This window comes from Heterodontus francisci, chromosome 24 (assembly GCF_036365525.1).
Source record: "Heterodontus francisci isolate sHetFra1 chromosome 24, sHetFra1.hap1, whole genome shotgun sequence".
Taxonomy (NCBI): domain Eukaryota; kingdom Metazoa; phylum Chordata; class Chondrichthyes; order Heterodontiformes; family Heterodontidae; genus Heterodontus; species Heterodontus francisci.
In genome coordinates, this window is record NC_090394.1 from 8,035,750 (window position 1) to 8,107,838 (window position 72,089).

Genomic DNA, 72,089 nt, shown 5'->3' on the forward strand with positions numbered 1-72,089 from the left:
ACATCTTCCCCACACACTGAAACCCCTTCCGCACACACTGAAACACCTTCCCCACACACTGAAACAGCTTCCCCTCACACTGATACCCCTTCTCCACTCAGTGAAACACCTTCCCCACACACTGAAACACCTTCCCCACACAATGAAACACCATCCCCACACACTGAAACCCCTTCCGCACACACTGAAACACCTTCCCCACACACTGAAACCCTGACCCACACACTGAAACCCGTTCCCCAAACACTGAAACCCTTCGCCACACTCTGAAATCCCTTCCCCACATCCTGAAACACCTTCCCCACACACTGAAACACCTTCCCCACACACTGAAAGCCCTTCCGCACACACTGAAACAGCTTCCCCACACACTGCAACACATTCCCACACACTGAAACACCTTCCCCACACACTGAAACCCCTTCCCCACACACTGAAAACCTTCCCCAAACACTGAAACCCATTCACCACACACTGAAACACATTCCCCACACACTGAAACCCTTCCAAACACAGTGAAACACATTCCCACACACTGAAACCCCTTCCGCACACACTGAAACCCCTTTCCCACACACTGAATCGCCTTCCGCACACACTGAAACCCCTTCCGCACACACTGAAACACCTTCCCCACACACTGAAACCCCTTCCCCACACACTGAAACCCCTTCCGCACATGCTGAATCACCTTCCCCACACACTGAAACCCCTTCCCCAAACACTGAAACCCCTTCCGCACACAGAGAAACCCTTCCCCACACACTGAAGGACATCCCCACATACTGAAACACCTTCCCCACACACTGAAACACCTCCCCCACACACTGAAATCCCATCCCCACACACTGAAACCCCTTCCCCACACTCTGACACCGCTTCCCCTCACACTGAAACAACTTCCCCACACACTGAAACACCTTCCCCACACACTGAAACACCTTCCCCACACACTGAAACACTTTCCCCACACACTGAAACCCCTTCCCCACACACTGAAACATCTTCCGCACACACTGAAACCCTTCCCCACACACTGAAACCCCTTCCCCACACACCTAAACCCTTCCCCACACACTGAAACCCCTTCCGCACACCCAGAAACACCTTCACCACACACTGAAACAACTTCCCCACACACTGAAACCCCTTCCCCACACACTGAAACACCTTCCAGTAACACCGAAACACCTTCCCCACACACTGAAACCCCTTCCGCACACACTGAAACACCTTCCCCATACACAGAAACAGCTTCCCCATACACTGATACCCCTTCTCCACACAGTGAAACCCCTTCCCCACACACTGAAACACCTTCCCAACACAATGATACACCTTCCCCACACACTGAAACCCCTTCCGCACACACTGAAACACCTTCCCCACACACTGAAACCCTTACCCACACACTGAAACCCGTTCCCCAAACACTGAAACACCTTCCCCACACACTGAAACCCCTTCCCCACACACTGAAACCCCTTCCGCAGATACTGAAACACCTTCCCTACGCACTGAAACCCCTTCCCCACACACTGAAACCCTTTCTGCACACAGTGAAACCCTTCCCCACACTCTGAATCCCATTCCCCACGCACTGAAACACCTTCCCCACACAATGAAACCCTCACCCACACTCTAAAACCCCTTCCCCACACACTGAAACACCTTCCCCACACACTGAAACCCCTTTCCCACACACTGAAACCCCTTCCCCACACACAGAAACACCTTCCCCACACACTGAAACCCATTCCGCACACACTGAAACCCATTGCCCCACACTGAAACCCATCCCCACAAAGTGAAACCCCTTCCACACACACTGAAATCCCTTCCCCACACACTGAAACACATCCCCACACACAAAGCACCTTGCCCATACACTGAAATGCCTTCCGCACACACTGGAACCCATCTGCACACACTGAAACTGATCCCCACAACCTGCAACCCATCCCCACATACTGAAACACCTTCCCCACACACTGAAACCCCTCCCCACACACAGAAACACCTTCCCCACACACTGAAACCCCTACCTCACACACTGAAACACCTTCCCCACACACTGAAAACCATCACCACACACTGAAACACCTTACCCACATACTGAAACCCTTCCCCACATACTGAAACACCTTCCACACAGACTGAAACACCTTCCCCACACACTGAAACCCATTCCCACACACTGAAACACCTTACCCACACACTGAAGCACATCCCCACGCACTGAAACACCTTCCCCTCACACTGAGACACCATCCCCACATACTGAAATACCTTCCACACACACTGAAACACCTTCCCCACACACTGAAATCCCATCCCCACACACTGACACCCTTCCCCACACTCCGAGACCGCTTCCCCTCACACTGAAACATCTTCCCCACACACTGAAACACCTTCCCAACACACTGAAACACTTTCCCCACACACTGAAACCCCTTCCCCACACACTGAAACACCTTCCCCACACACTGAAACCCCTTCCCCACACACCTAAACCCTTCCCCACACACTGAAACACCTTTCCCACACCCTGAAACACCTTCCCCACACACTGAAACACCTTCCCCACACACTGAAAACCCTTCCCCACTCACTGTAACACCTTCCCCAAACACCGAAACATCTTCCCCACACACTGAAACCCCTTCCGCACACACTGAAACACCTTCCCCACACACTGAAACAGCTTCCCCTCACACTGATACCCCTTCTCCACTCAGTGAAACACCTTCCCCACACACTGAAACACCTTCCCCACACAATGAAACACCATCCCCACACACTGAAACCCCTTCCGCACACACTGAAACACCTTCCCCACACACTGAAACCCGTTCCCCAAACACTGAAACCCTTCGCCACACTCTGAAATCCCTTCCCCACATCCTGAAACACCTTCCCCACACACTGAAACACCTTCCCCACACACTGAAAGCCCTTCCGCACACACTGAAACAGATTCCCCACACACTGCAACACATTCCCACACACTGAAACACCTTCCCCACACACTGAAACCCCTTCCCCACACACTGAAAACCTTCCCCAAACACTGAAACCCATTCACCACACACTGAAACACATTCCCCACACACTGAAACCCTTCCAAACACAGTGAAACACATTCCCACACACTGAAACCCCTTCCCCACACACTGAAACCCCTTTCCCACACACTGAATCGCCTTCCGCACACACTGAAACCCCTTCCGCACACACTGAAACACCTTCCCCACACACTGAAACCCCTTCCCCACACACTGAAACCCCTTCCGCACATGCTGAATCACCTTCCCCACACACTGAAACCCCTTCCCCAAACACTGAAACCCCTTCCGCACACAGAGAAACCCTTCCCCACACACTGAAGGACATCCCCACATACTGAAACACCTTCCCCACACACTGAAACACCTCCCCCACACACTGAAATCCCATCCCCACACACTGAAACCCCTTCCCCACACTCTGACACCGCTTCCCCTCACACTGAAACAACTTCCCCACACACTGAAACACCTTCCCCACACACTGAAACACCTTCCCCACACACTGAAACACTTTCCCCACACATTGAAACCCCTTCCCCACACACTGAAACATCTTCCGCACACACTGAAACCCTTCCCCACACACTGAAACCCCTTCCCCACACACCTAAACCCTTCCCCACACACTGAAACCCCTTCCGCACACCCAGAAACACCTTCACCACACACTGAAACAACTTCCCCACACACTGAAACCCCTTCCCCACACACTGAAACACCTTCCAGTAACACCGAAACACCTTCCCCACACACTGAAACCCCTTCCGCACACACTGAAACACCTTCCCCATACACTGAAACAGCTTCCCCATACACTGATACCCCTTCTCCACACAGTGAAACCCCTTCCCCACACACTGAAACACCTTCCCAACACAATGATACACCTTCCCCACACACTGAAACCCCTTCCGCACACACTGAAACACCTTCCCCACACACTGAAACCCTTACCCACACACTGAAACCCGTTCCCCAAACACTGAAACACCTTCCCCACACACTGAAACCCCTTCCCCACACACTGAAACCCCTTCCGCAGATACTGAAACACCTTCCCTACGCACTGAAACCCCTTCCCCACACACTGAAACCCTTTCTGCACACAGTGAAACCCTTCCCCACACTCTGATTCCCATTCCCCACGCACTGAAACACCTTCCCCACACAATGAAACCCTCACCCACACTCTAAAACCCCTTCCCCACACACTGAAACACCTACCCCACACACTGAAACCCCTTTCCCACACACTGAAACCCCTTCCCCACACACAGAAACACCTTCCCCACACACTGAAACCCATTCCGCACACACTGAAACCCATTGCCCCACACTGAAACCCATCCCCACAAAGTGAAACCCCTTCCACACACACTGAAATCCCTTCCCCACACACTGAAACACATCCCCACACACAAAGCACCTTGCCCATACACTGAAATGCCTTCCGCACACACTGGAACCCATCTGCACACACTGAAACTGATCCCCACAACCTGCAACCCATCCCCACATACTGAAACACCTTCCCCACACACTGAAACCCCTCCCCACACACAGAAACACCTTCCCCACACACTGAAACCCCTACCTCACACACTGAAACACCTTCCCCACACACTGAAAACCATCACCACACACTGAAACACCTTACCCACATACTGAAACCCTTCCCCACATACTGAAACACCTTCCACACACACTGAAACACCTTCCCCACACACTGAAACCCATTCCCACACACTGAAACACCTTACCCACAAACTGAAGCACATCCCCACGCACTGAAACACCTTCCCCTCACACTGAGACACCATCCCCACATACTGAAATACCTTCCACACACACTGAAACACCTTCCCCACACACTGAAATCCCATCCCCACACACTGACACCCTTCCCCACACTCCGAGACCGCTTCCCCTCACACTGAAACATCTTCCCCACACACTGAAACACCTTCCCAACACACTGAAACACTTTCCCCACACACTGAAACCCCTTCCCCACACACTGAAACACCTTCCCCACACACTGAAACCCCTTCCCCACACACCTAAACCCTTCCCCACACACTGAAACACCTTTCCCACACCCTGAAACACCTTCCCCACACACTGAAACACCTTCCCGACACACTGAAAACCCTTCCCCACTCACTGTAACACCTTCCCCAAACACCGAAACATCTTCCCCACACACTGAAACCCCTTCCGCACACACTGAAACACCTTCCCCACACACTGAAACAGCTTCCCCTCACACTGATACCCCTCTCCACTCAGTGAAACACCTTCCCCACACACTGAAACACCTTCCCCACACAATGAAACACCATCCCCACACACTGAAACCCCTTCCGCACACACTGAAACACCTTCCCCACACACTGAAACCCGTTCCCCAAACACTGAAACCCTTCGCCACACTCTGAAATCCCTTCCCCACATCCTGAATCACCTTCCCCACACACTGAAACACCTTCCCCACACACTGAAAGCCCTTCCGCACACACTGAAACAGCTTCCCCACACACTGCAACACATTCCCACACACTGAAACACCTTCCCCACACACTGAAACCCCTTCCCCACACACTGAAAACCTTCCCCAAACACTGAAACCCATTCACCACACACTGAAACACATTCCCCACACACTGAAACCCTTCCAAACACAGTGAAACACATTCCCACACACTGAAACCCCTTCCCCACACACTGAAACCCCTTTCCCACACACTGAATCGCCTTCCGCACACACTGAAACCCCTTCCGCACACACTGAAACACCTTCCCCACACACTGAAACCCCTTCCCCACACACTGAAACCCCTTCCGCACATGCTGAATCACCTTCCCCACACACTGAAACCCCTTCCCCAAACACTGAAACCCCTTCCGCACACAGAGAAACCCTTCCCCACACACTGAAGGACATCCCCACATACTGAAACACCTTCGCCACACACTGAAACACCTCCCCCACACACTGAAATCCCATCCCCACACACTGAAACCCCTTCCCCACACTCTGACACCGCTTCCCCTCACACTGAAACAACTTCCCCACACACTGAAACACCTTCCCCACACACTGAAACACCTTCCCCACACACTGAAACACTTTCCCCACACACTGAAACCCCTTCCCCACACACTGAAACATCTTCCGCACACACTGAAACCCTTCCCCACACACTGAAACCCCTTCTTCACACACCTAAACCCTTCCCCACACACTGAAACCCCTTCCGCACACCCAGAAACACCTTCACCACACACTGAAACAACTTCCCCACACACTGAAACCCCTTCCCCACACACTGAAACACCTTCCAGTAACACCGAAACACCTTCCCCACACACTGAAACCCTTTCCGCACACACTGAAACACCTTCCCCATACACTGAAACAGCTTCCCCATACACTGATACCCCTTCTCCACACAGTGAAACCCCTTCCCCACACACTGAAACAACTTCCCAACACAATGATACACCTTCCCCACACACTGAAACCCCTTCCGCACACACTGAAACACCTTCCCCACACACTGAAACCCTTACCCACACACTGAAACCCGTTCCCCAAACACTGAAACACCTTCCCCACACACTGAAACCCCTTCCCCACACACTGAAACCCCTTCTGCAGATACTGAAACACCTTCCCTACGCACTGAAACCCCTTCCCCACACACTGAAACCCTTTCTGCACACAGTGAAACCCTTCCCCACACTCTGAATCCCATTCCCCACGCACTGAAACACCTTCCCCACACAATGAAACCCATTCCGCACACACTGAAACCCATTGCCCCACACTGAAACCCATCCCCACACAGTGAAACCCCTTCCACACACACTGAAATCCCTTCCCCACACACTGAAACACATCCCCACACACAAAGCACCTTGCCCATACACTGAAATGCCTTCCGCACACACTGGAACCCATCTGCACACACTGAAACTGATCCCCACAACCTGAAACCCATCCCCACATACTGAAACACCTTCCCCACACACTGAAACCCCTCCCCACACACAGAAACACCTTCCCCACAAACGGAAACCCCTTCCGCACACACTGAAACACCTTGCCCACACACTGAAACACATCCCCACGCACTGAAACACATCCCCACACAATGAAACACCTTCCCCACGCACTGAAACCCCTACCTCACACACTGAAACACCTTCCCCACACACTGAAAACCATCACCACACACTGAAACACCTTACCCACATACTGAAACCCTTCCCCACATACTGAAACACCTTCCACACACACTGAAACACCTTCCCCACACACTGAAACCCATTCCCACACACTGAAACACCTTACCCACACACTGAAGCACATCCCCACGCACTGAAACACCTTCCCCTCACACTGAGACACCATCCCCACATACTGAAATACCTTCCACACACAATGAAACACCTTCCCCACACACTGAAATCCCATCCCCACACACTGACACCCTTCCCCACACTCCGAGACCGCTTCCCCTCACACTGAAACATCTTCCCCACACACTGAAACACCTTCCCAACACACTGAAACACTTTCCCCACACACTGAAACCCCTTCCCCACACACTGAAACACCTTCCCCACACACTGAAACCCCTTCCCCACACACCTAAACCCTTCCCCACACACTGAAACACCTTTCCCACACCCTGAAACACCTTCCCCAAACACTGAAACACCTTCCCCACACACTGAAAACCCTTCCCCACTCACTGTAACACCTTCCCCAAACACCGAAACATCTTCCCCACACACTGAAACCCCTTCCGCACACACTGAAACACCTTCCCCACACACTGAAACAGCTTCCCCTCACACTGATACCCCTTCTCCACTCAGTGAAACACCTTCCCCACACACTGAAACACCTTCCCCACACACTGAAACCCTGACCCACACACTGAAACCCGTTCCCCAAACACTGAAACCCTTCGCCACACTCTGAAATCCCTTCCCCACATCCTGAAACACCTTCCCCACACACTGAAACACCTTCCCCACACACTGAAAGCCCTTCCGCACACACTGAAACAGCTTCCCCACACACTGCAACACATTCCCACACACTGAAACACCTTCCCCACACACTGAAACCCCTTCCCCACACACTGAAAACCTTCCCCAAACACTGAAACCCATTCACCACACACTGAAACACATTCCCCACACACTGAAACCCTTCCAAACACAGTGAAACACATTCCCACACACTGAAACCCCTTCCCCACACACTGAAACCCCTTTCCCACACACTGAATCGCCTTCCGCACACACTGAAACCCCTTCCGCACACACTGAAACACCTTCCCTACACACTGAAACCCCTTCCCCACACACTGAAACCCCTTCCGCACATACTGAATCACCTTCCCCACACACTGAAACCCCTTCCCCAAACACTGAAACCCCTTCCGCACACAGAGAAACCCTTCCCCACACACTGAAGGACATCCCCACATACTGAAACACCTTCCCCACACACTGAAACACCTCCCCCACACACTGAAAGCCCATCCCCACACACTGAAACCCCTTCCCCACACTCTGACACCGCTTCCCCTCACACTGAAACAACTTCCCCACACACTGAAACACCTTCCCCACACACTGAAACACTTTCCCCACACACTGAAACCCCTTCCCCACACACTGAAACATCTTCCGCACACACTGAAACCCTTCCCCACACACTGAAACCCCTTCCCCACACACCTAAACCCTTCCCCACACACTGAAACCCCTTCCGCACACCCAGAAACACCTTCACCACACACTGAAACAACTTCCCCACACACTGAAACCCCTTCCCCACACACTGAAACACCTTCCAGTAACACCGAAACACCTTCCCCACACACTGAAACCCCTTCCGCACACACTGAAACACCTTCCACATACACTGAAACAGCTTCCCCATACACTGATACCCCTTCTCCACACAGTGAAACCCCTTCCCCACACACTGAAACACCTTCCCAACACAATGATACACCTTCCCCACACACTGAAACCCCTTCCGCACACACTGAAACACCTTCCCCACACACTGAAACCCTTACCCACACACTGAAACCCGTTCCCCAAACACTGAAATCCTTCCCCACACTCTGAAATCCGTTCCCTACACACTGAAACACCTTCCCCATACACTGAAACACCTTCCCCACACACTGAAACCCCTTCTGCACACACTGAAACACTTTCCCCACAGACAGACACCGCCTGCCCACACACTGAAAACCTTCCCCAAACACTGAAACCCATTCACCACACACTGAAACACATTCCCCACACACTGAAACCCTTCCAAACACACTGAAACACATTCCCCACACACTGAAACCCCTTCCCCACATACTGAAACCCCATTCCCACACACTGAAACGAATTCCGCACACACTGAAACCCCTTCCACACACACTGAAACCCCTTCCCCACACACTGAAACACATCCCCACACACTGAAATACCTTCCTCACACAATGAAACACATCCCCACACACTGAAATACCTTCCCCACACAATGAAACACCTTCCCCACACACTGAAACATCTTCCCCACACGCTGAAACCCCTTCCACACACAGTGAAACTCTTCCCCACACACTGAAACCCCTTCCGCACACACTGAAACACATCCCCACACACTGAAACCACTTCCCCACACACTGAAACCCCTTCCGCACACACTGAAACCCCTTCCCCACACACTGAAACCCCTTCCCCACACACTGAAACACCTTCCCCACACACTGAAACCCCTTCCCCACACACTGAAACAACATCCCCACACACTGAAACACCATCCGCACACACTTAAATCCCATCCCCACACACTGAAACCCTTCCCCTCACTCTGAGACCCCTTCTGCACACACAGAAACACCTTCCCCACACACTGAAACACCTTCTCCACACACTGAAACACCTTCCCCATACACTGAAACCCCTTCCCCACACACTAAAACACATTCCCCACAAACTGAAACCCTTCCCCACACACTGAAACCCCATCCGCACACACTGAAACCCTTCCCCACACAATGAATCCCCTTCCCCACCGACTGAAACACCTTCACCACACACTGAATCTCCTTCCACACACACTGAAACCCTTCCCGAAACACTGAAATCCATTCACCACACACTGAAATACATTCCCCTCACACTGAAACCACTTACCCACACACTGAAACCCGTTTCCCACACACTGAAACGCCTTCCGGACACACTGAAACCCCATCCGCACACACTGAAACACATTCCCCACACAATAGAACAGCTTCCCCACACAGTGAAAACCCTTCCGCAGATACTGAAACACCTTCGCTACACATTGAAACCCCTTCCCCACACACTGAAACCCCTTCCGCACACAGTAAAACCCATTCCCACACAGTGAAACACCTTCCCCACACACTGAAACACATCCCCACACACTGAAACAACTTCCCCACACACTGCAACACATCCCCACACACTTAAACACCTTCCCCACACACTGAAATCCCATCCCCACACACTGCCACCCTTCCCAACACTCTGAGACCGCTTCGCCTCACACTGAAACACCTTCCGCACACATTGAAACACCTTCCCCACACACTGAAACACTTTCCCCACACACTGAAACCCCATCCCCACACACTGAAATACCTTCCCCACACACTGAAACCCTTCCCCACACACTGAAACCCCTTCCCCACACACCTAAACCCTGCCCCACACACTGAAACAGCTTTCCCACACCCTGAAACACCTTCCCCACACACTGAAACCCCTTCCCCACACACTGAAACACCTTCCCCAAACACCGAAACACCACCCCCACGCACTGAAACCCCTTCCGCACACACTGAAACACCTTCCCCACACACTGAAACAGCTTCCCCTCACACTGATACCCCTTCTCCACACAGTGAAACAACTTCCCCACACACTGCATCACATCCCCACACACTGAAACACCTTCCCCACACACTGAAACCCCTTCCGCACACACTGAAACACCTTCCCCACACACTGAAACCCTTCCCCACACACTGAAACACGTTCCCCAAACACTGAAATCCTTCCCCACACTCTGAAATCCCTTCCCAACACACTGAAACACCTTCCCCATACACTGAAACACCTTCCCCACACACTGAAACCCCTTCTGCACACACTGAAACACCTTCCCCACAGACTGACACCGCCTGCCCACACACTGAAAACCTTCCCCAAACACTGAAACCCATTCACCACACACTGAAACACATTCCCCACACACTGAAACCCTTCCAAACACACTGAAACCCCATTCCCACACACTGAAACGAATTCCGCACACACTGAAACCCCTTCCACACACACTGAAACCCCTTCCCCACAAACTGAAACCCCTTCCCCACTCACTGAAACCCATTCCGCACATACTGAAACACCTTCCCCACTCACTGAAACCCCTTCCCCACACACTGAAACCCCTTCCGCACACAGTGAAACCCTTCCACACACACTGAAACACCTTCCCCACACACTGAATCACATCCCCACACACTAAAACCCCTTCCCCACACACTGAAACACATCCCCACACACTGAAATACCTTCCCCACACAATGAAACACCTTCCCCACACACTGAAACATCTTCCCCACACGCTGAAACCCCTTCCACACACAGTGAAACTCTTCCCCACACACTGAAACCCCTTCCCCACACACTGAAACACATCCTCACACACTGAAACCACTTCCCCACACACTGAAACCCCTTCCACACACACTGAAACCCCTTCCCCACATACTGAAACCACTTCCCCACACACTGAAACCAATTCTGCACACACTGAAACCCCTTCCCCACACACTGAAACACCTTCCCCATACACTGAAACCCCTTCCCCACACACTGAAACACCTTCCCCACAAACTGAAACACTTCCCCACACACTGAAACCCCATCCCCACACACTGAAACCCTTCCCCACACAATGAATCCCCTTCCCCACCGACTGAAACTCCTTCACCACACACTGAAACTCCTTCCACACACACTGAAACCCTTCCCGAAACACTGAAACCCATTCACCACACACTGAAACACATTCCCCACACACTGAAACCACTTCCCCACACACTGAAACCCCTTTCCCACACACTGAAACCCCTTCCCCACACACTGTAAACCCTTCCGCAGATACTGAAACACCTTCCCTACACACTGAAATCCCTTCCAAACACACTGAAACCCCTTCCGCACACAGTGAAACCCTTCCCCACACACTGAAACACCTTCCCCACACACTGAAACACATACCCACACACTGAAACACCTTCCCCACACACTGAAACACATCCCCACACACTGAAACCCCTTCCCCACACACTGAAACCCCTTCCGCACGCACTGAAACACCTTCCCCACACACTGAAACCCATTCCGCACACAGGGAAACACCTTCCCCACACACTGAAACCCCTTCCCCAAACACTGAAACACATCCCCACACACTGAAACACCTTCCCCACACACTGAAACCCCTTCCCCACACACTGAAACACCTTTTGCACACACTGAAACCCCTTCCGCACACACTGAAACACCTTCCCCACACACTGAAACATCTTCCCCACACACTGAAACACCATCCCCACACACTGAAAACCCTTCCGCACACAATTAAACCCTTCCCCACACACTGCAACCCTTTCCCCACACACTGAAACCCCTTCCTCACACACTGGAACACATCCCCACACACTGAAACCCCTTCCCCACAGACTGAAACCCCTTCCCCACACGCTGAAAACACTTCCCCCCACACGGAAACCCTTCCCCACACTCTGAAACCCCTTCCCACGCACTGAAACAACTTCCCCACACACTGAAACCCTTACCCACTCTCTGAAACCCCTTCCCCACACACTGAAACCCCTTCCGCACACACTGAAACACCTTCCCCACACACTGAAACACCTTCCCCACACACTGAAACCCCTTCTGCACACACTGAAACCCCTTCCGCACACACTGAAACACCTTCCCCAAACACTTAAACCCCTTCCCCACACACTGAAGCCCCTTCTGCACACACTGAAACAACTTCCCCACACACTGAAACACCTTCCCCACACACTGAAACCCCTCCCGCAAACAGTGAAACCCTTCTCCACACACTGCAACCCTTTCCCCACACACTGAAACCCCTTCCTCACACACTGAAACACATCCCCACACACAGAAGCCCCTTCCCCACACACTGAAACCCCTTCCCCACACGCTGAAAACACTTCCCCCCACACGGAAACCCTTCCCCACACACTGAAACCCCATCCCACGCACTGAAACACCTTCCCCACACACTGAAACCACTTCCCCACACACTGAAACACCTTCCCCACACACTGAAAACACTTCCCCCCACACGGAAACCCTTCCCCACACTCTGAAACCCCATCCCACGAACTGAAACACCTTCCCCACACACTGAAACCACTTCCCCACACACTGAAACACCTTCCCCACACACTGAAGCTCCATCCGCACACACTTAATTCCCATCCCCACACACTGAAACCCTTCCCCACAAACTGAAACACCTTCCGCACACACAGAAAAACCTTCCCCACACACTGAAGCACCTTCCCCACACACTGAAACACCTTCCCCATACACTGAAACCCCTTCCCCACACACAGAAACACCTTCCCCACAAACTGAAACACTTCCCCACACACTGAAACCCCATCCCCACACACTGAAACCCTTCCCCACACAATGAATCCCCTTCCCCTCCGACTGAAACTCCTTCACCACACACTGAAACTCCTTCCACACACACTGAAACCCTTCCCGAAACACTGAAACCCATTCACCGCACACTGAAACACATTCCCCACACACTGAAACCACTTCCCCACACACAGAAACCCGTTTCCCACACACTGAAACCCCTTCCCCACACACTGTAAACCCTTCCGCAGATACTGAAACTCCTTCCCTACACACTGAAATCCCTTCCAAACACACTGAAACCCCTTCCGCACACAGTGAAACCCTTCCCCACACACTGAAACACATCCCCACACACTGAAACACCTTCCCCACACACTGAAACACATCCCCACACACTGAAACCCCTTCCCCACACACTGAAACCCCTTCCGCACGAACTGAAACACCTTCCCCACACAGTGAAACCCATTCCGCACACACGGAAACACGTTCCCCAAACACTGAAACCCCTTCCCCAAACACTGAAACACATCCCCACACACTGAAACACCTTCCCCACACACTGAAACCCCTTCCCCACACACTGAAACCCCTTTTGCACACACTGAAACCCCTTCCGCACACACTGAAACATCTTCCCCACACACTGAAACACCTTCCCCAAACACTGAAACACCTTCCCCACACACTGAAAACCCTTCCGCACACAGTTAAACCCTTCCCCACACACCGCAACCCTTTCCCCACACACTGAAACCCCTTCCTCACACACTGAAACACATCCCCACACACTGAAACCCCTTCCCCACAGACTGAAACCCCTTCCCCACACGATGAAAACACTTCCCCCCACACGGAAACCCTTCCCCACACTCTGAAGCCCCTTCCCAGGCACAGAAACAACTTCCCCACACACTGAAACCCTTACCCACTCTCTGAAACCCCTTCCCAACACACTGAAACCCCTTCCGCACACACTGAAACACCTTCCCCACACACTGAAACACATTCCCCACACAATGAAACCCCTTCTGCACACACTGAAACCCCTTCCGCACACACTGAAACACCTTCCCCAAACACTTAAACCCCTTCCCCACACACTGAAACCCCTTCCGCACACACTGAAACAACTTCCCCACACACTGAAACACCTTCCCCACACACTGAAACCCCTCCCGCAAACAGTGAAACCCTTCCCCACACACTGCAACCCTTTCCCCACACACTGAAACCCCTTCCTCACACACTGAAACACATCCCCACACACAGAACCCCCTTCCCCACACACTGAAACCCCTTCCCCACACGCTGAAAACACTTCCCCCCACACGGAAACCCTTCCCCACACTCTGAAACCCCATCCCACGCACTGAAACACCTTCCCCACACACTGAAACCACTTCCCCACACACTGAAACACCTTCCCCACACTCTGAGACCCCTTCCGCACACACAGAAACACCTTCCCCACACACTGAAACACCTTCCCCACACACTGAAACACCTTCCCCATACACTGAAACCCCTTCCCCACACACTGAAACACCTTCCCCACAAACTGAAACCCTTCCCCACACACTGAAACCACATCCCCACACACTGAAACCCTTCCCCACACAATGAATCCCCTTCCCCACCGACAGAAACCCCTTCACCACACACTGAAACTCCTTCCACACACACTGAAACCCTTCCTGAAACACTGAAACCCATTCACCACACACTGAAACACATTCCCCACACACTGAAACCACTTCCCCACACACTGAAACCCCTTTCCCACAAACTGAAACCCCTTCCACACACACTGAAAACCCTTCCGCAGATACTGAAACACCTTCCCTACACACTGAAACCCCTTCCAAACACACTGAAACCCCTTCCGCACACAGTGAAACCCTTCCCCACACACTGAAACACCTTCCCCACACACTGAAACACATCCCCACACACTGAAAAAACTTCCCCACACACTGAAACACATCCCCACACACTGAAGCCCCTTCCCCACACACTGAAACCCCTTCCGCACGCACTGAAACACCTTCCCCACACACTGAAACCCCTTCCGCACACACGGAAACACCTTCCCCACACACTGAAACCCCATCCCCAAACACTGAAACACATCCCCACATACTGAAACACCTTCCCCACACACTGAAACACATCCCCGCACACGGAAACCCATTCCCCACAAACTGAAACCCCTTCCGCACGCACTGAAACACCTTCCTCACTCACTGAAACCCTTACCCACTCTCGGAAACCCCTTCCGCACACACTGAAACAACTTCCGCACACACTGAAACACCTTCCCCACACACTGAAACATATCCCCACACACAGAAACCCCTTCCCCACACACTGAAACCCCTTCCCCACACGCTGAAAACACTTCCCCCCACACGGAAATCCTTCCCCACACTCTCAAACGCCATCCCACGCACTGAAACACCTTCCCCACACACTGAAACCACTTCCCCAGACACTGAAACACCTTCCCCACAGACTGAAACACCATCTGCACACTCTTAAATCCCATCCCCACACACTGAAACCCTTCCTCACACTCTGAGACCCCTTCTGCACACACAGAAACACCTTCCCCACACACTGAAACACCTTCCCCACACACTGAAACACCTTCCCCATACACTGAAACCCCTTCCCCACACACTGAAACACCTTCCCCACAAACTGAAACCCTTCCCCACACACTGAAACCCCATCCCTACACACTGAAACCCTTCCCCCCACAATGAATCCCCTTCCCCACCGACTGAAACACCTTCACCACACACTGAAACTCCTTCCACAAACACTGAAACCCTTCCCGAAACACTGAAACCCATTCACCACACACTGAAACACATTCCCCACACACTGAAACCACTTCCCCACACACTGAAACACCTTCCCCATACACTGAAACCCCTTCCCCACACACGGAAACACCTTCCCCACAAACTGAAACACTTCCCCACACACTGAAACCACATCCCCACACACTGAAACCCATCCCCACACAATGAATCCCCTTCACCACAGACAGAAACTCCTTCACCACACACTGAAACTCCTTCCACACACACTGAAACCCTTTCCGAAACACTGAAACCCATTCACCACACACTGAAACACATTCCCCACACACTGAAACCACTTCCCCACACACTGAAACCCCTTTTCCACAAACTGAAACCCCTTCCCCACACACTGAAAACCCTTCCGCAGATACTGAAACACCTTCCCTACACACTGAAACCCCTTCCAAACACACTGAAACCCCTTCCGCACACAGTGAAACCCTTCCCCACACACTGAAACACCTTCCCCACACAATGAAACACATCCCCACACACTGAAAAAACTTCCCCACACACTGAAACACATCCCCACACACTGAAGCCCCTTCCCCACACACTGAAACCCCTTCCGCACGCACTGAAACACCTTCCCCACACACTGAAACCCCTTCCGCACACACGGAAACACCTTCCCCACACACTGAAACCCCATCCCCAAACACTGAAACACATCCCCACACACTGAAACACCTTCCCCACACACTGAAACACATCCCCGCACACGGAAACCCGTTCCCCACAAACTGAAACCCCTTCCGCACGCACTGAAGCACCTTCCCCACTCACTGAAACCCTTACCCACTCTCTGAAACCCCTTCCGCACACACTGAAACAACTTCCGCACACACTGAAACACCTTCCCCACACACTGAAACACCTTCCCCACACACTGAAAACCCTTCCGCACACAGTGAAACCCCTTCCTCACACACTGAAACATATCCCCACACACAGAAACCCCTTCCCCACACACTGAAACCCCTTCCCCACACGCTGAAAACACTTCCCCCCACACGGAAATCCTTCCCCACACTGTCAAACGCCATCCCACGCACTGAAACACCTTCCCCACACACTGAAACCACTTCCCCAGACACTGAAACACCTTCCCCACAGACTGAAACACCATCTGCACACACTTAAATCCCATCCCCACACACTGAAACCCTTCCTCACACTCTGAGACCCCTTCTGCACACACAGAAACACCTTCCCCACACACTGAAACACCTTCCCCACACACTGAAACACCTTCCCCATACACTGAAACCCCTTCCCCACACACTGAAACACATTCCCCACAAACTGAAACCCTTCCCCACACACTGAAACCCCATCCCTACACACTGAAACCCTTCCCCCCACAATGAATCCCCTTGCCCACCGACTGAAACACCTTCACCACACACTGAAACTCCTTCCACAAACACTGAAACCCTTCCCGAAACACTGAAACCCATTCACCACACACTGAAACACATTCCCCACAGACTGAAACCACTTCCCCACACACGGAAACCCCTTTCCCACACACTGAAACGCCTTCCGGACACACTGAAACCCCTTCCGCACACACTGAAAAACATTCCCCACACACTGAAACCCCTTCCCCACACACTGAAAACCCTTCCGCAGAAATTTAAACACCTTCCCTACACACTGAAACAACTTCCCCACACACTGAAACACATCCCCACACACTGAAAGCCCTTCCCCACACACTGAAACCCCTTCTGCACGCACTGAAACACCTTCCCCACACACTGAAACCCCTTCCGCACACACGGAAACACCTTCCCCACATACTGAAACCCCTTCCCCAAACACTGAAACACATCCCCACACACTGAAACACCTTCCCCACACACTGAAACACATGCCCACACACTGAAACCCCTTCCCCACAAACTGAAACCCCTTCTGCACGCACTGAAACACCTTCCCCACACACTGAAACCCCTTCCGCACACACTGAAACACCTTCCCCAGACACTGAAACCCCTTCCGCACACAGTGAAACCCTTCCCCACACACTGAAACCCTTTCCCCACAGACTGAAACCCCTTCCTCACACACTGAAACACATCCCCACACACAGAAACCCCTCCCCCCCACACGGAAACCCTTCCCCGCACTCTGAAACCCCTTCCCACGCACTAAAACACCTTCCCCACACACTGAAAACCCTTCCGCACGCAGTGAAACCCTTCCCCACTCACTGCAACCCTTTCCCCACACACTGAAACCCCTTCCTCACACACTGAAACACATCCCCACACACAGAAACCCCTTCCCCACATACTGAAACCCCTTCCCCACACGCTGAAAACACTTCCCCCCACACGGAAATCCTTCCCCACACTCTGAAACCCCATCCCACGAACTGAAACACCTTCCCCACACACTGAAACCACTTCCCCAGAAGCTGAAACACCTTCCCCACACACTGAAACCCCTTCCGCACACACTTAAATCCCATTCCCACACACTGAAACCCTTCCCCACACTCTGAGACCCCTTCTGCACACACAGAAACACCTTCCCCACACACTGAAACACCTTCCCCACATACTGAAACACCTTCCCCATACACTGAAACCCCTTCCCCACTCCCTGAAACACCTTCCCCACAAACTGAAACCCTTCCCCACACACTGAAACCCCATCCCTACACACTGAAACCCTTCCCCCCACAATGAATCCCCTTCCCCACCGACTGAAACACCTTCACCACACACTGAAACTCCTTCCACACACACTGAAACCCTTCCCGAAACACTGAAACCCATTCACCACACACTGAAACACATTCCCCACACACTGAAACCACTTCCCCACCGACTGAAACACCTTCACCACACACTGAAACTCCTTCCACACACACTGAAACCCTTCCCGAAACACTGAAACCCATTCACCACACACTGAAACACATTCCCCACACACTGAAACCACTTCCCCACACACTGAAACCCCTTTCCCAGACACTGAAACGCCTTCCGGACACACTGAAACCCCTTCCGCACACACTGAAAATCATTCCCCACACACTGAAACCCCTTCCCCACACACTGAAAACCCTTCCGCAGATACTGAAACACCTTCCCTACACACTGAAACAACTTCCCCAAACACTGAAACCCCTTCCGCACACAGTGAAACCCTTCCCGACACACTGAAACACCTTCCCCACACACTGAAACACATCCCCACACACTGAAACCCCTTCCCCACACACTGAAACCCCTTCCCCACACACTGAATCCCTTCCCCACACACTGAAACCCCTTCCGCACACACTGAAGCAACTTCCCCACACACTGAAACACCTTCCCCACACACTGAAACCCCTTCCGCACTCAGTGAAACCCTTCCCCACACACTGCAACCCTTTCCCCACACACTGAAACCCCTTCCTCACACACTGAAACATTTCCCCACACACAGAAACCCCTTCCCCCCACACGGAAACCCTACCCCACACTCTGAAACCCCTTCCCACGCACTGAAACACCGTCCCCACACACTGAAACCCTTACCCACTCTCTGAAACCCCTTCCCAACTCACTGAAACGCCTTCCACGCACACACTGAAACACCTTCCCCACACACTGAAACCCCTTCCCCACACACTGAAACCCCTTCTGCACACACTGAAACCCCTTCCGCACACGCTGAAACACCTTCCCCACACACTGAAACCCCTTCCCCACACACTGAAACGCCTTCCGCACACACTGAAACACCTTCCCCACACACTGAAACCCCTTCCGCACACCGTGAAACCCTTCCCCACACACTGCAACCCTTTCCCCACACACTGAAACCCCTTCCTCACACACTGAAACACATCCCCACACACAGAAACACCTTCCCCACACATTGAAACCCCTTCCGCACACACTGAAACCCATCCCAAACACTGAAACTGATCACCACACCCTGAAACCCATCCCCACACACTGAAACCCCTTCCCCACACACTGAAACACCTTCCTCACACACTGAAACCCATCCCCACACACTGAAACCCCTTCCCCACGGAATAAAACCCCTTCCCCACACACTGAAAACATTTCCCCCCCACACGGAAACCCTTCCCCACACTCTGAAACCCCTTCCCCACAGACTGAAACACCTTCCCCACACACTGAAACCCCTTTCTCACACTCTGAAACCCCGTCCCCACACACTGAAACACCTTCCCCACACACTGAAACACATTCCGCAACACACTGAAATCCATGCCCCACACTGAAACCCATCCCGACACACTGAACCCTTCCCCACACACTGAAAACCCTTACCCACACTCTGAAACCCCTTCCCACACACAGAAAAACCTTCCCCACACACTGAAACCTCTTCCCCACACAGGGAAACCCCTTCCCCACACACTGAGACACCTTTTCCACACACTGAAATCCCTTCCCCACAAACTGAAACACATCCCCACACACAGAAACACCTTCCCCACACATTGAAACCCCTTCCGCACACACTGAAACCCATCCCCACACACTGAAACTGATCGCCACACCCTGAAATCCATCCCCACATACTGAAACACCTTCCCCACACACTGAAACCCCTCCCCACACACTGAAACACCTTCCCCACAAACGGAAACCCATTCCGCACACACTGAAACACCTTCCCCACACACTGAAACACATCCCCACATACTGAAACACATCCCCACACACTGAAACACCTTCCCCACACAATGAAACCCCTTCCCCACACACTGAAACACCTTCCCCACACACTGAAACCCATCCTCACACACTGAAACACCTTCCCCACACACTGAAGCCCATCCCCACGCACTGAAACACCTTCCCCTCACACTGAGACCCCATCCCCACATACTGAAATACCTTCCCCACACACTGAAACACCTTCCTCACTCACTGAAATCCCATCCCCACACACTGACACCCTTCCCCACACTCTGAGACCGCTTCCCCTCACACTGAAACACCTTCCCCACAAAGTGAAACACATTCCCCACACACTGAAAGCCCTTCCCCACACACTGAAACACCTTCCCAACACACTGAAACCCTTCCCCACAAACTGAAACCCCTTCCCAACTCCCCTAAACCTTTCCCCACACACTGAAACCCCTTCCCCACACCCTGAAACACCTTCAACACACACTGAAACACCGTCCCCACACACTGAAACCCCTTCCCCACACACTGAAACACCTTCCCCAAACACCAAACAACCTTCCCCACACACTGAAACCCCTACTGCAGACACTGAAGCACCTTCCCCACACACTGAAACAGCTTCCCCACACACTGATACTCCATCTCCACACAGTGATACACCTTCCCCACACAATGAAACCCTTTTCCCACACACTGAAACGCCTTCTGCACACACCGAAACCCCTTCTGCACACACTGAAACACCATCCCCACACACTGCAACCCCTGCCCCACACACTGAAACCCCTTCCGCACATACTGAAACACCTTCCCCACACACTGAAACCCCTTCCCCACACACTGAAACCCATTCCGCACACAGTGAAAACCTTCCCCACAAACTGAAACACCTTCCCCACCCACTGAATCAGATCCACACACACTGAAACCACTTCCCCACACACTGAAAAACATCCCCACACACTGAAACACCTTCCCCACACACTGAAACATCTTCCCCACACGCTGAAACCCCTTCCACTCACAGTGAAACCCTTCCCCACACACTGAAACCCCTTCCCCACACACTGAAACACAGAACCACACACTGATACCCCTTCACCACACACTGAAACCCCTTCCACACACACTGAAACCCCTTCCCCACACACTGAAACCAATTCTGCACACACTGAAACCCCTTCCGCACACACTGAAACCCCTTCCCCACACACTGAAACCCCTTCCCCACACACTGAAACACCGTCCCCACACACTGAAACACCTTCCCCACACACTGAAGCCCATCCCCACGCACTGAAACACCTTCCCCTCACACTGAGACCCCATCCCCACATACTGAAATACCTTCCCCACACACTGAAACACCTTCCTCACTCACTGAAGTCCCATCCCCAAACACTGACACCCTTCCCCACACTCTGAGACCGCTTCCCCTCACACTGAAACACCTTCCCCACACACTGAAACACCTTCCCCACAAAGTGAAACACTTTCCCCACACACTGAAAGCCCTTCCCCACACACTGAAACACCTTCCCCACACACTGAAACCCTTCCCCACAAACTGAAACCCCTTCCCAACACCCCTAAACCCTTCCCCACACACTGCAACCCCTTCCCCACACCCTGAAACACCGTCAACACACACTGAAACACCTTCCCCACACACTGAAACCCCTTCCCCACACACTGAAGCACCTTCCCCAAACACCAAAAAACCTTCCCCACACACTGAAACCCCTTCTGCACACACTGAAGCACCTTCCCCACACACTGAAACAGCTTCCCCACACACTGATACTCCTTCTCCACACAGTGATACACCTTCCCCACACACTGAAACCCTTTTCCCACACACTGAAACGCCTTCTGCACACACCGAAACCCCTTCTGCACACACTGAAACACCATCCCCACACACTGAAACCCCTGCCCCACACACTGAAACCACTTCCGCACATACTGATACACCTTCCCCACACACTGAAACCCCTTCCCCACACACTGAAACCCATTCCGCACACAGTGAAACCCTTCCCCACAAACTGAAACACCTTCCCCACACACTGAATCAGATCCACACACACTGAAACCACATCCCCACACACTGAAACACCTTCCCCACACACTGAAACATCTTCCCCACACGCTGAAACCCCTTCCACTCACAGTGAAACCCTTCCCCACACACTGAAACCCCTTCCCCACACACTGAAACACAGCCCCACACACTGATACCCCTTCACCACGCACTGAAACCCCTTCCACACACACTGAAACCCCTTCCCCACACACTGAAACCCCTTCCCCACACACTGAAACCAATTCTGCACACACTGAAACCCCTTCCGCACACACTGAAACCCCTTCCCCACACACTGAAACCCCATCCCCACACACTGAAACACCGTCCCCACACACTGAAACACCATCCCCACACACTTAAATACCATCCCCACACACTGAAACCCTTCCCCACACTCTGAGACCCCTTCCGCACACACAGAAACACCTTCCTCACACTCTGAAACACCTTCCACACACCCTGAAACACATTTCCCAAACACTGAAACCCCTTCCCCACACACTGAAACATCTTCCCCACAAACTGAAACCCTTCCCCACACACTGAAACACCTTCCCCACACACTGAAACACCTTCCTCACATTCTGAAAACCCTTCCACACACACTGAAACACCTTCCCCACACACTGCAACACATCCCCACACACTGAAACACCTTCCCCACACACTGGCACCCCTTCCCCACTCACTGAAAACCTTCCCCAAACACTGAAAACCATTCACCACACACTGAAACACATTCCTCACACACTGAAACCCTTCCAAACACACTGAAACACATTCCCCACACACAGAAATCCCTTCCCCACACACTGAAACCCCTTTCCCACACACTGAGATGCCTTCCGCACACACTGAAACCCCTTCTGCACACACTGAAACACCTTTCCCACACACTGAAGCACCTTCCGCACACACTGAAACCCCTTCCGCACATACTGAAACACCTTCCCCACACACTGAAAGCCCTTCCCCACACACTGATACCCCTTCCGCACACAGTGAAACCCTTCCCCACACACTGAAACACCTTCCCCACGCACTGGAACCCCATCCTCACACACTGAAACCCCTTCCCCACGCAATGAAACACATCCCCACACACTGAGACCCCTTCACCACAAACTGAAACACCTTCCCCACACTCCAAAACATCTTCCCCACACGCTGAAACCCCCTCCACACACAGTGAAACACTTCCCCACACACTGAAACCCCTTCCCCACAAACTGAAACACATCCCCACACACAGATACCCCTTCCCCACTCACTGAAACCACTACCCCACACACTGAAACCCCTTCCCCACACACTGAAACACCTTACACACACACTGAAACCAATTCTGCAAACAGTGAAAGCCCTTCCGCACACACTGAAACCCCTACCCACACACTGAAACACCGTCCCCACACACTGAAACACCATCCCCACACACTTAAATTCAATCCCCACACAGTGAAACCCTTCCCCACACTCTGAGACCCCTTCCGCACACACAGAAACACCTTCCCCACACACTGAAACACCTTCCCCACACATTGAAACACATCCCCATACACTGAAACCCCTTCCGCACACACTGAAACACCTTCCCCACAAACTTAAACCCTTCCCCTCACACTGAAACCCCATCCCCACACACTGAAACCCTTCCCCACACACAGAAACCCATTCCCCACAGACTGAAACACCTTCACCACACACTGAAACTCCTTCCCCACACACTGAAACGCCTTCCGCACACACTGAAACCCCTTCTGCACGCACTGAAACACCTTTCCCACACACTGAAACCACTTCCCCACACACTGAAACCCCTTCCGCACATACTGAAACACCTTCCGCACACACTGAAACCCCTTCCCCACACACTGAAACCCCTTGCACACACAGTGAACCCCTTCCCCACACACTGAAACACATTCCCCACACACTGAATCACATCCCCACACACTGAAACCCCTTCGCCACGCAATGAAACACATCCCCACACACTGAAACACCTTCCCCACACGCTGAAGCCCCCTCCACACACAGTGAAACAGTTCCCCACACACTGAAACCCCTTCCCCACACACAGAAACACATCCACACACACAGATACCCCTTCCCCACTCACTGAAACCCCTCCCCCACACACTGAAACCCCTTCCCCACACACTGAAACACCTTACACACACACTGAAACCAATTCTGCAAACAGTGAAAGCCCTTCCGCACACACTGAAAGACCTTCCCCACACACTGAAACCCCTACCCCACACACTGAAACACCGTCCCCACACACTGAAACACCATCCCCACTCACTTAAATCCCATCCCCACACAGTGAAACCCTTCCCCACACTTTGAGACCCCTTCCGCACACACAGAAACACCTTCCCCACACACTGAAACACCTTTCCCACACACTGAAACACATCCCCATACATTGAAACCCCTTCCCCACACACTGAAACACCTTCCCCACAAACTGAAACCCTTCCTCACACACTGAAACCCCATCCCCACACACTGAAACACTTCCCCACACACAGAAACCCATTCCCCACAGACTGAAACACCTTCACCACACACTGAAACTCCTTCCCCACACACTGAAACGCCTTCCGCACACACTGAAACCCCTTCTGCACACACTGAAACACCTTTCCCACACAATGAAACCCCTTCCCCACACACTGAAACCCCTTCCCCACGCAATGAAACACATCCCCACACACTGAAACATCTTCCCCACACGCTGAAGCCCCCTCCACACACAGTGAAACAGTTCCCCACACACTGAAACCCCTTCCCCACACACAGAAACACATCCACACACACTGATACCCCTTCCCCACTCACCGAAACCCCTTCCACAGACACTGAAACACCTTCCCCACACACTGAAACCCCTTCCCCACACACTGAAACCAATTCTGCAAACAATGAAACCCCTTCCGCACACACTGAAACCCCTTCCCCACACACTGAAACCCCTTTCCCACACACTGAAAGGCCTTCCGCAGACACTGAAACCCCTTCTGCACACACTGAAACACCTTTCCCACACACTGAAACCCCTTCCCCACACACTGAAACCCCTTCCGCACATACTGAAACACCTTCCCCACACACTGAAACCCCTTCCCCACACACTGAAACCCCTTGCGCACACAGTGAAACCCTTCCCCACACACTGAAACACATTCCCCACACACTGAATCACATCCCCACACACTGAAACCCCTTCCTCACGCAATGAAACACATCCCCACAAACTGAAACCCCTTAACCACACACTGAAACACCTTCCCCACACACTGAAACATCTTCGCTACACGCTGAAACCCCCTCCACAAACAGTGAAACAGTTCCCCACACACTGAAACCCCTTCCCCACACACTGAAACACATCCACACACACTGATACCCCTTCCCCACTCACTGAAAACCCTTCCACACACACTGAAACCCCTTCCCCACACACTGAAACCCCTTCCCCACACACTGAAACCAATTCTGCAATCACTGAAACCCCTTCCGCACACACTGAAAGACCTTCCCCACACACTGAAACCACAACCCCACACACTGAAACCCCTTTCCCACACACTGAAACGCCTTCCGGACACACTGAAACCCCTTCCGCACACACTGAAACACCTTCCCCACACACTGAAACCCCTTCCCCACACACTGAAACCCCTTCCGCAGATACTGAAAAGCATCCTTACACCCTGAAACACCTTCCACACACACTGAAACACCTTCCCCACACACTGAAACACATCCCCACACACTGAAACACCTTCCACACATACTGAAACACATCCCCACACACTGAAACCCCTTCCCCACACACTGAAACCCCTTCCGCACACACTGAAACCCCTTCCCCACACACTGAAACCAATTCTGCACACACTGAAACCCCTTCCACACACACTGAAACACCTTCCCCACACACTGAAACCCCGTCCCCACCCATTTAAATTACATCCCCACACACTGAAACCCTTCCCCACAGTCTGAGAGCCCTTCCGCACACACAGAAACACCTTCCCCACACACTGAAACACCTTCCACACACCCTGAAACATCTTCCCCATACACTGAAACCCCTTCCCCACACACTGAAACACCTTTCCCACAAACTGAATCCCTTCCCCACACACTGCAACACATCCCCACACATGTAACACCTTCCCCACACACTGACACCCCTTCCCCACACACTGAAAACCTTCCCCAAACACTGAAACCCATTCACCACACACTGAAACACCTTCCCCACACACTGAAACCCTTCCAAACACACTGAAACACATTCCCCACACACTGAAACCCCTTCCCCACACACTGAAACACCTTCCCCACACACTGAAACCCCTTCCCCACACACTTAAATCCCATCCCCACACACTGAAACCCTTCCCCACACTCTGAGACCTTTCCGCACACACAGAAGCACCTTCCCCACACACTGAAACACCTTCCACACACCCTGAAACATCTTCCCCATACACTGAAACCCCTTCCCCTCGCACTGAAGCACCTTCCCCACAAACTGAAACCCTTCCCCACACACTGAAACCCGTTCCCCAAACACTGAAACCCTTCCCCACATTCTGAAACCCCTTCCGCACACACTGAGACACCTTCCCCACACACTGCAACACATCCCCACACACTGAAACAGCTTCCACATACACTGAAACCCCTTCGCCACACACTGAAACACCTTCCCCACACACTGAAACACCTTCCAAACATACTGAAACACATTCCCCACACACTGAAACCACTTCCCCACACACTGAAACCCCTTTCCCACACACTGAAACGCCTTCCGGACACACTGAAACCCCTTCCGCACACACTGAAACACCTTCCCCACACACTGAAACCCCTTCCCCACACACTGAAACCCCTTCCGCAGATACTGAAAAGCATCCTTACACCCTGAAACACCTTCCACACACACTGAAACACCTTCCCCACACACTGAAACACATCCCCACACACTGAAACACCTTCCACACATACTGAAACACATCCCCACACACTGAAACCCCTTCCCCACACACTGAAGCCCCTTCCGCACACACTGAAACCCCTTCCCCACACACTGAAACCAATTCTGCACACACTGAAACCCCTTCCACACACACTGAAACACCTTCCCCACACACTGAAACCCCGTCCCCACACATTTAAATTACATCCCCACACACTGAAACCCTTCCCCACAGTCTGAGAGCCCTTCCGCACACACAGAAACACCTTCCCCAAACACTGAAACACCTTCCACACACCCTGAAACATCTTCCCCATACACTGAAACCCCTTCCCCACACACTGAAACACCTTTCCCACAAACTGAATCCCTTCCCCACACACTGAAACACCTTCCCCACACACTGAAACACCTTCCCCACATTCTGAAACCCCTTCCGCACACACTGAGACACCTTCCCCACACACTGCAACACATCCCCACACACCGAAACACCTTCCCCACACACAGACACCCCTTCCCCACAGACTGAAACACCTTCACCACACACTGAAACTCCTTCCCCACACACTGAAACACCTTCCACACACACCGAAACACCTTCCCCACACACTGAAACCCCTTGCCCACACAATGAAACACCTTTCCCCACACACTGAAACCCCTTCCGCACACACTGAAGCACCTTCCCCACACACTGAAACCCTTACCCACACACTGAAACCCTTTCCCCAAACACTGAAACCCTTCCCCACACACTGAAACCCAACCTCACACACTGAAACACCTTCCCCACACACTGAAGCCCATCCCCACGCACTGAAACACCTTCCCCTCACACTGAGACCCCATCCCCACATACTGAAATACCTTCCCCACACACTGAAACACCTTCCTCACTCACTGAAGTCCCATCCCCACACACTGACACCCTTCCCCACACTCTGAGACCGCTTCCCCTCACACTGAAACACCTTCCCCACACACTGAAACACCTTCCCCACAAAGTGAAACACTTTCCCCACACACTGAAAGCCCTTCCCCACACACTGAAACACCTTCCCCACACACTGAAACCCTTCCCCACAAACTGAAACCCCTTCCCAACACCCCTAAACCCTTCCCCACACACTGCAACCCCTTCCCCACACCCTGAAACACCTTCAACACACACTGAAACACCTTCCCCACACACTGAAACCCCTTCCCCACACACTGAAGCACCTTCCCCAAACACCAAAAAACCTTCCCCACACACTGAAACCCCTTCTGCACACACTGAAGCACCTTCCCCACACACTGAAACAGCTTCCCCACACACTGATACTCCTTCTCCACACAGTGATACACCTTCCCCACACACTGAAACCCTTTTCCCACACACTGAAACGCCTTCTGCACACACCGAAACCCCTTCTGCACACACTGAAACACCATCCCCACACACTGAAACCCCTGCCCCACACAATGAAACCACTTCCGCACATACTGATACACCTTCCCCACACACTGAAACCCCTTCCCCACACACTGAAACCCATTCCGCACACAGTGAAACCCTTCCCCACAAACTGAAACACCTTCCCCACACACTGAATCAGATCCACACACACTGAAACCACTTCCCCACACACTGAAACACATCCCCACACACTGAAACACCTTCCCCACACACTGAAACATCTTCCCCACACGCTGAAACCCCTTCCACTCACAGTGAAACCCTTCCCCACACACTGAAACCCCTTCCCCACACACTGAAACACAGCCCCACACACTGATACCCCTTCACCACGCACTGAAACCCCTTCCACACACACTGAAACCCCTTCCCCACACACTGAAACCCCTTCCCCACACACTGAAACCAATTCTGCACACACTGAAACCCCTTCCGCACACACTGAAACCCCTTCCCCACACACTGAAACCCCATCCCCACACACTGAAACACCGTCCCCACACACTGAAACACCATCCCCACACACTTAAATCCCATCCCCACACACTGAAACCCTTCCCCACACTCTGAGACCCCTTCCGCACACACAGAAACACCTTCCTCACACTCTGAAACACCTTCCACACACCCTGAAACACATTTCCCAAACACTGAAACCCCTTCCCCACACACTGAAACATCTTCCCCACAAACTGAAACCCTTCCCCACACACTGAAACACCTTCCCCACACACTGAAACACCTTCCTCACATTCTGAAACCCCTTCCACACACACTGAAACACCTTCCCCACACACTGCAACACATCCCCACACACTGAAACACCTTCCCCACACACTGGCACCCCTTCCCCACTCACTGAAAACCTTCCCCAAACACTGAAAACCATTCACCACACACTGAAACACATTCCTCACACACTGAAACCATTCCAAACACACTGAAACACATTCCCCACACACAGAAATCCCTTCCCCACACACTGAAACCCCTTTCCCACACACTGAGATGCCTTCCGCACACACTGAAACCCCTTCCGCACATACTGAAACACCTTCCCCACACACTGAAAGCCCTTCCCCACACACTGATACCCCTTCCGCACACAGTGAAACCCTTCCCCACACACTGAAACACCTTCCCCACGCACTGGAACCCCATCCTCACACACTGAAACCCCTTCCCCACGCAATGAAACACATCCCCACACACTGAGACCCCTTCACCACAAACTGAAACACCTTCCCCACACTCCAAAACATCTTCCCCACACGCTGAAACCCCCTCCACACACAGTGAAACACTTCCCCACACACTGAAACCCCTTCCCCACAAACTGAAACACATCCCCACACACAGATACCCCTTCCCCACTCACTGAAACCACTACCCCACACACTGAAACCCCTTCCCCACACACTGAAACACCTTACACACACACTGAAACCAATTCTGCAAACAGTGAAAGCCCTTCCGCACACACTGAAACCCCTACCCCACACACTGAAACACCGTCCCCACACACTGAAACACCATCCCCACACACTTAAATCCCATCCCCACACAGTGAAACCCTTCCCCACACTCTGAGACCCCTTCCGCACACACAGAAACACCTTCCCCACACACTGAAACACCTTCCCCACACATTGAAACACATCCCCATACACTGAAACCCCTTCCGCACACACTGAAACACCTTCCCCACAAACTTAAACCCTTCCCCTCACACTGAAACCCCATCCCCACACACTGAAACCCTTCCCCACACACAGAAACCCATTCCCCACAGACTGAAACACCTTCACCACACACTGAAACTCCTTCCCCACACACTGAAACGCCTTCCGCACACACTGAAACCCCTTCTGCACGCACTGAAACACCTTTCCCACACACTGAAACCACTTCCCCACACACTGAAACCCCTTCCGCACATACTGAAACACCTTCCGCACACACTGAAACCCCTTCCCCACACACTGAAACCCCTTGCACACACAGTGAACCCCTTCCCCACACACTGAAACACATTCCCCACACACTGAATCACATCCCCACACACTGAAACCCCTTCGCCACGCAATGAAACACATCCCCACACACTGAAACACCTTCCCCACACGCTGAAGCCCCCTCCACACACAGTGAAACAGTTCCCCACACACTGAAACCCCTTCCCCACACACAGAAAAACATCCACACACACAGATACCCCTTCCCCACTCACTGAAACCCCTCCCCCACACACTGAAACCCCTTCCCCACACACTGAAACACCTTACACACACACTGAAACCAATTCTGCAAACAGTGAAAGCCCTTCCGCACACACTGAAAGACCTTCCCCACACACTGAAACCCCTACCCCACACACTGAAACACCGTCCCCACACACTGAAACACCATCCCCACTCACTTAAATCCCATCCCCACACAGTGAAACCCTTCCCCACACTTTGAGACCCCTTCCGCACACACAGAAACACCTTCCCCACACACTGAAACACCTTTCCCACACACTGAAACACATCCCCATACACTGAAACCCCTTCCCCACACACTGAAACACCTTCCCCACAAACTGAAACCCTTCCTCACACACTGAAACCCCATCCCCACACACTGAAACACTTCCCCACACACAGAAACCCATTCCCCACAGACTGAAACACCTTCACCACACACTGAAACTCCTTCCCCACACACTGAAACGCCTTCCGCACACACTGAAACCCCTTCTGCACACACTGAAACACCTTTCCCACACAATGAAACCCCTTCCCCACACACTGAAACCCCTTCCCCACGCAATGAAACACATCCCCACACACTGAAACATCTTCCCCACACGCTGAAGCCCCCTCCACACACAGTGAAACAGTTCCCCACACACTGAAACCCCTTCCCCACACACAGAAACACCTTCCCCACACGCTGAAGCCCCCTCCACACACAGTGAAACAGTTCCACACACACTGATACCCCTTCCCCACTCACCGAAACCCCTTCCACAGACACTGAAACACCTTCCCCACACACTGAAACCCCTTCCCCACACACTGAAACCAATTCTGCAAACACTGAAACCCCTTCCGCACACACTGAAAGACCTTCCCCACACACTGAAACCACAACCCCACACACTGAAACACCGTCCCCACACACTGAAACACCATCCCAACAACTTAAATCCCATTCCCACACAGTGAAACCCTTCCCCACACTCTGAGACCCGTTCCACACACACAGAAACACCTTCCCCACACACTGAAACACCTTCCCCACACACTGAAACACATCCCCATACACTGAAACCATTTCCCCACACACTGATACACCTTCCCCACTAACTGAAACCCTTCCCCACACACTGAAACCCCATCCCCACACACTGAAACCCTTCTCCACACACTGAAACCCCTTCCCCACAAACTGAAACACATCCCCACACACTGATACCCCTTCCCCACTCACTGAAACCCCTTCCATACACACTGAAACCCCTTCCCCACACACTGAAACCCCTTCCCCACACACTGAAACCAATTCTGCAAACAGTGAAAACCCTTCCGCACACACTGAAAGACCTTCCCCACACACTGAAACCCCTTCCCCACACACTGAAACACCTTCCCCACACACTGAAACAGCATCCCCACACAATGAAACACCTTCCTCAAACACTTAAATCCCATCCCCACACAGTGAAACCCTTCCCCACACTCTGAGACCCCTTCCGCACACACAGAAACACCTTCCCCACACACTGACACACCTTCCCCACACACTGAAACACATCCCCACACACTGAAACCACATCCCCACTCACTGAAACCCTTCCCCACACACTGAAACCCATTCCCCACAGACTGAAACACCTTCACCACACACTGAAACTCCTTCCCCACACACTGAAACACCTTCCACACACACCGAAACACCTTCCCCACACACTGAAACCCCTTGCCCACACAATGAAACACCTTTCCCCACACACTGAAACCCCTTCCGCACACACTGAAGCACCTTCCCCACACACTGAAACCCTTACCCACACACTGAAACCCTTTCCCCAAACACTGAAACCCTTCCCCACACTCTGAAATCCCTACCCCACACATTGAAACACCTTCCCCACACACTGAAACACCTTCCCCACACACTGAAACCCCTTCCGCACACACTGAAACACCGTCCCCACACACTGCAACACATCCCCACACATGTAACACCTTCCCCACACACTGACACCCCTTCCCCACACACTGAAAACCTTCCCCAAACACTGAAACCCATTCACCACACACTGAAACACCTTCCCCACACACTGAAACCCTTCCAAACACACTGAAACACATTCCCCACACACTGAAACCCCTTCCCCACACACTGAAACCCCTTTCCCACACACTGAAACCCCTTCCCCACACACTGAAACACCTTACACACACACTGAAACCAATTCTGCAAACAGTGAAAGCCCTTCCGCACACACTGAAACCCCTACCCCACACACTGAAACACCGTCCCCACACACTGAAACACCATCCCCACACACTTAAATCCCATCCCCACACAGTGAAACCCTTCCCCACACTCTGAGACCCCTTCCGCACACACAGAAACACCTTCCCCACACACTGAAACACCTTCCCCACACATTGAAACACATCCCCATACACTGAAACCCCTTCCGCACACACTGAAACACCTTCCCCACAAACTTAAACCCTTCCCCTCACACTGAAACCCCATCCCCACACACTGAAACCCTTCCCCACACACAGAAACCCATTCCCCACAGACTGAAACACCTTCACCACACACTGAAACTCCTTCCCCACACACTGAAACGCCTTCCGCACACACTGAAACCCCTTCTGCACGCACTGAAACACCTTTCCCACACACTGAAACCACTTCCCCACACACTGAAAACCCTTCCGCACATACTGAAACACCTTCCGCACACACTGAAACCCCTTCCCCACACACTGAAATCCCTTGCACACACAGTGAACCCCTTCCCCACACACTGAAACACATTCCCCACACACTGAATCACATCCCCACACACTGAAACCCCTTCGCCACGCAATGAAACACATCCCCACACACTGAAACACCTTCCCCACACGCTGAAGCCCCCTCCACACACAGTGAAACAGTTCCCCACACACTGAAACCCCTTCCCCACACACAGAAACACATCCACACACACAGATACCCCTTCCCCACTCACTGAAACCCCTCCCCCACACACTGAAACCCCTTCCCCACACACTGAAACACCTTACACACACACTGAAACCAATTCTGCAAACAGTGAAAGCCCTTCCGCACACACTGAAAGACCTTCCCCACACACTGAAACCCCTACCCCACACACTGAAACACCGTCCCCACACACTGAAACACCATCCCCACTCACTTAAATCCCATCCCCACACAGTGAAACCCTTCCCCACACTTTGAGACCCCTTCCGCACACACAGAAACACCTTCCCCACACACTGAAACACCTTTCCCACACACTGAAACACATCCCCATACACTGAAACCCCTTCCCCACACACTGAAACACCTTCCCCACAAACTGAAACCCTTCCTCACACACTGAAACCCCATCCCCACACACTGAAACACTTCCCCACACACAGAAACCCATTCCCCACAGACTGAAACACCTTCACCACACACTGAAACTCCTTCCCCACACACTGAAACGCCTTCCGCACACACTGAAACCCCTTCTGCACACACTGAAACACCTTTCCCACACAACGAAACCCCTTCCCCACACACTGAAACCCCTTCCCCACGCAATGAAACACATCCCCACACACTGAAACATCTTCCCCACACGCTGAAGCCCCCTCCACACACAGTGAAACAGTTCCCCACACACTGAAACCCCTTCCCCACACACAGAAACACATCCACACACACTGATACCCCTTCCCCACTCACCGAAACCCCTTCCACAGACACTGAAACACCTTCCCCACACACTGAAACCCCTTCCCCACACACTGAAACCAATTCTGCAAACACTGAAACCCCTTCCGCACACACTGAAAGACCTTCCCCACACACTGAAACCACAACCCCACACACTGAAACACCGTCCCCACACACTGAAACACCATCCCAACAACTTAAATCCCATTCCCACACAGTGAAACCCTTCCCCACACTCTGAGACCCGTTCCACACACACAGAAACACCTTCCCCACACACTGAAACACCTTCCCCACACACTGAAACACATCCCCATACACTGAAACCATTTCCCCACACACTGATACACCTTCCCCACTAACTGAAACCCTTCCCCACACACTGAAACCCCATCCCCACACACTGAAACCCTTCTCCACACACTGAAACCCCTTCCCCACAAACTGAAACACATCCCCACACACTGATACCCCTTCCCCACTCACTGAAACCCCTTCCATACACACTGAAACCCCTTCCCCACACACTGAAACCCCTTCCCCACACACTGAAACCAATTCTGCAAACAGTGAAAACCCTTCCGCACACACTGAAAGACCTTCCCCACACACTGAAACCCCTTCCCCACACACTGAAACACCTTCCCCACACACTGAAACAGCATCCCCACACAATGAAACACCTTCCTCAAACACTTAAATCCCATCCCCACACAGTGAAACCCTTCCCCACACTCTGAGACCCCTTCCGCACACACAGAAACACCTTCCCCACACACTGACACACCTTCCCCACACACTGAAACACATCCCCACACACTGAAACCACATCCCCACTCACTGAAACCCTTCCCCACACACTGAAACCCATTCCCCACAGAATGAAACACCTTCACCACACACTGAAACTCCTTCCCCACACACTGAAACACCTTCCACACACACCGAAACACCTTCCCCACACACTGAAACCCCTTGCCCACACAATGAAACACCTTTCCCCACACACTGAAACCCCTTCCGCACACACTGAAGCACCTTCCCCACACACTGAAACCCTTCCCCACACACTGAAACCCTTCCCCACACTCTGAAATCCCTTCCCCACACATTGAAACACCTTCCCCACACACTGAAACACCTTCCCCACACACTGAAACCCCTTCCGCACACACTGAAACACCGTCCCCACACACTGCAACACATCCCCACACATGTAACACCTTCCCCACACACTGACACCCCTTCCCCACACACTGAAAACCTTCCCCAAACACTGAAACCCATTCACCACACACTGAAACACCTTCCCCACACACTGAAACCCTTCCAAACACACTGAAACACATTCCCCACACACTGAAACCCCTTCCCCACACACTGAAACCCCTTTCCCACACACTGAAACCCCTTCCCCACACACTGAAACACCTTACACACACACTGAAACCAATTCTGCAAACAGTGAAAGCCCTTCCGCACACACTGAATCCCCTACCCCACACACTGAAACACCATCCCCACACACTGAAACACCATCCCCACACACTTAAATCCCATCCCCACACAGTGAAACCCTTCCCCACACTCTGAGACCCCTTCCGCACACACAGAAACACCTTCCCCACACACTGAAACACCTTCCCCACACATTGAAACACATCCCCATACACTGAAACCCCTTCCGCACACACTGAAACACCTTCCCCACAAACTTAAACCCTTCCCCTCACACTGAAACCCCATCCCCACACACTGAAACCCTTCCCCACACACAGAAACCCATTCCCCACAGACTGAAACACCTTCACCACACACTGAAACTCCTTCCCCACACACTGAAACGCCTTCCGCACACACTGAAACCCCTTCTGCACGCACTGAAACACCTTTCCCACACACTGAAACCACTTCCCCACACACTGAAACCCCTTCCGCACATACTGAAACACCTTCTGCACACACTGAAACCCCTTCCCCACACACTGAAACCCCTTGCACACACAGTGAACCCCTTCCCCACACACTGAAACACATTCCCCACACACTGAATCACATCCCCACACACTGAAACCCCTTCGCCACGCAATGAAACACATCCCCACACACTGAAACACCTTCCCCACACGCTGAAGCCCCCTCCACACACAGTGAAACAGTTCCCCACACACTGAAACCCCTTCCCCACACACAGAAACACATCCACACACACAGATACCCCTTCCCCACTCACTGAAACCCCTCCCCCACACACTGAAACCCCTTCCCCACACACTGAAACACCTTACACACACACTGAAACCAATTCTGCAAACAGTGAAAGCCCTTCCGCACACACTGAAAGACCTTCCCCACACACTGAAACCCCTACCCCACACACTGAAACACCGTCCCCACACACTGAAACACCATCCCCACTCACTTAAATCCCATCCCCACACAGTGAAACCCTTCCCCACACTTTGAGACCCCTTCCGCACACACAGAAACACCTTCCCCACACACTGAAACACCTTTCCCACACACTGAAACACATCCCCATACACTGAAACCCTTTCCCCACACACTGAAACACCTTCCCCACAAACTGAAACCCTTCCTCACACACTGAAACCCCATCCCCACACACTGAAACACTTCCCCACACACAGAAACCCATTCCCCACAGACTGAAACACCTTCACCACACACTGAAACTCCTTCCCCACACACTGAAACGCCTTCCGCACACACTGAAACCCCTTCTGCACACACTGAAACACCTTTCCCACACAATGAAACCCCTTCCCCACACACTGAAACCCCTTCCCCACGCAATGAAACACATCCCCACACACTGAAACATCTTCCCCTCACGCTGAAGCCCCCTCCACACACAGTGAAACAGTTCCCCACACACTGAAACCCCTTCCCCACACACAGAAACACATCCACACACACTGATACCCCTTCCCCACTCACCGAAACCCCTTCCACAGACACTGAAACACCTTCCCCACACACTGAAACCCCTTCCCCACACACTGAAACCAATTCTGCAAACACTGAAACCCCTTCCGCACACACTGAAAGACCTTCCCCACACACTGAAACCACAACCCCACACACTGAAACACCGTCCCCACACACTGAAACACCATCCCAACAACTTAAATCCCATTCCCACACAGTGAAACCCTTCCCCACACTCTGAGACCCGTTCCACACACACAGAAACACCTTCCCCACACACTGAAACACCTTCCCCACACACTGAAACACATCCCCATACACTGAAACCATTTCCCCACACACTGATACACCTTCCCCACTAACTGAAACCCTTCCCCACACACTGAAACCCCATCCCCACACACTGAAACCCTTCTCCACACACTGAAACCCCTTCCCCACAAACTGAAACACATCCCCACACACTGATACCCCTTCCCCACTCACTGAAACCCCTTCCATACACACTGAAACCCCTTCCCCACACACTGAAACCCCTTCCCCACACACTGAAACCAATTCTGCAAACAGTGAAAACCCTTCCGCACACACTGAAAGACCTTCCCCACACACTGAAACCCCTTCCCCACACACTGAAACACCTTCCCCACACACTGAAACAGCATCCCCACACAATGAAACACCTTCCTCAAACACTTAAATCCCATCCCCACACAGTGAAACCCTTCCCCACACTCTGAGACCCCTTCCGCACACACAGAAACACCTTCCCCACACACTGACACACCTTCCCCACACACTGAAACACATCCCCACACACTGAAACCACATCCCCACTCACTGAAACCCTTCCCCACACACTGAAACCCATTCCCCACAGACTGAAACACCTTCACCACACACTGAAACTCCTTCCCCACACACTGAAACACCTTCCACACACACCGAAACACCTTCCCCACACACTGAAACCCCTTGCCCACACAATGAAACACCTTTCCCCACACACTGAAACCCCTTCCGCACACACTGAAGCACCTTCCCCACACACTGAAACCCTTACCCACACACTGAAACCCTTTCCCCAAACACTGAAACCCTTCCCCACACTCTGAAATCCCTTCCCCACACATTGAAACACCTTCCCCACACACTGAAACACCTTCCCCACACACTGAAACCCCTTCCGCACACACTGAAACACCGTCCCCACACACTGCAACACATCCCCACACATGTAACACCTTCCCCACACACTGACACCCCTTCCCCACACACTGAAAACCTTCCCCAAACACTGAAACCCATTCACCACACACTGAAACACCTTCCCCACACACTGAAACCCTTCCAAACACACTGAAACACATTCCCCACACACTGAAACCCCTTCCCCACACACTGAAACCCCTTTCCCACACACTGAAACGCCTTCTGCACACACTGAAACCCCTTCTGCACACACTGAAACACCATCCCCACACACTGAAGCCCCTTCCCCACACACTGAAACCCCTTCCGCACATACTGAAACACCTTCCCCACACACTGAAACCCCTTCCCCACACACTGAAACACCTTCCCCACACACTGAATCAGATCCCCACACACTGAAACCCCTTCCCCACACACTGAAACACATCCCCACACACTGAAACCCCTTCAGCACACACTGAAACACCTTCCCCACACACTGAAAAATCTTCCCCACACGCTGAAACCCCTTCCACTCACAGTGAAACCCTTCCCCACACACAGAAACCCCTTCCCCACACACTGAAACCCCTTACACACACACTGAAACCCCTTCCACACACACTGAAACCCCTTCCCCACACACTGAAACGCCTTCCCCACACACTGAAAACAATTCTGCTCACACTGAAACCCCTTCCGCACACACTGAAACACCTTCCCCACACACTGAAACCCCTTCCCCACACACTTAAATCCCATCCCCACACACTGAAACCCTTCCCCACACTCTGAGACCTTTCCGCACACACAGAAGCACCTTCCCCACACACTGAAACACCTTCCACACACCCTGAAACATCTTCCCCATACACTGAAACCCCTTCCCCTCGCACTGAAGCACCTTCCCCACAAACTGAAACCCTTCCCCACACACTGAAACCCGTTCCCCAAACACTGAAACCCTTCCCCACATTCTGAAACCCCTTCCGCACACACTGAGACACCTTCCCCACACACTGCAACACATCACCACACACGGAAACAGCTTCCACATACACTGAAACCCCTTCGCCACACACTGAAACACCTTCCCCACACACTGAAACACCTTCCAAACATACTGAAACACATTCCCCACACACTGAAACCACTTCCCCACACACTGAAACCCCTTTCCCACACACTGAAACGCCTTCCGGACACACTGAAACCCCTTCCGCACACACTGAAACACCTTCCCCACACACTGAAACCCCTTCCCCACACACTGAAACCCCTTCCGCAGATACTGAAAAGCATCCTTACACCCTGAAACACCTTCCACACACACTGAAACACCTTCCCCACACACTGAAACACATCCCCACACACTGAAACACCTTCCACACATACTGAAACACATCCCCACACACTGAAACCCCTTCCCCACACACTGAAACCCCTTCCGCACACACTGAAACCCCTTCCCCACACACTGAAACCAATTCTGCACACACTGAAACCCCTTCCACACACACTGAAACACCTTCCCCACACACTGAAACCCCGTCCCCACACATTTAAATTACATCCCCACACACTGAAACCCTTCCCCACAGTCTGAGAGCCCTTCCGCACACACAGAAACACCTTCCCCACACACTGAAACACCTTCCACACACCCTGAAACATCTTCCCCATACTCTGAAACCCCTTCCCCACACACTGAAACACCTTTCCCACAAACTGAATCCCTTCCCCACACACTGAAACACCTTCCCCACACACTGAAACACCTTCCCCACATTCTGAAACCCCTTCCGCACACACTGAGACACCTTCCCCACACACTGCAACACATCCCCACACACCGAAACACCTTCCCCACACACAGACACCCCTTCCCCACACACTGAAAACCTTCCCCAAACACTGAAAACCATTCACCACACACTGAAACACATTCCCCACACACTGAAACCCTTCCAAACACACTGAAACACATTCCCCACACACTGAAACCCCTTCCCCACACACTGAAACCCCTTTCCCACACACTGAAAGGCCTTCCGCAGACACTGAAACCCCTTCTGCACACACTGAAACACCTTTCCCACACACTGAAAACCCTTCCCCACACACTGAAACCCCTTCCGCACATACTGAAACACCTTCCCCACACACTGAAACCCCTTCCCCACACACTGAAACCCCTTGCGCACACAGTGAAACCCTTCCCCACACACTGAAACACATTCCCCACACACTGAATCACATCCCCACACACTGAAACCCCTTCCTCACGCAATGAAACACATCCCCACAAACTGAAACCCCTTAACCACACACTGAAACACCTTCCCCACACACTGAAACATCTTCGCTACACGCTGAAACCCCCTCCACAAACAGTGAAACAGTTCCCCACACACTGAAACCCCTTCCCCACACACTGAAACACATCCACACACACTGATACCCCTTCCCCACTCACTGAAAACCCTTCCACACACAGTGAAACCCCTTCCCCACACACTGAAACCCCTTCCCCACACACTGAAACCAATTCTGCAAACACTGAAACCCCTTCCGCACACACTGAAAGACCTTCCCCACACACTGAAACCACAACCCCACACACTGAAACCCCTTTCCCACACACTGAAACGCCTTCCGGACACACTGAAACCCCTTCCGCACACACTGAAACACCTTCCCCACACACTGAAACCCCTTCCCCACACACTGAAACCCCTTCCGCAGATACTGAAAAGCATCCTTACACCCTGAAACACCTTCCACACACACTGAAACACCTTCCCCACACACTGAAACACATCCCCACACACTGAAACACCTTCCACACATACTGAAACACATCCCCACACACTGAAACCCCTTCCCCACACACTGAAACCCCTTCCGCACACACTGAAACCCCTTCCCCACACACTGAAACCAATTCTGCACACACTGAAACCCCTTCCACACACACTGAAACACCTTCCCCACACACTGAAACCCCGTCCCCACCCATTTAAATTACATCCCCACACACTGAAACCCTTCCCCACAGTCTGAGAGCCCTTCCACACACACAGAAACACCTTCCCCACACACTGAAACACCTTCCACACACCCTGAAACATCTTCCCCATACACTGAAACCCCTTCCCCACACACTGAAACACCTTTCCCACAAACTGAATCCCTTCCCCACACACTGCAACACATCCCCACACATGTAACACCTTCCCCACACACTGACACCCCTTCCCCACACACTGAAAACCTTCCCCAAACACTGAAACCCATTCACCACACACTGAAACACCTTCCCCACACACTGAAACCCTTCCAAACACACTGAAACACATTCCCCACACACTGAAACCCCTTCCCCACACACTGAAACACCTTCCCCACACACTGAAACCCCTTCCCCACACACTTAAATCCCATCCCCACACACTGAAACCCTTCCCCACACTCTGAGACCTTTCCGCACACACAGAAGCACCTTCCCCACACACTGAAACACCTTCCACACACCCTGAAACATCTTCCCCATACACTGAAACCCCTTCCCCTCGCACTGAAGCACCTTCCCCACAAACTGAAACCCTTCCCCACACACTGAAACCCGTTCCCCAAACACTGAAACCCTTCCCCACATTCTGAAACCCCTTCCGCACACACTGAGACACCTTCCCCACACACTGCAACACATCCCCACACACTGAAACAGCTTCCACATACACTGAAACCCCTTCGCCACACACTGAAACACCTTCCCCACACACTGAAACACCTTCCAAACATACTGAAACACATTCCCCACACACTGAAACCACTTCCCCACACACTGAAACCCCTTTCCCACACACTGAAACGCCTTCCGGACACACTGAAACCCCTTCCGCACACACTGAAACACCTTCCCCACACACTGAAACCCCTTCCCCACACACTGAAACCCCTTCCGCAGATACTGAAAAGCATCCTTACACCCTGAAACACCTTCCACACACACTGAAACACCTTCCCCACACACTGAAACACATCCCCACACACTGAAACACCTTCCACACATACTGAAACACATCCCCACACACTGAAACCCCTTCCCCACACACTGAAACCCCTTCCGCACACACTGAAACCCCTTCCCCACACACTGAAACCAATTCTGCACACACTGAAACCCCTTCCACACACACTGAAACACCTTCCCCACACACTGAAACCCCGTCCCCACACATTTAAATTACATCCCCACACACTGAAACCCTTCCCCACAGTCTGAGAGCCATTCCGCACACACAGAAACACCTTCCCCAAACACTGAAACACCTTCCACACACCGTGAAACATCTTCCCCATACACTGAAACCCCTTCCCCACACACTGAAACACCTTTCCCACAAACTGAATCCCTTCCCCACACACTGAAACACCTTCCCCACACACTGAAACACCTTCCCCACATTCTGAAACCCCTTCCGCACACACTGAGACACCTTCCCCACACACTGCAACACATCCCCACACACCGAAACACCTTCCCCACACACAGACACCCCTTCCCCACAGACTGAAACACCTTCACCACACACTGAAACTCCTTCCCCACACACTGAAACACCTTCCACACACACCGAAACACCTTCCCCACACACTGAAACCCCTTGCCCACACAATGAAACACCTTTCCCCACACACTGAAACCCCTTCCGCACACACTGAAGCACCTTCCCCACACACTGAAACCCTTACCCACACACTGAAACCCTTTCCCCAAACACTGAAACCCTTCCCCACACTCTGAAATCCCTTCCCCACACATTGAAACACCTTCCCCACACACTGAAACACCTTCCCCACACACTGAAACCCCTTCCGCACACACTGATACACCGTCCCCACACACTGCAACACATCCCCACTCATGTAACACCTTCCCCACACACTGACACCCCTTCCGCACACACTGAATACCTTCCCCAAACACTGAAACCCATTCACCACACACTGAAACACCTTCCCCACACACTGAAACCCTTCCAAACACACTGAAACACATTCCCCACACACTGAAACCCCTTCCCCACACACTGAAACCCCTTTCCCACACACTGAAACGCCTTCTGCACACACTGAAACCCCTTCTGCACACACTGAAACACCATCCCCACACACTGAAGCCCCTTCCCCACACACTGAAACCCCTTCCGCACATACTGAAACACCTTCCCCACACACTGAAACCCCTTCCCCACACACTGAAACACCTTCCCCACACACTGAATCAGATCCCCACACACTGAAACCCCTTCCCCACACACTGAAACACATCCCCACACACTGAAACCCCTTCAGCACACACTGAAACACCTTCCCCACACACTGAAAAATCTTCCCCACACGCTGAAACCCCTTCCACTCACAGTGAAACCCTTCCCCACACACAGAAACCCCTTCCCCACACACTGAAACCCCTTACACACACACTGAAACCCCTTCCACACACACTGAGACCCCTTCCCCACACACTGAAACGCCTTCCCCACACACTGAAAACAATTCTGCTCACACTGAAACCCCTTCCGCACACACTGAAACACCTTCCCCACACACTGAAACCCCTTCCCCACACACTTAAATCCCATCCCCACACACTGAAACCCGTCCCCACACTCTGAGACCTTTCCGCACACACAGAAGCACCTTCCCCACACACTGAAACACCTTCCACACACCCTGAAACATCTTCCCCATACACTGAAACCCCTTCCCCTCGCACTGAAGCACCTTCCCCACAAACTGAAACCCTTCCCCACACACTGAAACCCGTTCCCCAAACACTGAAACCCTTCCCCACATTCTGAAACCCCTTCCGCACACACTGGGACACCTTCCCCACACACTGCAACACATCCCCACACACTGAAACAGCTTCCACATACACTGAAACCCCTTCGCCACACACTGAAACACCGTCCCCACACACTGAAACACCTTCCAAACATACTGAAACACATTCCCCACACACTGAAACCACTTCCCCACACACTGAAACCCCTTTCCCACACACTGAAACGCCTTCCGGACACACTGAAACCCCTTCCGCACACACTGAAACACCTTCCCCACACACTGAAACCCCTTCCCCACACACTGAAACCCCTTCCGCAGATACTGAAAAGCATCCTTACACCCTGAAACACCTTCCACACACACTGAAACACCTTCCCCACACACTGAAACACATCCCCACACACTGAAACACCTTCCACACATACTGAAACACATCCCCACACACTGAAACCCCTTCCCCACACACTGAAACCCCTTCCGCACACACTGAAACCCCTTCCCCACACACTGAAACCAATTCTGCACACACTGAAACCCCTTCCACACACACTGAAACACCTTCCCCACACACTGAAACCCCGTCCCCACACATTTAAATTACATCCCCACACACTGAAACCCTTCCCCACAGTCTGAGAGCCCTTCCGCACACACAGAAACACCTTCCCCACACACTGAAACACCTTCCACACACCCTGAAACATCTTCCCCATACACTGAAACCCCTTCCCCACACACTGAAACACCTTTCCCACAAACTGAATCCCTTCCCCACACACTGAAACACCTTCCCCACACACTGAAACACCTTCCCCACATTCTGAAACCCCTTCCGCACACACTGAGACACCTTCCCCACACACTGCAACACATCCCCACACACCGAAACACCTTCCCCACACACAGACACCCCTTCCTCACACACTGAAAACCTTCCCCAAACACTGAAAACCATTCACCACACACTGAAACACATTCCCCACACACTGAAACCCTTCCAAACACACTGAAACACATTCCCCACACACTGAAACCCCTTCCCCACACACTGAAACCCCTTTCCCACACACTGAAAGGCCATCCGCAGACACTGAAACCCCTTCTGCACACACTGAAACACCTTTCCCACACACTGAAACCCCTTCCCCACACACTGAAACCCCTTCCGCACATACTGAAACACCTTCCCCACACACTGAAACCCCTTCCCCACACACTGAAACCCCTTGCGCACACAGTGAAACCCTTCCCCACACACTGAAACACATTCCCCACACACTGAATCACATCCCCACACACTGAAACCCCTTCCTCACGCAATGAAACACATCCCCACAAACTGAAACCCCTTCACCACACACTGAAACACCTTCCCCACACACTGAAACATCTTCGCTACACGCTGAAACCCCCTCCACAAACAGTGAAACAGTTCCCCACACACTGAAACCCCTTCCCCACACACTGAAACACATCCACACACACTGATACCCCTTCCCCACTCACTGAAAACCCTTCCACACACACTGAAACCCCTTCCCCACACACTGAAACCCCTTCCCCACACACTGAAACCAATTCTGCAAACACTGAAACCCCTTCCGCACACACTGAAAGACCTTCCCCACACACTGAAACCACAACCCCACACACTGAAACACCGTCCCCACACACTGAAACACCATCCTCACACACTTAAATCCCATTCCCACACAGTGAAACCCTTCCCCACACACTGGCACACCTTCCCCACAAACTGACACACATCCCCATACACTGAAACCCCTTCCCCACACACTGAAACACCTTCCCCACTAACTGAAACCCTTGCCCACACACTGAAAACCCATCCCCACACACGGAAACCCTGCCTCACACACTGAAACCCATTCCCCACAGACTGAAACAACTTCACCACACACTGAAACTCCTTCCCCACACACTGAAACACCTTCCCCACAAACCGAAACACCTTCCCCACACACTGAAACACCTTCCGCACATACTGAAACACATTCCCCACACACTGAAACAGCTTCCACATACACTGAAACCCCTTCGCCACACAGTGAAACACCTTCCCCACACACTGAAACACCTTCCAAACACACTGAAACACATTCCCCACACACTGAAACCACTTCCCCACACACTGAAACCGCTTTCCCACACACTGAAACGCCTTCCGGACACACTGAAATCCGTTCCGCACACGCTGAAACACCTTCCCCACACACTGAAACCCCTCCCCACACACTGAAACCCCTTCTGCAGATACTGAAATGCATCCTTACACCCTGAAACACCTTCCACACACACTGAAACACATCCCCACACACTGAAACACATCCCCACACACTGAAACACCTTCCCCACACACTGAAACACATCCCCACACACTGAAACCCCTTCCCCACACACTGAAACCCCTTCCACACACACTGAAACACCTTTCCCACATACTGAAACCCCTTCCCCACACACTGAAACCCCTTCTGCACTCACTGAAACCCCTTCCGCACACACTGAAACACCTTCCCCACAGACTGAAACCCCTTCCCCACACACTGAAACCCCTTCCGCACACACTGAAACACCTTCCCCACACAATGAAACACCTTCCCACACACTGAAACCCCTTCCCCACACACTGAAACACATCCCCACACACTGCAACCCCTTCCCCACACACTGAAACCCCTTCCTCAGACACTGAAACACATCCGCACACAGTGAAACCCCTTCCCCACACACTGAATCCCCTTCCCCACACACTGAAAACACTTCCCCCCACACGGAAACCCTTCCCCACACTCTGAAACCCCTTCCGCACGCACTGAAACACCTTCCCCACACACTGAAACCCTTCCTCACTCTCTGAAACCCCTTCCCCACATACTGAAACACCTTCCCCAAACACTGAAACCCCTTTCCCACACACTGAAACACCGTCCTCACACACTGAAACCCCTTCCCCACAAACTGAAACACATCCCCACACACTGAAACACATCCCCACACACTGAAACAACTTCCCCACACACTGAAACCCCTTCCCCACGCACTAAAGCACCTTCCCCACACACTGAAACCCACACCCACACACGGAAACCCCTTCCCCACACACTGAAACACCTTCCCCACACACTGAAAACCCTTTCCCACACACTGAAACCCCTTGTCAACACACTGAAACACCTTCCCCACACACTGAAACCCCTTCCGCACACACTGAAACCCATTGCCCCACACTGAAACCCATCCCCACACACTGAAAACACTTCCCCACACACTGAAATCCCTTCCCCACACACTGAAACACATCCCCACACACAGAAACACCATCCCCACACACTGAAACCCCTTCCGCACGCACTGAAACCCATCCCCACACACTGAAACTGATTCCCACACCCTGAAACACATCCCCACATACGGAAACACCTTCCCCACACACTGAAACCAGTCCCCACAAACTGAAACACCTTCCCCACACATGGAAACCCCTTCCACACACACTGAAACACTTTCCCCACACACTGAAACAAATCCCCACACACTGAAACACATCCCCACACACTGAAACACCATCCCCACACACTGAAACCCCTTCCCCACTCACTGAAACACCTTCCCCACACACTGAAACCCATCCCCACACACTGAAACACAATCCCCACACACTTAAACACTTCCCCACACACTGAAACACATCCCCACACACTGAAGCACATCCCCACGCACTGAAACACCTTCCCCTCACACAGAGACCCCATCCCCACATACTGAAACACCTTCCCCACACACTGAAACACCTTCCCCACACACTGAAATCCCATCCCCACACACTGACACCCTTCCCCACACTCTGAGACCGCTTCCCCTCACACTGAAACACCTTCCCCACACACAGAAACACCTTCGTCACACACTGAAACACTTTCCCCACACACTGAAACCAGTTCCCCACACACTGAAACCCCTTCCCCACACACCTAAACCCTTCCCCACACACTGAAACCCCTTCCACACACCCTGAAATACCTTCACCACACACTGAAACACCTTCCCCACACACTGAAACCCCTTCCCCACACACTGAAACACCTTCCCCAAACACCGAAACACCTTCCTCACACACTGAAACCCCTTCTGCACACACTGAAACACCTTCCCCACACACTGAAACACCTTCCCCACACACTGAAACACTTTCCCCACACAATGAAACACCTTCCCCACACACTGAAACACCTTCCGCACACACTGAAACACCTTCACCACACACTGAAACCCGTTCCCCAAACACTGAAACCCTTCCCACACACTGAAACACCTTCCCCACACACTGAAACCCCTTCCGCACACACTGAAACACGTTCCCCACACACTGCAACACATCCCCACACTCTGAAACACCATCCCCACACACTGACACCCCTTCCCCACACACTGAAACCCTTCCCCAAACACTGAAACCCATTCACCACACACTGAAACACATTCCCCACACTCTGAAACCCTTCCAAACACACTGAAACACATTCCCCACACACTGAAACCCCTGCCCCACACACTGAAACCCCTTTCCCACACACTGAAACGCCTTCCCCACACACTGAAACCCCTTCCCCACACACTGAAACAGCTTCCCCACACACTGATACCCCATCTCCACACAGTGAAACACCTACCCCACACACTGAAACACTTTCCCCACACAATGAAACACCTTCCCCACTCACTGAAACACCTTCCGCACACACTGAAACACCTTCCCCACACACTGAAACCCGTTCCCCAAACACTGAAACCCTTCCCCACACACTGAAACACCTTCCCCACACACTGAAACCCCTTCCGCACACACTGAAACTCGTTCCCCACACACTGCAACACATACCCACACTCTGAAACACCTTCCCCACACACTGAAACCCTTCCCCAAACACTGAAACCCATTCACCACACACTGAAACACATTCCCCACACAATCAAACCCTTCCAAACACACTGAAACAGATTCCCCACACACTGAAACCCCTGCCTCACAAACTGAAACCCCTTTCCCACACACTGAAACGCCTTCCGCACACACTGAAACCCCTTCTGCACACACTGAAACACCTTCCCCACACACTGAAACCCCTTCCCCACACGGAAACCCCTTCCGCCCATACAGAAACACCTTCCCCATACACTGAAACCCCTTCCCCACACACTGAATCCCCTTCCGCACACAGTGTAACCCTTCCCCACTCACTGACACCCCTTCCCCACCCACTGAAAACCTTTCCCAAACACTGAAACCCATTCACCACACACTGAAACACATTCCCCACACACTGAAACATTTCCAAACACACTGAAACACATTCCCCACACACTGAACCCCCTTCCCCACACACTGAAACCCCTTTCCCACACACTGAAACGCCTTCTGCACACACTGAAACCCCTTCCGCAAATACTGAAACACCTTCCCCATGCACTGAAACCCCTTCCCTACACACTGAAACCCCTTCCGCACACAGTGAAACGCTTCCCCAGAAACTGAAACCCCTTCCCCACACACTGAAACACATCCCCACACACTGAAACCCCTTCACCACACACTGAAACACCTTCCCCACACACTGAAACATCTTCCCCACACGCTGAAACCCCTTCCACACACAGTGAAACCCTTCCCCACACACTGAAACCCCTTCCCCACACACTGAAACACATCCCCACACACTGATACCCCTTCCCCACAAACTGAAACCCCTTCCACACAAACTGAAACCCCTTCCCCACACACTGAAACCAATTCTGCACACACTGAAACCCCTTCCCCACAAACTGAAACACTTCCCCACACACTGAAACCCGTTCGCCAAACACTGAAACCCTTCCCCACACTCTGAAATCCCTTCCCCACACACTGAAACATCTTCCCCACAAACTGAAACCCCTTCCGCACACACTGAAACACCTTCCCCACACACTGCAACACATCCCCACACACTGAAACACCTTCCCCACACACCGAAACACCTTCCTCACACACTGAAACCCCTTCCACACACACTGAAACACCTTCCCCACACACTGAAACAGCTTCCCCACACACTGATACCCCTTCTCCACACAGTGAAACACCTTCCCCACACACTGAAACACTTTCCCCACACAACGAAATACCTTCCCCACACACTGAAATACCTTACGCACACACTGAAACACCTTCCCCACACACTGAAACCCGTTCCCCAAACACTGAAACCCTTCCCCACACACTGAAACACCTTCCCCACACACTGAAACCCCTTCCGCACACACTGAAACACGTTCCCCACACACTGCAACACAACCCCACACTCTGAAACACCTTCCCCACACACTGACACCCCTTCCCCACACACTGAAACCCTTCCCCAAGCACTGAAACCCATTCACCACACACTGAAACACATTCCCCACACACTGAAACCCTTCCAAACACACTGAAACACATTCCCCACACACTGAAACCCCTGCCGCACACACTGAAACCCCTTTCCCACACACTGAAACGCCTTCCGCACACACTGAAACCCCTTCTGCACACACTGAAACACCTTCCCCACACACTGAAACCCCTTCCCCACACTGAAACCCCTTCCGCCCATACAGAAACACCTTCCCCATACACTGAAACCCCTTCCCCACACACTGAATCCCCTTCCGCACACAGTGAAACCCTTCCCCACTCACTGACACCCCTTCCCCACACTCTGAAAACCATTCCCAAACACTGAAACCCATTCACCACACACTGAAACACATTCCCCACACACTGAAATCTTTCCAAACACACTGAAAAACATTCCCCACACACTGAAACCCCTTCCCCACACACTGAAACCCCTTTCCCACACACTGAAACGCCTTCTGCACACACTGAAACCCCTTCCGCACATACTGAAACACCTTCCCCATACACTGAAACCCCTTCCCTACACACTGAAACCCCTTCCGCACACAGTGAAACCCTTCCCCACACATTGAAACACCTTCCCCACACACTGAATCACATCCCCACACACTGAAACCCCTTCGCCACACACTGAAACATCTTCCCCACACGCTGAAACCCCTTCCACACACAGTGAAACCCTACCCCACACACTGAAACCCCTTCCCCACACACTGAAACACATCCCCACATACTGATACCCCTTCCCCACACACTGAAACCCCTTCCACACACACTGAAACCCCTTCCCCACACACTGAAACCCCTTCCCCACACACTGAAACCAATTCTGAACACACTGAAACCCCTTCCGCACACAGTGAAACCCTTCCCCACACATTGAAACACCTTCCCCACACACTGAATCACATCCCCACACACTGAAACCCCTTCCCCGCACACTGAAACACATCCCCACACACTGAAACCCCTTCACCACACACTGAAACACCTTCCCCACACACTGAAACATCTTCCCCACACGCTGAAACCCCTTCCACACACAGTGAAACCCTACCCCACACACTGAAACCCCTTCCACACACACTGAAACACATCCCCACATACTGATACCCCTTCCCCACACACTGAAACCCCTTCCACACACACTGAAACCCCTTCCCCACACACTGAATCCCCTTCCCCACACACTGAAACCAATTCTGAACACACTGAAACCCCTTCCCCACAAACTGAAACCCTTCCCCACACACTGAAATCCGTTCGCCAAACACTGAAACCCTTCCCCACACTCTGAAATCCCTTCCCCACACATTGAAACACCTTCCCCACACACTGAAACACCTTCCCCACAAACTGAAACCCCTTCCGCACACACTGAAACACCTTCCCCACACACTGCAACACATCCCCACACACTGAAACACCTTCCCCACACACTGAAACCCTTCCCACACACACTGAAACCCCTTCCCCACACACATAAACCCTTCCCCACACACTGAAACACCTTCCTCACACCCTGAAACACATTCACCACACACTGAAACACCTTCCCCACACACTGAAACCACTTCCTCACACACTGAAACACCTTCCCCAAACACCGAAACACCATCCCCACACATTGAAACCCCTTCCACGCACACTGAAACCCCTTCCCCACACACTGAAACCCCTTCCCCACACACTGAAACCAATTCTGCAAACACTGAAACCCCTTCCCCACACACTGAAACACCTTCCCCACACACTGAAACCCCTACCGCACACACTGAAACACGTTCCCCACACACTGCAACACATCCCCACACTCTGAAACCCCTTCCCCACACACTGACACCCCTTCCTCGCACACTGAAACCCTTCCCCAAACACTGAAACCCATTCACCACACACTGAAACACATTCCCCACACCCTGAAACCCTTCCAAACACACTGAAACACATTCCCCACACACTGAAACCCCTGCCCCACACACTGATACCCCTTTCCCACACACTGAAACGCCTTCCGCACACACTGAAACCCCTTCTGCACACACTGAAACACCTTCCGCCCATACAGAAACACCTTCCCCATACACTGAAACCCCTTCCCCACACACTGAAACCCCTTCCACACACAGTGAAACCCTTCCCCACTCACTGACACCCCTTCCCCACACACTGAAAACATTTCCCAAACACTGAAACCCATTCACCACACACTGAAACACATTCCCCACACACTGAAACCTTTCCAAACACACTGAAACACATTCCCCACACACTGAAACGCCTTCCCCACACACTGAAACCCCTTTCCCACACACTGAAACGCCTTCTGCACACACTGAAAACCCTTCCGCAAATACTGAAACACCTTCCCCATGCACTGAAACCCCTTCCCTACACACTGAAACCCCTTCCGCTCACAGTGAAACCATTCCCCACACACTGAAACACCTTCCCCACACACTGAATCACATCCCCACACACTGAAACCCCTTCCTCACACACTGAAACACATCCCCACACACTGAAACCCCTACACCACTCATTGAAACACCTTCCGCACACACTGAAACATCTTCCCCACACGCTGAAACCCCTTCCACACACAGTGAAACCCTTCCCCACACACTGAAACCCCTTCCCCACTCAATGAAACACATCCCCACACACTGATACCCCTTCCCCACGCACTGAAACCCCTTCCACACACACTGAAACCCCTTCCCCACACACTGAAACCCCTTCCCCACACACTGAAACCAATTCTGCACACACTGCAACCCCTTCCCCACACACTGAAACACTTCCCCACACACTGAAACCCGTTCGCCAAACACTGAAACCCTTCCCCACACTCTGAAATCCCTTCCCCACACACTGAAACACCTTCCCCACAAACTGAAACCCCTTCCGCACACACTGAAACACCTTCCCCACACACTGCAACACATCCCCACACACTGAAACACCTTCCCCACACACCGAAACACCTTCCTCACACACTGAAACCCCTTCTGCACACACTGAAACACCTTCCCCACACACTGAAACAGCTTCCCCACACACTGATACCCCTTCTCCACACAGTGAAACACCTTCCCCACACACTGAAACACTTTCCCCACACAATGAAACACATTCCCCACACACTGAAACACCTTCCGCACACACTGAAACACCTTCCCCACAAACTGAAACCCGTTCCCCAAACACTGAAACCCTTCCCCACACACTGAAACACCTTCCCCACACACTGAAACCCCTTCCGCACACACTGAAACACGTTCCCCACTCACTGCAACACAACCCCACACTCTGAAATACCTTCCCCACACACTGACACCCCTTCCCCACACACTGAAACCCTTCCCCAAACACTGAACCCCACTCACCACTCACTGAAACACATTCCCCACACACTGAAACCCTTCCAAACACACTGAAACACATTCCCCACACACTGAAACCCCTGCCCCACACATTGAAACCCCTTTCCCACACACTGAAACGCCTTCCGCACACACTGAAACCCCTTCTGCACACACTGAAACACCTTCCCCACACACTGAAACCCCTTCCCCACACTGAAACCCCTTCCGCCCATACAGACACACCTTCCCCATACACTGAAACCCCTTCCCCACACACTGAATCCCCTTCCCCGCACAGTGGAACCCTTCCCCACTCACTGACACCCCTTCCCCACACACTGAAAACCTTTCCCAAACACTGAAACCCATTCACCACACACTGAAACACATTCCCCACACACTGAAACCCTTCCAAACACACTGAAACACATTCCCCACACACTGAAACCCCTGCCCCACACACTGAAACCCCTTTCCCACACACTGAAACGCCCTCCGCACACACTGAAACCCCTTCTGCACACACTGAAACACCTTCCCCACACACTGAAACCCCTTCCCCACACTGAAACCCCTTCCGCCCATACAGACACACCTTCCCCATACACTGAAACCCCTTCCCCACACACTGAATCCCCTTCCCCGCACAGTGGAACCCTTCCCCACTCACTGACACCCCTTCCCCACACACTGAAAACCTTTCCCAAACACTGAAACCCATTCACCACACACTGAAACACATTCCCCACACACTGAAACCTTTCCAAACACACTGAAACACATTCCCCACACACTGAAACCCCTTACCCACACACTGAAACCCCTTTCCCACACACTGAAACGCCTTCTGCACACACTGAAACCCCTTCCGCACATACAGAAACACCTTCCCCATACACTGAAACCCCTTCCCTACACACTGAAACCCCTTCCGCACACAGTGAAACCCTTCCCCACACACTGAAACACATTCCCCACACACTGAATCACATCCCCAGACACTGAAACCCCTTCACCACACACTGAAACCCCTTCCCCACACACGGAAACCAATTCTGCACACACTGAAACCCCTTCCCCACAAACTGAAACCCTTCCCCACACACTGAAACCCGTTCGCCAAACACTGAAACCCTTCCCCACAGACTGAAACCCCTTCCCCACACACTGAAACCAATTCTGCAAACACTGAAACCCCTTCCGTACACACTGAAAGACCTTCCCCACACACTGAAACCACAACCCCACACACCGAAACACCGTCCCCACACACTGAAACACCATCCCCACACACTTAAATCACATTCCCACACAGTGAAACCCTTCCCCACACACTGAAACACCTTCCCCACAAACTGAAACACATCCCCATACACTGAAACCCCTTCCCCAAACACTGAAACACCTTCCCCACAAACTGAAACCCTTGCCCACACACTGAAACCCCATCCCCACACTCTGAAACCCTTCCTCACACACTGAAACCCATTCCCCACAGACTGAAACAACTTCACCACACACTGAAACTCCTTCCCCACACACTGAAACACCTTCCCCACAAACCGAAACACCTTCCCCACACACTGAAACCCCTTCCGCACATACTGAAACACCTTCCCCACACACTGAAACAGCTTCCACACACACTGAAACCCCTTCGCCACACACTGAAACACCTTCCACACACACTGAAACACCTTCCAAACACACTGAAACACATTCCCCACACACTTAAATCACATTCCCACACACTGAAACCCCTTTCCCACACACTGAAACGCCTTCCGGACACACTGAAACCCGTTCCGCACACACTGAAACCCGTTCCCCACACACTGAAACCCCTCCCCACACACTGAAACCCCTTCTGCAGATACTGAAAAGCATCCTTACACCCTGAAACACCTTCCACACACACTGAAACACCTTCGCCACACACTGTAACACATCCCCACACACTGAAACACCTTCCGCACACACTGAAACACATCCCCACACACTGAAACCCCTTCCCCACACACTGAAACCCCTTCCGCACACACTGAAACACCTTCCCCACACACTGAAACCCCTTCCCCACACACTGAAACCCCTTCTGCACACACTGAAACCCCTTCCGCACACACTGAAACACCTTCCCCACAGACTGAAACCCCTTCCCCACACACTGAAACCCCTTCCGCACACACTGAAACACATTCACCACACAATGAAACACCTTCCCACACACTGAAACCCCTTCCCCACACACTGAAACACATCCCCACACACTGCAACACCTTCCCCACACACTGAAACCCCTTCCTCAGACACTGAAACACATCCGCACACAGTGAAACCCCTTACCACACACTGAAACCCCTTCCCCACACACTGAAAACACTTCCCCCCTCACGGAAACCCATCCCCACACTCTGAAACCCCTTCCGCACGCACTGAAACACCTTCCCCACACACTGAAACCCTTCCTCACTCTATGAAACCCCTTCCCCACATACTGAAACACCTTCCCCACACACTGAAACCCCTTTCCCACACACTGAAACACCTTCCCCACACACTGAAACACCTTTTCCACACACTGAAACCCCTTCCGCACACACTGAAACCCATCGCCACAGACTGAAACCCATCCCCACACGATGAATCCCCTTCCCCACACACTGAAATCCCTTCCCCACAAACTGAAACACATCCCCACACACATAAACACCTTCCCCACACACTGAAACCCCCTCCGCAAACACTAAAACCCATCCCCACATACTGAAACACCTTCCTCACACACTGAAACCCCTTCCCCACAAACTGAAACACATCCCCACACACTGAAACACATCCCCACACACTGAAACAACTTCCCCACACACTGAAACCCCTTCCCCACGCACTGAAACACCTTCCCCACACACTGAAACCCACACCCACACACTGAAACCCCTTCCCCACACACTGAAACACCTTCCCCACACACTGAAAACCCTTTCCCACACACTGAAACCCCTTCGCACCACACTGAAACACCTTCCCCACACACTGAAACCCCTTCCGCACACACTGAAACCCATTGCCCCACACTGAAACCCATCCCCACACACTGAAAACTCTTCCCCACACACTGAAATCCCTTCCCCACAAACTGAAACACATCCCCACACACAGAAACACCATCCTCACACACTGAAACCCCTTCCGCACGCACTGAAACCCATCCCCACACACTGAAACTGATCCCCACACCCTGAAACACATCCCCACATACTGAAACACCTTCCCCACACACTGAAACCAGTCCCCACAAACTGAAACACCTTCCCCACACACGGAAACCCCTTCCACAGACACTGAAACACTTTCCCCACACACTGAAACAAATCCCCACACACTGAAACACATCCCCACACACTGAAACACCTTCCCCACACACTGAAACACCTTCCCACACACTGAAACCCCTTCCCCACACACTGAAACCAATTCTGCACACACTGCAACCCCTTCCCCACACACTGAAACACTTCCCCACACACTGAAACCCGTTCGCCAAACACTGAAACCCTTCCCCACACTCTGAAATCCCTTCCCCACACACTGAAACACCTTCCCCACAAACTGAAACCCCTTCCGCACACACTGAAACACCTTCCCCACACACTGCAACACATCCCCACACACTGAAACACCTTCCCCACACACCGAAACACCTTCCTCACACACTGAAACCCCTTCTGCACACACTGAAACACCTTCCCCACACACTGAAACAGCTTCCCCACACACTGATACCCCTTCTCCACACAGTGAAACACCTTCCCCACACACTGAAACACTTTCCCCACACAATGAAACACATTCCCCACACACTGAAACACCTTCCGCACACACTGAAACACCTTCCCCACAAACTGAAACCCGTTCCCCAAACACTGAAACCCTTCCCCACACACTGAAACACCTTCCCCACACACTGAAACCCCTTCCGCACACACTGAAACACGTTCCCCACACACTGCAACACAACCCCACACTCTGAAATACCTTCCCCACACACTGACACCCCTTCCCCACACACTGAAACCCTTCCCCAAACACTGAACCCCACTCACCACTCACTGAAACACATTCCCCACACACTGAAACCCTTCCAAACACACTGAAACACATTCCCCACACACTGAAACCCCTGCCCCACACACTGAAACCCCTTTCCCACACACTGAAACGCCTTCCGCACACACTGAAACCCCTTCTGCACACACTGAAACACCTTCCCCACACACTGAAACCCCTTCCCCACACTGAAACCCCTTCCGCCCATACAGACACACCTTCCCCATACACTGAAACCCCTTCCCCACACACTGAATCCCCTTCCCCGCACAGTGGAACCCTTCCCCACTCACTGACACCCCTTCCCCACACACTGAAAACCTTTCCCAAACACTGAAACCCATTCACCACACACTGAAACACATTCCCCACACACTGAAACCCTTCCAAACACACTGAAACACATTCCCCACACACTGAAACCCCTGCCCCACACACTGAAACCCCTTTCCCACACACTGAAACGCCTTCCGCACACACTGAAACCCCTTCTGCACACACTGAAACACCTTCCCCACACACTGAAACCCCTTCCCCACACTGAAACCCCTTCCGCCCATACAGACACACCTTCCCCATACACTGAAACCCCTTCCCCACACACTGAATCCCCTTCCCGCACTGTGGAACCCTTCCCCACTCACTGACACCCCTTCCCCACACACTGAAAACCTTTCCCAAACACTGAAACCCATTCACCACACACTGAAACACATTCCCCACACACTGAAACCTTTCCAAACACACTGAAACACATTCCCCACACACTGAAACCCCTTCCCCACACACTGAAACCCCTTTCCCACACACTGAAACGCCTTCTGCACACACTGAAACCCCTTCCGCACATACAGAAACACCTTCCCCATACACTGAAACCCCTTCCCTACACACTGAAACCCCTTCCGCACACAGTGAAACCCTTCCCCACACACTGAAACACCTTCCCCACACACTGAATCACATCCCCACACACTGAAACCCCTTCACCACACACTGAAACCCCTTCCCCACACACTGAAACCAATTCTGCACACACTGAAACCCCTTCCCCACAAACTGAAACCCTTCCCCACACACTGAAACCCGTTCGCCAAACACTGAAACCCTTCCCCACACTCTGAAATCCCTTCCCCACACATTGAAACACCTTCCCCACACACTGAAACACCTTCCCCACAAACTGAAACCCCTTCCGCACACACTGAAACACCTTCCCCACACACTGCAACACATCCCCACACACTGAAACACCTTCCCCACACACTGAAACCCTTCCCACACACACTGAAACCCCTTCCCCACACACATAAACCCTTCCCCACACACTGAAACAACTTCCCCACACCCTGAAATACCTTCACCACACACTGAAACACCTTCCCCACACACTGAAACCACTTCCTCACACACTGAAACACCTTCCCCAAACACCGAAACACCTTCCCCACACACTGAAACCCCTTCCACGCACACTGAAACCCCTTCCCCACAGACTGAAACCCCTTCCCCACACACTGAAACCAATTCTGCAAACACTGAAACCCCTTCCGTACACACTGAAAGACCTTCCCCACACACTGAAACCACAACCCCACACACCGAAACACCGTCCCCACACACTGAAACACCATCCCCACACACTTAAATCACATTCCCACACAGTGAAACCCTTCCCCACACACTGAAACACCTTCCCCACAAACTGAAACACATCCCCATACACTGAAACCCCTTCCCCACACACTGAAACACCTTCCCCACAAACTGAAACCCTTGCCCACACACTGAAACCCCATCCCCACACTCTGAAACCCTTCCTCACACACTGAAACCCATTCCCCACAGACTGAAACAACTTCACCACATACTGAAACTCCTTCCCCACACACTGAAACACCTTCCCCACAAACCGAAACACCTTCCCCACACACTGAAACCCCTTCCACACATACTGAAACACCTTCCCCACACACTGAAACAGCTTCCACACACACTGAAACCCCTTCCCCACACACTGAAACCCCTTCCGCACACACTGAAACACCTTCCCCACACACTGAAACCCCTTCCCCACACACTGAAACCCCTTCTGCACACACTGAAACCCCTCCCCACACACTGAAACCCCTTCTTCAGATACTGAAAAGCATCCTTACACCCTGAAACACCTTCCACACACACTGAAACACCTTCCCCACACACTGTAACACATCCCCACACACTGAAACACCTTCCGCACACACTGAAACACATCCCCACACACTGAAACCCCTTCCCCACACACTGAAACCCCTTCCGCACACACTGAAACACCTTCCCCACACACTGAAACCCCTTCCCCACACACTGAAACCCCTTCTGCACACACTGAAACCCCTTCCGCACACACTGATACACCTTCCCCACAGACTGAAACCCCTTCCCCACACACTGAAACCCCTTCCGCACACACTGAAACACATTCACCACACAATGAAACACCTTCCCACACACTGAAACCCCTTCCCCACACACTGAAACACATCCCCACACACTGCAACACCTTCCCCACACACTGAAACCCCTTCCTCAGACACTGAAACACATCCGCACACAGTGAAACCCATTACCACACACTGAAACCCCTTCCCCACACACTGAAAACACTTCCCCCCTCACGGAAACCCATCCCCACACTCTGAAACCCCTTCCGCACGCACTGAAACACCTTCCCCACACACTGAAACCCTTCCTCACTCTATGAAACCCCTTCCCCACATACTGAAACACCTTCCCCACACACTGAAACCCCTTTCCCACACACTGAAACACCTTCCCCACACACTGAAATACCTTTTCCACACACTGAAACCCCTTCCGCACACACTGAAACCCATCGCCACAGACTGAAACCCATCCCCACACGATGAAACCCCTTCCCCACACACTGAAATCCCTTCCCCACAAACTGAAACACATCCCCACACACATAAACACCTTCCCCACACACTGAAACCCCCTCCGCAAACACTAAAACCCATCCCCACATACTGAAACACCTTCCTCACACACTGAAACCCCTTCCCCACAAACTGAAAGACATCCCCACACACTGAAACACATCCCCACACACTGAAACAACTTCCCCACACACTGAAACCCCTTCCCCACGCACTGAAACAACTTCCCCACACACTGAAACCCACACCCACACACTGAAACCCCTTCCCCACACACTGAAACACCTTCCCCACACACTGAAAACCCTTTCCCACACACTGAAACCCCTTCGCACCACACTGAAACACCTTCCCCACACACTGAAACCCCTTCCGCACACACTGAAACCCATTGCCCCACACTGAAACCCATCCCCACACACTGAAAACTCTTCCCCACACACTGAAATCCCTTCCCCACACACTGAAACACATCCCCACACACAGAAACACCATCCTCACACACTGAAACCCCTTCCGCACGCACTGAAACCCATCCCCACACACTGAAACTGATCCCCACACCCTGAAACACATCCCCACATACTGAAACACCTTCCCCACACACTGAAACCAGTCCCCACAAACTGAAACACCTTCCCCACACACGGAAACCCCTTCCACAGACACTGAAACACTTTCCCCACACACTGAAACAAATCCCCACACACTGAAACACATCCCCACACACTGAAACACCTTCCCCACACACTGAAACACCTTCCCACACACTGAAACCCCTTCCCCACACACTGAAACCAATTCTGCACACACTGCAACCCCTTCCCCACACACTGAAACACTTACCCACACACTGAAACCCGTTCGCCAAACACTGAAACCCTTCCCCACACTCTGAAATCCCTTCCCCACACACTGAAACACCTTCCCCACAAACTGAAACCCCTTCCGCACACACTGAAACACCTTCCCCACACACTGCAACACATCCCCACACACTGAAACACCTTCCCCACACACAGAAACACCTTCCTCACACACTGAAACCCCTTCTGCACACACTGAAACACCTTCCCCACACACTGAAAAAGCTTCCCCACACACTGATACCCCTTCTCCACACAGTGAAACACCTTCCCCACACACTGAAACACTTTCCCCACACAATGAAACACATTCCCCACACACTGAAACACCTTCCGCACACACTGAAACACCTTCCCCACAAACTGAAACCCGTTCCCCAAACACTGAAACCCTTCCCCACACACTGAAACACCTTCCCCACACACTGAAACCCCTTCCGCACACACTGAAACACGTTCCCCACACACTGCAACACAACCCCACACTCTGAAATACCTTCCCCACACACTGACACCCCTTCCCCACTCACTGAAACCCTTCCCCAAACACTGAACCCCACTCACCACTCACTGAAACACATTCCCCACACACTGAAACCCTTCCAAACACACTGAAACACATTCCCCACACACTGAAACCCCTGCCCCACACACTGAAACCCCTTTCCCACACACTGAAACGCCTTCCGCACACACTGAAACCCCTTCCCCACACTGAAACCCCTTCCGCCCATACAGACACACCTTCCCCATACACTGAAACCCCTTCCCCACACACTGAATCCCCTTCCCCGCACAGTGGAACCCTTCCCCACTCACTGACACCCCTTCCCCACACACTGAAAACCTTTCCCAAACACTGAAACCCATTCGCCACACACTGAAACACATTCCCCACACACTGAAACCCTTCCAAACACACTGAAACACATTCCCCACACACTGAAACCCCTGCCCCACACACTGAAACCCCTTTCCCACACACTGAAACGCCTTCCGCACACACTGAAACCCCTTCTGCACACACTGAAACACCTTCCCCACACACTGAAACCCCTTCCCCACACTGAAACCCCTTCCGCCCATACAGACACACCTTCCCCATACACTGAAACCCCTTCCCCACACACTGAATCCCCTTCCCCGCACAGTGGAACCCTTCCCCACTCACTGACACCCCTTCCCCACACACTGAAAACCTTTCCCAAACACTGAAACCCATTCACCACACACTGAAACACATTCCCCACACACTGAAACCTTTCCAAACACACTGAAACACATTCCCCACACACTGAAACCCCTTCCCCACACACTGAAACCCCTTTCCCACACACTGAAACGCCTTCTGCACACACTGAAACCCCTTCCGCACATACAGAAACACCTTCCCCATACACTGAAACCCCTTCCCTACACACTGAAACCCCTTCCGCACACAGTGAAACCCTTCCCCACACACTGAAACACCTTCCCCACACACTGAATCACATCCCCACACACTGAAACCCCTTCACCACACACTGAAACCCCTTCCCCACACACTGAAACCAATTCTGCACACACTGAAACCCCTTCCCCACAAACTGAAACCCTTCCCCACACTCTGAAATCCCTTCCCCACACATTGAAACACCTTCCCCACACACTGAAACACCTTCCCCACAAACTGAAACCCCTTCCGCACACACTGAAACACCTTCCCCACACACTGCAACACATCCCCACACACTGAAACACCTTCCCCACACACTGTAACCCTTCCCACACACACTGAAACCCCTTCCCCACACACATAAACCCTTCCCCACACACTGAAACACCTTCCCCACACCCTGAAATACCTTCACCACACACGGAAACACCTTCCCCACACACTGAAACCACTTCCTCACACACTGAAACACCTTCCCCAAACACCGAAACACCTTCCCCACACACTGAAACCCCTTCCACGCACACTGAAACCCCTTCCCCACAGACAGAAACCCCTTCCCCACACACTGAAACCAATTCTGCAAACACTGAAACCCCTTCCGTACACACTGAAAGACCTTCCCCACACACTGAAACCACAACCCCACACACCGAAACACCGTCCCCACACACTGAAACACCATCCCCACACACTTAAATCACATTCCCACACAGTGAAACCCTTCCCCACACACTGAAACACCTTCCCCACAAACTGAAACACATCCCCATACACTGAAACCCCTTCCCCACAAACTGAAACACCTTCCCCACAAACTGAAACCCTTGCCCACACACTGAAACCCCATCCCCACACTCTGAAACCCTTCCTCACACACTGAAACCCATTCCCCACAGACTGAAACAACTTCACCACACACTGAAACTCCTTCCCCACACACTGAAACACCTTCCCCACAAACCGAAACACCTTCCCCACACACTGAAACCCCTTCCGCACATACTGAAACACCTTCCCCACACACAGAAACAGCTTCCACACACACTGAAACCCCTTCGCCACACACTGAAACACCTTCCCCACACACTGAAACACCTTCCAAACACACTGAAACACATTCCCCACACACTTAAATCACATTCCCACACACTGAAACCCCTTTCCCACACACTGAAACGCCTTCCGGACACACTGAAACCCGTTCCGCACACACTGAAACCCGTTCCCCACACACTGAAACCCCTCCCCACACACTGAAACCCCTTCTGCAGATACTGAAAAGCATCCTTACACCCTGAAACACCTTCCACACACACTGAAACACCTTCCCCACACACTGTAACACATCCCCACACACTGAAACACCTTCCGCACACACTGAAACACATCCCCACACACTGAAACCCCTTCCCCACACACTGAAACCCCTTCCGCACACACTGAAACACCTTCCCCACACACTGAAACCCCTTCCCCACACACTGAAACCCCTTCTGCACACACTGAAACCCCTTCCGCACACACTGAAACACCTTCCCCACAGACTGAAACCCCTTCCCCACACACTGAAACCCCTTCCGCACACACTGAAACACATTCACCACACAATGAAACACCTTCCCACACACTGAAACCCCTTCCCCACACACTGAAACACATCCCCACACACTGCAACACCTTCCCCACACACTGAAACCCCTTCCTCAGACACTGAAACACATCCGCACACAGTGAAACCCCTTACCACACACTGAAACCCCTTCCCCACACACTGAAAACACTTCCCCCCTCACGGAAACCCATCCCCACACTCTGAAACCCCTTCCGCACGCACTGAAACACCTTCCCCACACACTGAAACCCTTCCTCACTCTATGAAACCCCTTCCCCACATACTGAAACACCTTCCCCACACACTGAAACCCCTTTCCCACACACTGAAACACCTTCCCCACACACTGAAACACCTTTTCCACACACTGAAACCCCTTCCGCACACACTGAAACCCATCGCCACAGACTGAAACCCATCCCCACACGATGAAACCCCTTCCCCACACACTGAAATCCCTTCCCCACAAACTGAAACACATCCCCACACACATAAACACCTTCCCCACACACTGAAACCCCCTCCGCAAACACTAAAACCCATCCCCACATACTGAAACACCTTCCTCACACACTGAAACCCCTTCCCCACAAACTGAAAGACATCCCCACACACTGAAACACATCCCCACACACTGAAACAACTTCCCCACACACTGAAACCCCTTCCCCACGCACTGAAACACCTTCCCCACGCACTGAAACCCACACCCACACACTGAAACCCCTTCCCCACACACTGAAACACCTTCCCCACACACTGAAAACCCTTTCCCACACACTGAAACCCCTTCACACCACACTGAAACACCTTCCCCACACACTGAAACCCCTTCCGCACACACTGAAACCCATTGCCCCACACTGAAACCCATCCCCACACACTGAAAACTCTTCCCCACACACTGAAATCCCTTCCCCACACACTGAAACACATCCCCACACACAGAAACACCATCCTCACACACTGAAACCCATTCCGCACGCACTGAAACCCATCCCCACACACTGAAACTGATCCCCACACCCTGAAACACATCCCCACATACTGAAACACCTTCCCCACACACTGAAACCAGTCCCCACAAACTGAAACACCTTCCCCACACACGGAAACCCCTTCCACAGACACTGAAACACTTTCCCCACACACTGAAACAAATCCCCACACACTGAAACACATCCCCACACACTGAAACACCTTCCCCACACACTGAAACCCCTTCCCCACTCACTGAAACACCTTCCCCACACACTGAAACCCATCCCCACACACTGAAACACAATCCCCACACACTTAAACCCATCCCCACACACTGAAACACATCCCCACACACTGAAGCACATTCCCACGCACTGAAACACCTTCCCCTCACACAGAGACCCCATCCCCACATACTGAAACACCTTCCCCACACACTGAAACACCTTCCCCACACACTGAAATCCCATCCCCACACACTGACACCCTTCCCCACACTCTGAGACCGCTTCCCCACACACTTAAATCACATTCCCACACAGTGAAACCCTTCCCCACACACTGAAACACCTTCCCCACAAACTGAAACACATCCCCATACACTGAAACCCCTTCCCCACACACTGAAACACCTTCCCCACCAACTGAAACCCTTGCCCACACACTGAAACCCCATCCCCACACTCTGAAACCCTTCCTCACACACTGAAACCCATTCCCCACAGACTGAAACAACTTCACCACACACTGAAACTCCTTCCCCACACACTGAAACACCTTCCCCACAAACCGAAACACCTTCCCCACACACTGAAACCCCTTCCGCACATACTGAAACACCTTCCCCACACACTGAAACAGCTTCCACACACACTGAAACCCCTTCGCCACACACTGAAACACCTTCCCCACACACTGAAACACCTTCCAAACACACTGAAACACATTCCCCACACACTTAAATCACATTCCCACACACTGAAACCCCTTTCCCACACACTGAAACGCCTTCCGGACACACTGAAACCCGTTCCGCACACACTGAAACCCGTCCCCACACACTGAAATCCCTTCTGCAGATACTGAAAAGCATCCTTACACCCTGAAACACCTTCCACACATACTGAAACACCTTCCCCACACACTGTAACACATCCCCACACACTGAAACACCTTCCGCACACACTGAAACACATCCCCACACACTGAAACCCCTTCCCCACACACTGAAACCCCTTCCGCACACACTGAAACACCTTCCGCACACACTGAAACCCGTCCCCACACACTGAAATCCCTTCTGCAGATACTGAAAAGCATCCTTACACCCTGAAACACCTTCCACACATACTGAAACACCTTCCCCACACACTGTAACACATCCCCACACACTGAAACACCTTCCGCACACACTGAAACACATCCCCACACACTGAAACCCCTTCCCCACACACTGAAACCCCTTCCGCACACACTGAAACACCTTCCCCACACACTGAAACCCCTTCCCCACACACTGAAACCCCTTCTGCACACACTGAAACCCCTTCCGCACACACTGAAACACCTTCCCCACAGACTGAAACCCCTTCCCCACACACTGAAACCCCTTCCGCACACACTGAAACACATTCACCACACAATGAAACACCTTCCCACACACTGAAACCCCTTCCCCACACACTGAAACACATCCCCACACACTGCAACACCTTCCCCACACACTGAAACCCCTTCCTCAGACACTGAAACACATCCGCACACAGTGAAACCCCTTACCACACACTGAAACCCCTTCCCCACACACTGAAAACACTTCCCCCCTCACGGAAACCCATCCCCACACTCTGAAACCCCTTCCGCACGCACTGAAACACCTTCCCCACACACTGAAACCCTTCCTCACTCTATGAAACCCCTTCCCCACATACTGAAACACCTTCCCCACACACTGAAACCCCTTTCCCACACACTGAAACACCTTCCCCACACACTGAAACACCTTTTCCACACACTGAAACCCCTTCCGCACACACTGAAACCCATCGCCACAGACTGAAACCCATCCCCACACGATGAAACCCCTTCCCCACACACTGAAATCCCTTCCCCACAAACTGAAACACATCCCCACACACATAAACACCATCCCCACACACTGAAACCCCCTCCGCAAACACTAAAACCCATCCCCACATACTGAAACACCTTCCTCACACACTGAAACCCCTTCCCCACAAACTGAAACACATCCCCACACACTGAAACACATCCCCACACACTGAAACAACTTCCCCACACACTGAAACCCCTTCCCCACGCACTGAAACACCTTCCCCACACACTGAAACCCACACCCACACACTGAAACCCCTTCCCCACACACTGAAACACCTTCCCCACACACTGAAAACCCTTTCCCACACACTGAAACCCCTTCGCACCACACTGAAACACCTTCCCCACACACTGAAACCCCTTCCGCACACACTGAAACCCATTGCCCCACACTGAAACCCATCCCCACACACTGAAAACTCTTCCCCACACACTGAAATACCTTCCCCACACACTGAAACACATCCCCACACACAGAAACACCATCCTCACACACTGAAACCCCTTCCGCACGCACTGAAACCCATCCCCACACACTGAAACTGATCCCCACACCCTGAAACACATCCCCACATACTGAAACACCTTCCCCACACACTGAAACCAGTCCCCACAAACTGAAACACCTTCCCCACACACGGAAACCCCTTCCACAGACACTGAAACACTTTCCCCACACTCTGAAACAAATCCCCACACACTGAAACACATCCCCACACACTGAAACACCTTCCCCACACACTGAAACCCCTTCCCCACTCACTGAAACACCTTCCCCACACACTGAAACCCATCCCCACACACTGAAACACAATCCCCACACACTTAAACCCATCCCCACACACTGAAACACATCCCCACACACTGAAGCACATTCCCACGCACTGAAACACCTTCCCCTCACACAGAGACCCCATCCCCACATACTGAAACACCTTCCCCACACACTGAAACACCTTCCCCACACACTGAAATCCCATCCCCACACACTGACACCCTTCCCCACACTCTGAGACCGCTTCCCCTCACACTGAAACACCTTCCCCACACACAGAAACACCTTCGCCACACACTGAAACACTTTTCCCACACACTGAAACCAGTTCCCCACACACTGAAACACCTTCCCCACGCACTGAAACCCTTCCCCACACACTGAAACCCCTTCCGCACACACCGAAACCCTTCCCCACACACTGAAACCCCTTCCACACACCCTGAAATACCTTCACCACACACTGAAACACCTTCCCCACACACTGAAACCCCTTCCCCACACACTGAAACACCTTCCCCAAACACCGAAACACCTTCCTCACACACTGAAACCCCTTCCGCACACACTGAAACACCTTCCCCATACACTGAAACAGCTTCCCCACACACTGATACCCCATCTCCACACAGTGAAACACCTTCCCCACACACTGAAACACTTTCCCCACACAATGAAACACCTTCCCCACACACTGAAACACCTTCCGCACACACTGAAACACCTTCCCCACAAACTGAAACCCGTTCCCCAAACACTGAAACCCTTCCCCACACACTGAAACACCTTCCCCACACACTGAAACCCCTTCCGCACACACTGAAACACGTTCCCCACACACTGCAACACATCCCCACACTCTGAAACACCTTCCCCACACACTGACACCCCTTCCCCACACACTGAAACCCTTCCCCAAACACTGAAACCCATTCACCACACACTGAAACACATTCCCCACACACTGAAACCCTTCCAAACACACTGAAACACATTCCCCACACACTGAAACCCCTGCCCCACACACTGAAACCCCTTTCCCACACACTGAAACGCCTTCCGCACACACTGAACCCCCTTCTGCACACACTGAAACACCTTCCCCACACACTGAAACCCCTTCCCCACACACTGAAACAGCTTCCCCACACACTGAAACCCCTTCCCCACAGACTGAAACACCTTCACCCCACACTGAAACTACTTCCCCACACACTGAAACAACTTCCACATACACCGAAACACCTTCCCCACACACTGAATCCCCTCCAAACACACTGAAACACCATCCCCACACACTGAAACAGCTTCCACATACACTAAAACCCCTTAACCACACACTGAACCTCATTCCCCACACACTGAAACACCTTCCAAACACACTGAAACACATTCCCCACACACTGAAACCACTTCCCCACACACTGAAACCCCTTTCCCACACACTGAAACGCCTTCCGGACACACTGAAGCCCCTTCCGCAAACACTGAAACACCTTCC